Source organism: Staurois parvus, unplaced genomic scaffold (assembly GCF_062004578.1).
Source record: "Staurois parvus isolate SC_StPar_1 unplaced genomic scaffold, SC_StPar_1.0 ptg000586l, whole genome shotgun sequence".
Lineage (NCBI taxonomy): Eukaryota > Metazoa > Chordata > Amphibia > Anura > Ranidae > Staurois > Staurois parvus.
The window spans coordinates 346,545-417,635 of NW_028318382.1; the positions used below are offsets into that span (position 1 = coordinate 346,545).

The 71,091-nt window shown below is 42.8% G+C and overlaps 1 protein-coding gene across 1 annotated transcript; it reads left to right on the forward strand.

Annotated features, from left to right (window-relative positions):
- Positions 1 to 26,233: 26,233 nt before the first annotated feature.
- Positions 26,234 to 60,322, forward strand: LOC149450002 (uncharacterized). The gene is made up of 5 exons (XM_089692405.1): positions 26,234 to 26,301; positions 31,668 to 31,868; positions 34,129 to 34,299; positions 52,700 to 52,818; positions 56,315 to 60,322. The coding sequence occupies exons 2-5, from the start codon at positions 31,688 to 31,690 to the stop codon at positions 56,702 to 56,704; spliced, it is 861 nt and encodes a 286-aa protein (XP_089548531.1). The 5' UTR covers positions 26,234 to 26,301; positions 31,668 to 31,687; the 3' UTR covers positions 56,705 to 60,322.
- Positions 60,323 to 71,091: the final 10,769 nt, after the last annotated feature.

Genomic DNA, 71,091 nt, shown 5'->3' on the forward strand with positions numbered 1-71,091 from the left:
TGACCAGGCCAATTTTTGCATTACGGCTCTGACAATTGCACGGTCATGCAACGCTGCATCCAAATTAATTTACATCTTTTTATCCCCACAGATAGAGCTTTCTTTCGGTGGTATTTGATTGCCTGTGCGGTTTTCATTTTTTACACTATAAACAAAAAAAAAGACCGACAATTTTAAGAAAAAATCTATATTTTTTACTTTTTGCTGTTGAACATGTCCAGTAAAAAAAAATTTAAAATCAAATTTCGTCATAAATTTAGACCAAAATGTATTCTGTAAATGGTCACTAATATGCTGTATAATTTCACTATGACTGTTTTCACCCCTGTGATATTGCTCAATAGAATTGCCACTGTGTAGTAACTGGGAATCTTATAAATTCCCTAAGAAAACAAAATGAGGCAATAAAAGTTAAACTCTGCAGTTTCAAAATTTGTGTTATCAATTGCATCACTGATTCCCTTTTGACCCCAAAAAGGCTATTCGTGCAGTGCAGAAGGGAATGATCAGGCTGCTATGGGCCTTGTGGACATGGTGGGCCTGTTAAATAATGAGTTTATGTGAAATCTCCATTAATGGATGTAAATAATGTTATAATTACAAGTATATTTTAGTTAGATGGAAATATACAGTATTTAAACCATTGAGTGTTTTGCAGCATCAAACTTTCTAGCTTCCATACTGGTGTAAATATATATAGAGTTTTCCACTATACAAGTTCTGGCCTTTTGTTGTCCCCTTAGCATATCTCACATGAGTGGTGAACAGCAGCCTTCTTTGAACTTCCAGTTAGGCTGTGCCCAATATACATTGGCTAGGTACAGTGTCCAATTAGTGAGCATTATATTAGCCACAGTACAGAAAGGAGGGGGGATATAAGGCCTGGTCACCCAGCTGGGGGGCTATTTCTGATGAGACACACAGCAGGCAGGATGACCAGACCTAAAGTTGAGAGGTAAACTAACTTCATACTTGTATTGTACATTGTATTTTAAACATGGTTTTGTGGGTAAATTGTAAATATCATATAAGTCAAGAGACTTTAACTGTACATTGTGTTGTAAATAATGCTTATCGTCTAATTTGTATATATTATGTACCTCTATCAATAAATGTATATTGCAGATGGAACTACCTCTTTTGTGTAGGAATTCTCAGATCTAGCTGGATATATGTAAATACTCCTACAAGGATTGGGATGTATTCACAATACAAGTAACCTAATCAACAGGTCCAGCTGCTTCCCCTCCCAACATTACGTCACCTGGGGAATTCAACTGTCCTGCTCATTTCAAAGGTTCTCAATGGCCCTGATATTCAGCTACCATCATGATAACTTTTTTATTGCAAGCTGAAACCTATCTTGATTTGACCCTATATCTTATTATCGAACAATGACAAGACACATTTTTAGCAATTGGATACCTAGACCAGGGTCTAAAAACATAAGGCATTTTTGAAATTACTCACAATTTTTTGTGATTCTGGTAAACATTAAAGAGGAAATATAGTCAGAAAATTATGTCCTACTAGATCACTTCTGGCTGGCCTCTTTTGCAGATATAGCTATGTAAAACATTAAAAATAAGTGCCTATACTGTTTAAAACCCAGTAATACACTATCTCACTCTGCTCTGCATAGCCCAGTTGCTCTCTATTTTTCAACACTGTGCCTAAAATCAAAGCTACTAGAGGATGGTTTGCTGACAGCCTAAAGATTTACTGATGCTCAGGAGCTCTGGGCTTCAGAAAAATGGCAGCCTCCAGCAAGAAGAAACAGTAATGCTGGAGGCAATTTAGAGCGCATAGTAATTTTGGAAGCATCACTGTCAATGTGGAATGTATGTTCCTTCCTTGCTAAAGAACATTGTTTTTTAACAAGTTGTTATGGGTAAAGTTCTGATTTAAAGCCTATTATATGTAAGCATGATTCCAAGCCCAACTTAGTTACAGAAATAGATATTCAGTCATATAGACCTTGTACCAAAACCTCCATTTTCACAGTCTCAACTTTTTCCCTATTACAGCAGGTATATAATTTTTCAGTCTAATAGAAACCAGAGTTAGACCTATTTCACTGACTAATCAGTACATAAGTTAGCCATAGATTGATCAAAATTCAGCTGGTTCAGCAGGGACCAGCCTGATCTATCTATGGCCGTTCCTGTTTAAGAGGAGTCGAGATCGAAGTCTGTTGAATGGGAATATTGGAAAACTTTTGCCAATCAGTGACTGCAATCAATGATCAGTGTATTCTGAGAACAGAGAATCCAGCTGTCAGAATACAATGTTCAAGCAGGGGAGATTCTTCCATCCATCACAACCCCCTGATGAAGCCACGTGACCAGTGGCATAACGCGTAGGGGTGGGGCTACGACGTCACTCGGAGGAGGCCGGGTTACTCGATAGACGGCAAGTGCATGACTCAGAGGCCAGCAGAGGATCTTTGATACGAGATTGCATTATATTGAACGTGCAAAATGTGAGTTCATTACTTGGATGGTGGGAATAAAAAGGTTTTTAAAAAGGTAAAGCACTATGTCTTCAATTTTTTCCTGCATGCGGAGAGACGTAAGGAGAAGATAAATAGGAGGTCTGTGACAACATAAGGAGGGATTAATCCCTGAGGTGACAATCAGCCGATAGAGGATATCTTCATTGACCCAAAAGGAAGGATCTTTGTATTAAATCAGAAAGAGCTTAAATCAATCAGGTTCCAAGGAAGGTGAACCGCAAGCGTATATAGCCTAATTGTAGGCATTTAAGGAGGTGAGCTTACATCTGCACTAATTGAAGGATTCACAAAAGTCACTGATTGAAGAGCAACACTGAGTCACAATTTGTTATAGTTGTTGGGACTATTAATTTAAAAAGAATTTAATGATATTTCAGATAAGTCACTAATTGAAGAGGAATAATCACTCAGTCACATTTTTTGTATTATATTTAGGATTATTAATCTATAATTGATTTAATGATAATAATTTTGTTTATATGATTATTTGGCACTAAAATCACTGTAATTGGATTTATTAATTTTATGAATTACTGGGATTTTAAATTAATTTAAGGGTAAAAGACCACTCAGCCACAAATTTTGTATTTTACTGAGGATTATTAATTTGCAATTGATTTCATGATAATATTTTTTGATTGTTTGGCACAAAATCACTTTTAATTGGTATTTAATAATTTTATGAATTAATGGGATTGTTTATTCAAGGGTAAAAATAATTATTGTTTAAGGGTTATTATGAAATATTAAGGAGCGCAACATGCATTGGTGAAAGATTCTTCCATCCATCTTGCTTGTGGATAGAAGAATCTGTAATTTGCCACTTGCCAATATAATTCTTATTAGGAAAAGTAATTATAAGCCAGCTGAAATCTTGCACTGTTATGTCTCCTTAAAGTCCTGCACCTCTGTAGGATATGATTTATGACTGATATTTCACTTGGGTATTCCTTAAAATACCCTTTTCTTAGTGGTAATGCACTTTCTATCCTCCACTATCAGTGCTCTATAGAAGAGATGAGTTTGGGTTCTGTTCGAACCCAAGTTTGGTCAAACCTGAAAAGAAAGCTGTGAGTGCCAGGTCAATCAGGTGCAGCCAAGGCATTTCCCACCCCGCAGTTACATGTACACAAAAAGACTGGGATGCTTGTGACATCATTTACTGCTCATAGCACATACTATTAATTTTGTATCACTGCTGGAGTCCGGCTTTAAATATATTTGAGGTCAAAACTTCTTTAGTATGGATAGATTAGGCACAATGTGCTTATAGGTCTAAATGCTGTAAGAGCTCTAAAAGGTGTGTGGGTGATTTTATCTTGCCATATCCTTCAGGCAAGGCCTAAGACAGACATAGGCACAAGCTGTATAAAAATGAAACAGAACAAGAAGACAAAAGGTGGCCATACATTGGTAGAGTCATGGAGAGCAAAGGTGATGCAATAGAATTGTCAGATATTTCACCACTTCTCATTCTTTGTTAGACATTCACACCTCTAAGCCTAACCAGACTATGAACATAGTTGACCTAATAGTACTGGCATTTTAAATATCGGACAACATAAACTGTCACATGGTCTGTAATTGAAGAGCTCAGCCTGTTTTTGCAAACCACTGGGAGCTCAGTAGGGGTCCACAATGCTCCAGCCAGGTCTTCCAAACAAAAGCTCATAACCTTCCCAGCCACCAATTTGCCCGCTCATGCTGGCCACCTATGTTGCTTACAAAGATATCACCAATGGAAGCAGATCCTGTAGAAACATCTGGTGATCAGTCCCATACAGCTGACAACAGACGTACAGCTGGCAATTGGCTTCACATGCAACATAGAAATATCTAGAGCAGTCAAGGTGGACTGCATATTTTCATAATGCCCTCTTCTCTTTGAACAGTGGAACTAAAATGGAATATAAAACATTGATAAAAGTTTTACAATTGCATTTCCTGCGAGGTTAGACAAACACCATGCCCTTCATTTATCATCAAAAATTAAGCTGGCCACAAACATTACATTTTCTTGTTACAATCTTTGTACAATATCCTTAGGATTTACAAGAAACTTTAAAGAGTGATGGCCTAAATACAGGATCATTAAATTAATATCCAATAAAGTAGGCCCTTACTGTCAGTAGAAGCCCAAATGATGAAGATGTGATTGTCCTATTTTGGTCACACTCAAAAGGGTGAGATCACTGGAGAAGGAAAAAATGTTTGGGAAGATTGAAGGAACCAGGTGAAGAGGGAGACTGACTACTAGTTGGTTGGACAAATTGACTAGAGCTGTGGGGAGGACACTGGAAGATTTAACAAGACTAGCACGAAACAGACTTCTTTTTAGAGCTCTTATGCATCAAGTCGCTAGTACTCAGACTCGAGTTGATGGCACTTAATACTAATAATAACAATAAGGTAGGCCCTTGCACTACATAGCTGTTGGCAAATCTAAAGGTGATTTTAAGGTGTGTGGCCAGCTGGTACAATCAGATTAAAACATGCCCTGGAAAATATCAGCTTGAAGTTTTGAAACTCATATGTTGGTGTAGTGCCATTCATTTGCAGAGAGACCTACTGAAGTTACAGAAAACAACTCAATGTCACATTCACTTGTTTCATGCTCCAGTGCAGGGTCTTCCCTGTGTGTGGCCACCAGCTTTGGGTTCCACCAGCATCACAACTGATCACAGAGAAAGTGATCTCTAAAAGGGCTAGCATGCATGTTAATTGGCTCCCAAGATACCTGTCACTGCACTAGCTGCCATGCCCCCTGTGACTCCTAGTGACAGAGCATGGCTGCTTTACAGAAGAAAATGTATCAGATCTGATTCCAAGTCCACAGTCAACTTCAGCTATCAGCCGCTAGACATAAGAGATTTGCCTACTGGCTTTGGCTTCAGTTCTTCAACCCAGAAACATGGGTTGGTTTGCACACAAAGGATATTCAACTGAAAGTTTTGCCTATGAAGTTGATATCATGTTACATTCGGCCTTATGTCCACACCAAACAAGTAAACTGAGTTTTCTACAAACAATGTTTTCCTCCGAATCCACTGTTCCGCTCAAGTTTTGCCTCTCCTGTACATAGGCAACCTGGCCACTGCAGTCCGTCTTCACTCCACTCATATGAAAAAATTTATAGTCTGCCTTCACTCCCCATCAGAAATATGAAAAAATGTATCAGCTACACTCCACTCTTAGCTCCTCTTGCTGCATATACAGTATTAGCTATCAATAAAATGACTGCATACAGCAATGTCTCCACCTGGTAACCAACCTTTTTGATGTGTTTCACTACTCCTGGCATGCTCACAAGGACAGGGAAGCTGTATGCAATCATTTTGTTTCTAACTAATAAATATGGAAAGAGGAGAAAAGAGTGGAATGCGACTGATACATTTTTTGTATTTCCATTTTCCTCCACACCTTAAGATTCCTCGTTTCATTTGTCAACCATTAAACCATTAGTCCTGAAGTCAAGAATATGAGATCTATTGAATTTTGCACTCCAAACTCTTTTATGAGACGCTCCTTCGGCCCTGAAGAAAGGTCCTAGGTCTCAGCTTATGATGTTTAGGCACCTCTCCTGGTAAAGGCACTAGGCAGGCAGTGCATAGAAAAAGTGCAGAAAATAAAAAAAATTGGGTTGGTTTAAAAAAAAGGGATATAAGATAAAGAAAAATTATTTCGCCTACTTCCAAGGTTGGATTAAAAGGCAGATCATGCACCCACATAGATGGGACCCCTCAGATATGATGCAGATTTGATGCAAGAAAATATATATATATATATATATATATATATATATATACAGTTGCAAGAAAAAGTATGTGAACCCCTTGGGATTACGTGGAGTTTGGCATGAATTGGGCATAAAATGTGCTCTGAACGTCATCTAAGTCACAACAATAGAAGAACACAGTCTGCTGAACATAATACTACACAAACATTAGATGTTGCCATGGTTTAATTGCACATAACATGTAAACATTCACAGTGCAGGGAGGAAAAAGTATGTGAGGCCCTAGCTTAATGACTTCTCCCAGAGCTAATTGGAGCCAGGAGTGAGCCAACCTTGACTCCAAGCAGTGGGATGATATTGGATGTGTTGCTGACATCTGTTTTGGGTTTACTGGTTTCAAGAAACACTGTCTGATGTGAACCATGCCTCGCAGAAAAGAGCTCTCAGAAGACCTACGATCAAGAATTGTTGACTTGCATGAAGCTGGAAAGGGTTACAAAAGTATCTCCTTGAGCCTTGATGTTCATGTGTCCACGGTAAGACAGACTGTCTACAAATGGAGAAAGTTTAGCACTGTTGCTACTCTCCCTAGGCGTGGTCGTCTTGTAAAAATGACTGCAAGAGCACAGCGCAGAATGCTGCATGAGGTAAAGAAGAATCCCAGAGTGTCAGCTAAAGACCTACAGAAATCTCTGGCACATGCTAACATTTTTGTTGACACATCTACAGTAAGGAAAACATGAAACAAGAATGGAGTACATGGGAGGACACCACGGAGGAAGCCATTGCTGTCCAAAAAGAAGATTGCAGCACGTTTGAAGTTTGCAAAAGAGCACCTGGATGTTCCACAGCACTACTGGCAGAATATACTGTGGACAGATGAAACCAAGATTGAGTTGTTTGGGAAGAACACACAACACTATGTGTGGAGAAAAAAAGGCACAGCACACCAACATCAAAACCTCATCCCCACTGTGAAACATGGCGGAGGGAGCAGCATGGTTTGGGACGGATTGTTGTCATTGATGGGAAAATGAATTCCAGAGTTTATCAAGACATTTTGCAGGAAAACGTACGACCATCTGTCCGCCAACTGAAGCTCCGCAGAGGATGGGTGATGCAACAGGACAATGACCCAAAGCATACAAGTCATTCAACAAAACAATGGCTGCAACAGCACAGAATACGCCTTCTGGAGTGGCCCAGTCAGAATCCTGACCTCAACCCCATTGAAATGCTGTGGCATGACCTTAAGAGAGCGATTCACACCAGACATCCCAAGAATATTGCTACACTGAAACAGTTTTGTGAAGAGGAGTGGTCCAAAATGACTCCAGATCGTTGTGCAGGTCTGATCTGCAACTACAGGAAACGTTTGGTTGAGGTTATTGCTGCCAAAGGAGGGTCAACCAGTTATTAAGTCCAAAGGTTCACATACTTTTTCCTCCCTGCACTGTGAATGTTTACATGTTATGTGCAATTAAACCATGGCAACATCTAATGTTTGTGTAGTATTATGTTCAGCAGACTGTGTTCTATTGTGATTTAGATGACGTTCAGAGCACATTTTATGCCCAATTCATGCAAAACTCCACGTAATCCCAAGGGGTTCACATACTTTTTCTTGCAACTGTATATATATATATATATATACACCTTGGAGTGAGTTTGCACCCACTAAGACTCTCCAACTGGATAGAAAGAAATTGTTATTGCATATTAGCTAATTGGTACAGGTAGGGTTTTGATAAAAGCAATCTTCAAAAAACTTATAACTGCGTCCAGTTGTGAATTATCAATCCAGCTCTTGTTCTGCTTTGCATAGACACCTAAGTTTAATGCTTTACACCTCACAGAACCAGACTCCCAAAAAGACCCAAACATTAATAATATCTTCTTTTATTTACCACTCAACTACCATGTGTTGAATTGGATAGCTTGTATTTGTACCACCAGGTCTTTACAGAGGGTTTTATGGCTGTGCACCGCACAGGACAGGAGTTATGCGTTATTACCCTTCTTCAGTTTTTTTTTTTAAGATTGAAATATGCACATCTGTCTTACATGCTTAGTGAGCATTTTACACTACTCTATGACAATTTGGGATGCATATGCATTGGCTGCTGTCCAGTGAGGCACACACTGGGTCTAATTGACCCCCACTGTGAGGATATATAGATTAAACATTTGACCTCTCATTGCCACTGTAGTGCTAAAATGCTGTGCATATCCTAAATTACAGAGTATGTAAAGCCCACATTTTATATTCCTGATATGTGCCTTCTGTACCATGTACTTGTATGAAAAAATATCCTGTTCTCTTTATATTGCTTCCTTTGTATGAAATCACCCATGTTCCTGGCATTCCCTTTGCTTTCCTATTAAAAACTGACCACACTAGGCAGGAGAGCACATCGTGGTCAGTTCTATAGCTGTGCTGTGAACTAAGCTTTCTTTCTTCCAATGATCAGAAGCTCAGTATCCTGCTGTTACTCCTTATGCAGCTGAGAAGAAAGGGAATGTGATCACTTAAAAAAAAGGGGGGAAAAAGAGTTTTATAATGTTTTATTTAAATCTTTACACAAATGTGTTGCCTTTTTTTTACATTAAACTGAATGGGTTGTTTTAGAAGTTGAGGGTTTACATATACTATAACTTCTGGACACTGTATTGTTAGAATGTCTTATATATTCTGAATTCACATTTCTCTGACTGGATCATGACTGTTACGTTAAAAATGTCTATGAAGGGGTTCGTCCCCGGGAGGCAGGCGGGTGATAACGTCCCTAAGGTGGTCCATCTTATACATTTTCTGCAACAATGGAAAATCCCAGGATTCTTATTGTCTTTAGACATCTATAAAGCCTTTGATTCTCTATCCTGGGAATATCTGCGGTTTGTGCTGTCTCGTTGGGGTTTTGGGGATTCTATTCTTTCTTGGATTCAGGCCTTGTATTCTTCTCCTTCGGCCTCCGTCAAATACGCTGGGTATTTTTCAGATCCCTTTCCTATTGGGCGAGGGACGAGACAGGGTTGTCCCCTGTCCCCAGCGCTCTTTGTCCTGGCGCTTGAGCCGCTGGCTTTAGCGCTTCGGACCGATTGCAATGTAACGGGGGTTCCTTACGCGGGACAGGAATTCAAACTGAATCTTTTTGCGGATGATGCCCTCCTGACTCTTACTAACCCCCTGACGACGCTTCCTAATTTGCAACAGGTTCTTGAGCGCTTCTCCTTGATTTGGGGTCTCCGTATCAACTTGGATAAGACTATAGCCCTCAATATTACTTTGGCTTCGGATTTGGTTTCACGCCTACAATCCCACTTCCCATACAAATGGGCTTCCTCTTCTCTTGAATACTTAGGCGTTCGCTTGACCCCCACTTATGACTCCTTGTTTGCTGCAAATTATTATCCATTGCTTAGCTCTCTATCCTCTCTTATGCATTCTTGGCAATTTCCGCACCTGTCTTGGATAGGACGGGTTAATTCGGTGAAAATGACCATCTTGCCGAAATTGTTGTATTATTTTCGCACACTCCCGGTGCGGGTTCCCCCTCATTTTCTTCGGTTGCTTCAGGCGCAGTTAATGCGATTTATCTGGGCCGATAAGCACCCTAGAGTATCCAAAAGTACGCTTTTTGCCCATAGACTTCAGGGTGGTCTTGGGGTGCCTAATGTGACTAAGTATTATCAAGCGAGCCAGATTGCCCCGCTGTCTATGTTGCACGCCTCTTCCGACGTCCCCCTCTGGGTTCTGTTGGAACTACCTAATTGTGCCCCTATCGCACTGTCGACACTTCTATGGCTTCCCCCTGCCCTGCGCCCTATGGCACTGAGTCCGATGTTACTTCATGGCCTACAAGTTTGGGACTCGGTACGTTATTCTGGTGGTCTGATGTCACCTTTTCTGCCTTTGCTACCAATTATTAACAACCCTCTTTTCCCGCCGGGTTTGGATCACCCAGGGGCGTTTTCTTGGTGGGTGACTAATGGTTTTTCTCAGGTGCGACACTTTTTGATTTTTCGGTCCTTTCCCACCTGGGACTCTCTTCGGGAATCCCGGAATATCCCCCCAGCGGAATTTTTTCGATATCTTCAATTGCGACACTGGCTGCTCTCGCTGCAGGGTACTTCTGCGTTCCCGTACCAGAAATCTGCCTTTGAACAGCTTTGCCAACAGCGTCCCGGCGCTCCAGGCCTTATATCCCTTCTTTATGCAGCTCTGAACAGACGCTCGTCGCATACTTCTCTTTCATATGTTGTTCAGTGGGAGCGCGACCTGGGAGTGGCTGTGGATCCGGAGGACTGGAATAAGGCCTGGTCACTCATAGCTAAATGCTCATTTAATACAACCACACTGGAGGCAGCCTATAAGGTATTGTTTCGTTGGTACTGGGTTCCGGCTCGGTTGGCCCGGGCTAACCCTGCCTGTAGTGATCAATGTTTTGGGGTTGTGGTCATCGTGGTGATGTATTGCATATCTGGTGGTCATGCCCGAGACTGTTTCGTTTTTGGTCTCGTATATTTGGCCTCCTTTTCACTTTGTTCCATCTCTCCATACGCCGGGATGTTCGGTATGCTTTGCTTCATTGCCCCATACCGGGCCTCTTGGCTCACCAGCAGAAGTTGGCTTCCTATCTGTTTTTATCCGCCACTAGAACAATTGCTCAGGCCTGGAAGAGTCAGTTTGTCCCTCTTCAGGGGGTGCGGGATCGTATGACCGCTATGATGCTCAACGAACAGATGTCGAGTATCCGCAATGACTCCCAACGTAAATTTCTGAAAATATGGGAGCCGTGGTTGCAATATGCCCTTCCCTCACTCTCCCCGGCTAGTCTGGGGATGTAATGGCGTTCGGTGTTGGCGCTCTTGAATCCCTGCTCTTTGCCCCCCTTTTTTCCTTTTTTTTTTTTTTTTCTTTTCCTTTTTCTCTCTCTCTCTGTTTTTTTTGTGACTAGGACAGCTGCATTTAGTTGTTATAATCAGTTACATTAATGTTTTGTAACTTATGTGCCATTGATAGCCCCTGCGTGGGCATACCTTTTGCCCTGTTGGCATTAGAGCATTGTTTTTCCCCCTTTTTTTTTTATTTTGCATTTTGTTTATCTGTGCAATTGATAGCCCCTGCGTGGGCATGTTTTATTGCCTCTGTTTATACTGTTTAAAAAAATTTAATAAAAACCATTGAAATAGAAAAATGTTTATGAAAATATGATCTAGACCTACCCTCTTTAACAATATCATAGTGGGGGAGAATTAGTTTTCACTTGAATGTAGCCCAATTGCCAAAAGTATTGGGGCACACCTCCAAATCATTTAATTCAGGTGTTCCAATCACCTCCATGGCCACAGGTGTATAAAATCAAGCACCTATGTATGCAGACTGTTTCTACAAACATTTGTGAAAGAATATGTCGCTCTCAGGAGCTCAGTGGATTCAACCATGGTACCGTAATAGGTTGCCACCTGTGCAACAAGTCCATCCATGAAATTTCCTTGCTACTAAATATTCCACGGTCAACTGTTAGTGGTATTATAACAAAGTGGAAGCAACTGGGAACAACAGCAACTCAGCTACGAAGTGGTAGGCCATGTAAAATGACAGAGCGGGGTCAGCGCATGCTGGCGTGCACAGAAGTCGACAACTGTCTGCAGCGTCAATAGCTAAAGAATTCCAAACTTTGTGTGGCCTTCAGATTAGCTCAACAACAGTGCATAGAGAGATTCATGGAATGGGTTTCCATGGCTGAGAAGCTGCATCCAAGCCTTACATCAACAAGTGCAATGTGTAAAGCACGCTGCCACTGGATTCTAGAGCAGTAGAGTCGTGTTCTCTGGAGTGATGAATAATGTTTATTTGTCTGGTAATCCGATGGACATGTCCTGGTTTGGCAGTTACCAGAAGAACAGTACTTACCTGACTGCATTGTGCCAAGTGTAAAGTTTGATAGAGGGGGGATTATGCTATGGGGTTGGGCTTGGCCCCTTAGTTCCAGTGAGGGAAACTCTTAAGGTGTCAGCATGACAAGACATTTTGGACAATTTTATGCTCCCAACTATGTGGGAACAGTTTGGGGATGGTCCCTTCTTGTTCCAACATGACTGCGCACCAGTGCACAAAGCAAGGTCCATAAAGACATGGATGAACAAATTTGGGGTGAAGGAACTTGACTGGCCTGCACAGACCTCAACCCGATAGAACACTTTTGGGATAAATTACAGTGGAGACTGCGAGCTAGACCTTCTTGCCCGACATCAGTGCCTGACCTCACAAATGCGCTTCTGGAGAAAAGTCAGACATACCCATAGACACACTCCTAAACCTTGAGGACAGACTTCCCAGAAGAGTTGAAGCTGTTATAGCTGCAAAGGGTAGGCCAACTCAATGTTGAACCCCATGGACTAAAACTGGGATGCCATTAAAGTTCATGTGCGTGTAAAGGCAGGCGTCTAAATACGGCAATATAGTGTATATCTACTGTAGCTGTTACACAAGCAAACTACTGTAGAGAGTAAATAGCACAGCAATACTGAGTCAGAGGTTGAGGGAGAGTAACCAGTAATCTAGCAAAAGTCAAAATCAGCTGAACATAAAGAAGCCAAAGGATGAGACACCACCATAATCAGAAGTATAATCAGAAGACGTGGCCAGTAGGGGTACAAAGAGCCAAGTATCAAAACATGCAGGAAACCACATCATAGTAGGATTTAAAGCAAGACCTAGACAGGGAGGTGGATCGATAAAAAAGAGGTCAGCATCATAAGGCAGTCTGAGAAACAGCCAAGAGTCACATGCATATGCAAAAAAACTCTACAGCAGGAAAAGCAAAAGTGAAACAATTCTCCTTTATTGATTAATGGGCATTCTCCTCCCAGTGGACAGCACACCAAAGGACATGAATGGAATGTTGGTACATGTGCCTGTACACAGGAGCCAATTTAGGGCCCGTTCACACTTGACTGTTTTACCAACGCTTGCCAAACGCCCCTATAGCGTTTGGCAAGCAATGGTCCAGCGTTTGCGGAGCGTTTTTTAACGCTCGGCAAAGGCTCGGCAAACGCCGCATGCGCGGTTTAGCGGAGGTTGCTAGGCGTTTGCCGAGCATTAAAAACACCCCACAAACGCCTATAATGAAGTTTGAATGGTGTTACCGCTCCGCAAAGGGCCCGCAACCGCGTCGCAACCGGCCGGCCGGGCGTTTGCGGAGCGGCACTATAGACTAGTATAGGAGGCTTCAACGCCTCCTGACTCTGAATTGTATTGTCAGAGGCGTTTGGGAAGCGTTAAAAATGCTTCCCAAACGCCTCTCTGCTGCCTGCACATAACGCTAGTGTGAAAGTAGCCTTAGAATTCTAAAAGACTCCCCAGGGAGAGATGAAAAAGGAGAAAGATCCAAGGAAAGCACTGCAAAAAAGCAGTGCTAAAGTCGTGAGAACCTTTAGAAGGCTAAGCCAGTGAGGATCAACCTGCACCAGGCTGCTCAAAGCCAATTACACTCATGACATGGACAACCACTGTCCATCAGAATGCATCAGTGAATTGCAAGGAAGTTCCTGACACTAAACTTCTTGCAAAACCAATACATTTAGTGAGTGCATAGTTTTGGCTTTCAAAAGCTCCTAACTTCTTTTTGAACAAATGAGTGACTCTTTCTGCGGCAGTGTTCATAATGTAAACCAGTTTAGAGTGGAAGTAAACTAGTTTTTTTTCACTTGTACCTACAGGTAAGCCTATAATAAGCCTATAATGTAGATACTGTAAATATCTCCTAAACGTGCACAGTTTAGGGGACATTTACTTGTTACGGAGTACCGGCACATTTGCTCTGAAGGAACAGCATTGGAGGAAACAGTAAAAACACATAGGTAGGTTCAAGCGCCTAGTGCATTAGTATAATCACTTTTATTTAGCATCCATAGGCAAAAAAACACTCACAAACACAATAAAAGGCAAGTATAGAGAATCACAAAATTCTGATCCAGCCTTCATCTAGCCCAAGTGGATTTGGACCGGCCTGCCTACATATTTCAGGGGATGTAATCCCTTCCTTGGTGCTAAATAAAATTGGCTAGGGGAATGCACTAGACATTTGCACCCTCATGTGTATTTGTACAATATAAGTATTTCAATTTGCACATGGCAGCTCGTAGATGGTTTGTAATAAACCAGTAGGTTTATGGTATATGTTATATACACACTTTATCTTTAACCATTTGCCTACCGGGAACTTTTACCCCTTTCCTGCCCAGGCCAATTTTCACCTTTCAGCGCTATTGAACTTTAAATAACAATTGCACGACCGCACAATTATCATTTAAAGTGCAACAGCGGTGAAAGGTGAAAAAAGGATAAAAATTTCATATCGGTACAATGTTGCATGACCATACAACAATGTACCCATATGAAATTTTCATAATTTTTTCACACAAATAGAAATTTCTTTTGGTGGTATTTAATCACCACTGAGTTGTTTAATATTTGCGCTATAAACGAAAAAAGACTGAACATGTTGAAAAAAATGCGTTTTTCTTTGTTCTTTCTACACAAATTTAGGCCAAAATGTATTCTGCTATATGTCTTTGGTGAAAATAACCCAAATCAGTGTTTATTATTTAGCTGATAGGGAAGTTGCCGCCCATCCACAGTATATTGTGGCAGACTTTAAGTGGTTAAAGAGACCTTGTCATCAACTTTAAAAATGACAGAAAAAAGATTAGGAAATAAAATATTTTAAGGGCAGTCTTTTCTTTTCCATAAACAATTTTTAATTCACTTTCAGTGAACCTTTAAGGTTGCTAGAAACTTTTTCAGGAAGCGTTAATCACCTAGCACAGTCACAGTTCCCCCTCCCTCCTGCCATGTCATAGCCCTCTCCTTTTCTTGGTGTCTAACTGGGTTTAGTGCTGGTCCAGCTCCTCCACTCCACCCTTCACGCCTCCTTACATAACCTTTTATGTAGCTGCTGGATAAAGAGCGAAAGGGAATACAATAGAATTCTACTTGTTCAACTTCTCCGTGTTTGCTGTAAGCCCTCAACACGTGTCCACAGGCCAAAGAACATGAAATAAACATTTGTTTGGATAAACATGCTTGGCATAAACATAGGTCTATACTCACTTCAACTCCAGAAGATTTTACTCCCTTCTCGACCAGGCCATTTTTTGCAATACCGCACTGAGCTCATTTAACTGCGTGGTCATGCAAAACTATACCCAGATAAAATTAATTACATTTTTTTTCACACAAATAGAGCTTTCTTTTGGTGGTATTTGATCACCATTTGGTTATTGATTTTTTTGCGATATAAACGAAAAAAGACCGAAAATTAACCAGTTCTGTGCCGACCCTATAGCAGAAATACTGCTACAGGGCTGTACGGGTATGCAAAATCACGTATATACATATGTGATTTTGCAGTTCCCGGGTAGGGGGCGCGCATGTGCAGCCTTGGCTGTCAATCACCAGGTGATTACTTGAGGGCGCCCGGTGATCTCCGAGTCCAACAGGGGAGAGACCTGTATATAAACAATACAGATCTATCCCCTGTCAGCTCCTGCACACTGCTTTGTATGGCTCTGCATAGCAGTGTGCTTACAGTGAAACACAGCACACAGCACACATAGTGAAACAGCACACAGTTAACCCTTTGATTGCCCCAGATGTTAACCCCTTCATGCCCAGTGTCATTAGTATAGTGTATATAATTTTTTTCAAACTCCAGTATATATATACCACCATTTGTAAATGCTATAACTTTCACATAAACCAATTAATTTACATGTATTGGGATTTTTTTTTTTAGCAAAGAGGTGTAGCAGAATACATTTTTGCCTAAATTTATGACAAAATTTGAATGTTAAAATTTTTTTACTGGACATGTTTAATAGCAAAAAGTAAAAAATATTTTTTATTTCTCAAAATTGTGGGTCTTTTTTTATTGATAGTGCAAAAAATTAAAAACGCAGTGGCAATCAAATACCACCGAAAGAAAGCTCTATTTGTGGAAAAAAAAGGACGCAAATTTAATTTGGGTGCAGCATTGCATGACCGCCCAATTATCAGCTAAAGTAATGCAGCGCCGTATCACAAAGGATAAATCCTCTGGAGAGCAAGTGGTTAAAAAAAACAGTATTTTTTAAATTTCTCTTATAAAACATATCAAATAAAAAAATTATTCATAAATTTTGGCCAAAATGTATTCTGCTACGTCTTTTATTAAAAAAAATAAGTGTATATTGATCGGTTTGCGTGAAAGTTATGACGCCTACAAACTATGAAATATATACTGGAATTTTTTTTTTAATACTACTAATGGTGGTGATCAGTGATTTATAATGGGGCTGCAGAAGTGTGACAGGCAATCTGACACTAACTGACACTGACATCAGCAGTGACATTAAAGTGATCAGTGATAATACTATACACTGTCACTGTACTATTGACAGCGGTGAGGAAGGGGTTGACAACTAGGGAGATCAGGGGTTAAATGTGTGCCTAACTATGTGTAATGTGTGTAAAGGGTGTTGCTTTTACTAACAGATCTATCAGTATCTCATCTGACAGATCTCTCCCTGTGTACAGAGCTCTGTGTTGAATGTCAACACAGAACCCTGGGCTGTGATCATACATAGCCAATCAGCAGGTTCTGCCCGTGAATCATTGGATGGGACTTGCTGACTGACACATGGTGTGCACAATCTCAGCAGGGGATGGGGGGGGGGGGTTTGTGCATGCACCCAAAACCTGGAAGTAAGTGAGCGACGTACCAGTACGTTGCTGTGCCTACAGCAGCCTCCCATCCGCAGTACAATATGGATGGGCAGTCGTGGATACTCAAAGAGGTTAAAAAATAACTAAAAATACAAATGTAAAAAAAGGTGGTCATACCAGGTCACTTAGATTTTTCATGTTAGCAATTTTCTATTTTTAAAAAGTATACTCTGTTGGTACATTTGTTTAGACCATGTTTGATTGTTGTGGGTGCCATTGAAAATGATTGGCAACTAGTCACTATGCTTATAAAACTTTGCATTATTGTATCAAGTCTGAATGGGTCCTCACTCTGACTATGAGATCAAAAGCAAAATTTACTCATGCTGGTGATATTAAATGAAACACCATAAAATTTTAGAAAACACACACCATGATAAGTCCTCTAATCAAAAGTCAATTTAAAATAAATGTAAATGTCCCCTGAGGTACATCCATCATCAATCACATCCTCCAACTATCATTGACTAAACATGGTTATGACAGTATGGTCAATCAAATCACCCAAAGATGTGATTGACATTGAATTTACATTGGGGGACATTGTTTACATTTTTCTTTCTCTTAAAGGACTTTGTCGCTTATTTGTAATTATTTTCATTTGAATTTTTGGAATGAGTAATGTACTCCTTCTCTTGGGTGTAGGCTATTATTAAAAGGGGGGTTTCCACATTCCAGGAAGCCCTCCACAACACCCACATGCTCTTGCAGCACAGATGAAACCCTTGTCTGTCCCTCAACATGGGAATGAGGTTGTAACGGACCCCAGACACCCACAACTGGGTATCTCCATGAAGAAGCTGCTTCTCAGGCTCTGGAACACGAGACCAGTGAATCTGGCTATTGTTACCCCAAGATCCAGATGACACCAGATTTGAAGTAAACCAGAGGTAGACTACTTTATTTGAACACAGATACAAGATATATACACTCAGGGGACAATCCCCCTTCCCTGCAAAATGACACAGGGCACGGCAATCTACATTCAGTAACAGGAGACGCACAGGTATTTAAATTTCACACCAGCAGACAGTCCCATCAGGAGGGAGGGCTGCTGGAGACAACCCCCCCCCCCCCACTAAGCTAACACACATGAACACATACATCCCATAATAGTTTGCTCTCAAGCCAGACAAACAATATAACAATGGGATGCAGCCACATAACATTAAACCATGAACAACACCCACCCCACCTATCTCTAAACATGTCTCCACAGTCTGAGACAAAGCCCACACAATATTAGGACAGATCACTCTGTACCCCTAACAGGCACAGGGTGATTTACACATAAGAGGGATATGGGGAGCTGAGACAGGGGTCTTCCCACCTCTCCAAAGTGAGCTGGCTTCCATGGGCCCCCCACCCAAAGTGACTCCTGTCACAAAGGTGTCTTGCAAGGTGGGTTTACTAGTATAGGTGTACCTCGGTTTACAAATTTAATGTGTTCTGCGGGAAGTTTCTTATTGCGAAAAATCTGTAAACCGAAATGCAGTTTCCCATAGGAATGTATTCAAAACCAATTAATCTGTTCCAGAGGTCAGAAAAAAGTTAAAAAAAAACCTCTTTTATCTGCTCAAAACTATTTATAAAGTGCACTTTAAAGGCATAAATACTGTACAGGGACATGATTAAAAATGAATTCGTAAATGCATTGAAATCCAATTAATCCGTTCCAGAGGTCAGAAAAAAGTTTTTAAAAAGTCTTTTATCTGTTCAAAACTCTTTATAAAGTGCACTTTAAAGACACGGACCGGCACTATAAACGCTTCATATTGCGAAAAAAATTTGTAAACCGAGGAATTATTTTCAATGGATTTTCATTTGTAAACAATAAATTATATTAACCGAGGCGTTCATAAACCGAGGTACGCCTGTATATGCGAACAAGTGAAAAGTCAAAATTTGGAGGGACAAAAAGAGAATTACATAGAGCTATAAAATGAAGGAGGTATGGCACAGATTGAAAATGTTATGTTATGTGAACCAAAATTTCAATGAAAAACACATTTTTTAAAATCTATATACTTGTTTTGTGATGACATTTCCCATAATTGCTTCCCAAGAGCAAAAATAATCTCATTGCCCCTTTTTAACTAGGTAGGTTGAAAAAACATTTTGGAATCACTGGAAACATTTTGGAAGCTGACTATGTTGTCTTTTGGGTGATTCATCATACTTTTAAATCATTCTATACTGTGTGTTATAAGGAAGTTTCTGCCAGCAATACTTGTCTGATGATTCACAACTTCCATCTGCACCTGATATTACGCCTTGTGTATGATATATGCCCAAACAGGTATTACCACTTGAACATAAACACACCCTAGATCCCATTAAACGGTAAACTGTTCCTCTGCTTGTCTGTGGTAGGCGTGCCTGATATTACAACAGTTTGAAGTGGTATCCTTATGTGTCCCTATTGTCTACATTTCTCAGTTTCATGATGTCTATGTCTGTCTGTGTATAAGCTGGACTGTATGCAGAAGTGCTAAAGTGAAGCTTTGCTTTACCACAGACCTGACCCAGACCTCTTCCCTGCATAATTGCTAAGTGTCCAGTACACCTATTTTCAGGAATCAGCAGCAGGGGTATATACTGGAATTTTTTCATTTTATTTTTTTTTAATACTACTAATGGCAGCAATCAATGATTTATAATGGGGGTGCAGGAGTGTGGCAGGCAATCTGACCCTAACTGACACTGAAATCACCAGTGACATTAATACAGTAATCAGTGATAATACTATACACTGTAACTGTACTAATAGGGATGGCTAGGGGTTAACATCTAGGGCACAGGTGTTAAACTGGAGGCCCTCCAGCTATTGCCAAACTACAAGTCCCATGAGGCATTGCAAGATTGACAGTTACAAACATGACTCCCAAAGGCATGATGGGACTTATAGTTTTGCAACAGCTGGAGGGCCGCCAGTTTGACACCGCTGATCTAGGGCGATCAGGGGTTGAATGTGTGCCTAACTATGTGTAATGTGTGTAAAGTGTTTTGCTTTACTAAGAGATCTATCAGTTTCTCATCTGACAGATTGCTCCCTGTGTACAGAGCTCTGTGTTGAATGGCAACACGGAGCTCTGGGCTGTAATCGCACACAGCCAATCAGCAGGTCCCCGCCATGAATCATTGGTTATATAATCAATTTTCACAAGATTCCCTGTGCCTTTAGAGCTCATACACCCCCAAAACATCAGGGACCCACCACCATGCTTCACAGTGGGGATGGTATTCTTGTCTCTATAGGCCTTGTTGACCCCTCTCTGATCATAGCGCTTAGGGTTGTGACCATAAAGCTCTATTTTGGTTTCGTCACTCCAGCCAGAGACTGTGAGGTGTGCCAAGGTGTTGTCAAGCATATCGTACCCAGACTTTTTAGTGTATTCCATGGGCCCCCCACCCAAAGTTACTCCTGTCACAAAGGTGTCTTGCAAGGTGGGTTTACTAGTATAGGTGTACCTCTGTTTACAGATTTGTGCACTGCGGCGATCTTCTCGTTCCCTGACACTGGCAAATTCAAGGCTTTGGATATCTTTTTAGATCCTTTTCCATCTGTATAAAGTTCCATTACCTGGTTCCTATGGTCTGTTGACAGTTCTTTTCTGCTCCCCATGGCTCAGTATCTAGCATGCAAACTGCTTCCACATAAGAGCTAACACACTCATTGACTATTTATACTCCAACACTAATTGCAATGCAACCACTTGCCAAATGCGCTATAGCCAAAAGATGGCTACAGAGTGGTCGCCTAGTTCTGGGATGGTGTCTATTGACTTCCTCCCAGAACCCTGCCCCCCCCTGCGTGCACTCAGGGCTGTGTGACTGATCACAGATTGCAATAAAGGGTCAATCACAGTGGCCCTTTACTATGTAATCAGCTGTGTCCCATCACAGCTGATCATATTGTACACAGAATTGCCGATTAGCAGTGTCACAACATGAGGAAAAGAGAGTCGGTGACTGACAATTTTATCAGTGGTTATCAGTGCAGTGCCATCAGTGCCAATCAGTGCCTATCAGTGTAGTCTATCAGTGCCACCTATCAGTGTAGACTCATCAGTGCCTCTTCATCAGAGCACAACAGTGTCCATCAGTGCAGCCTATCAGTGCACATCAGTGAAGAAGAAAAATTACTTATTTACAAAACTTTATAATGGAAACTAAGAAAATGTTTTTGATTTTTTTTTCAAAGTTTTCGGTCTTTTTAAGTTCGTTTAGTAAGAAATTAAAAACCCCAGTGGTGCCGCCTTCCACAGCTTTCTTGGGCTCTCCTGTCCCACAAGGGAATCCAAGAATGCAGCCGGCAGTTCCGCTGGCTGACTATAGAGCTTATCAGACACCAGAATGGCTCCAATCATCTCTATGGTCTAAGAGACCAGAAGCTACAAGCATTTCATCATTTCTGTTTTGTCGGACTTTAACAGCGCCATTTTTAAATTGGGAAAGCATCTGATCACACCGGTCTTGGTGAGATCATATGATGTAAGGGCAGAGGAGATATCTAGAGTCTAATAGTTCCCAGACTTCTCAAAAAAGAATACCTGTCAATGCCTATTGCAGTCACAGGGGTTATGTACATTCCCTGTGATAGCAACAAAGTGATAAACAAAAAAAAAAAATGAAAGGGACGGTGCAAAAATAATGAAAAAAAATCAAAATAACTAAAAAAAAAGAAAAAGCACCCTCACCCCCCCCTGCACGCACGCACCTGCTTGCGCAAGCCTTGACCCTGTGCCAGTATGTAAACAGCGGTTGCACCATGCGTGTGAGGTATTGCCGTGAATGTCAAATCAAGGGCAGTAATTCTAGCACTAGACCTCCTGTTTAAATATAAATTGGTGACTTGTAAAGGCTTTTTAAGCATCGCCTGTCGATATTAAAAATATATGTACTTTGTCGCCATTGCACGGGCATGCACAATTTTAAAGCATGCCATATTTGGTATCTATTTACTCAGCGTACCATCATCTTTTATATCTTATCAAACAATTGGGCAATATATTGTGTTCTTGTGTATTAAAATTCTAAAAAGAGTATTTTTACCAAAAGATTTGCGTTTGAAAAATCACTGCGCAAATACCGTGTGACATAAAAAATTTCAACACCCACCATTTTATTCTCTAGGGCCTCTGTTTTAAAAAAATATATAATGTTTGGGGGTTCAAAGTCATTTTCTAGCAAATTGTTTTCATGTGAACAAAAAGTGTCAGAAAAGGCTTGGTCTTCAAGAGTGGGTGATGTGGGGCATACGCTTCTAATGTTGGCCCTGAAATGCCAGGATAGTATAAGCAACCCCTCCAATTGCCCCCTTTTTGGAAAATAGACACTCCAAGGTATTTGCTAAGAGGCATGGTGAGTATTTTGCAGATCTCATATGTTGCCACATGTTTTTTGGAAACGAAGAAATAAAATAAAAATGTATTTTTGCTTCTTTTTTTCTTTTTCAAAATCCTATGACAAAAAAGGCTATCTGTAAAATACTCACCATGCCTCTTATCAAATTCCTTGGGGTGTCTACTTTCCAAAAAGGGGTCATGGGGGGGGGGTGTTTGTTAGTATCTTGGCATTTTAGGGCCTCTGAAAATGTGATAAGTTGTGGAGAAGTGATATGCAGAAATATGCCCTTTGAAAGCCTGGAGGTGGTCATTGGATTTTGGGGGCCTGTATGTGGCTAGGCTGCCAAAAAGCCACATGTGGTATCCCAGAAAAGTAGGAGAATGTGTTTTGGGATGTTATTCCACATATACCCATGGCATGTGTGAGTAATACTGTATATCATTTAAGTGACAACTTTGTGTAAGAAAAAAAAAATTGTCATTTGTGGCAAAAAATAAAATGTTCCAAGGACTCAACATGCATCTTTGCAAACTCCTTGGGGTGTCTGCTTTCCGAAAAGGGGCCTGGTATTTTAGCACCTCAAGAAATGTGATAGGCAGTCAGAAAGTAAAAACTGTTGAAATTCCAATATATATACCATAGTTTGTAGACGCGATAACTTTCACACAAACCACTTAATATACATGTTTTAGTATTTTTTTTACATGTTGCAGAATACATTTTGGCCTAAATTTAGGCGCCTTCCTCTCTTTTTCTTGTTACTGCATTAGAGCCTTGCTTCCACTCTAAGAAGAGCTGCCTCATTGTTACTGCTCCCATCCATCCATCCCTGATATCCATCTGGCACCTTTATCTTACAGCTCCAGAGGTTGGGCTCCAACAAGCGCGCCCTATATAATATACATTTTCTAAATTTATGACTAACTTTGAGTTTATTGGATATTTTTTATAACCAAAAGTGAACAAAATATAGTTTTTTTTCCAAATCTTTGGTCTTTTGTTTATAGCGCAAAAAGTAAAAAATGCGGAGGTGATCAAATACCACCAAAAGAAAGCTCTATTTGTGTTAAAAAAGGACATAAATTTCGTTTGGTTGCAGAATTGCACGACCTCGTAATTACCAGTTGAAATAGCACAGTGCTGAACAGCAAAAAATGGCCTGGTCATGAAGGCGGGTAAATCTTCCGGGGGCAAGTGGATAATTATTATTATTATTATACAGGATTTATATAGCAACAACAGTTTGCGCAGCGCTTTACAATATAACGGGAGACAATACAGTTCAATACAAGAGGGTTAGGAAGGCCCTGCTCCTTGGAGCTTACAATCTAAGACCTCATGTTGCTACTGAAAAGTATTTTCGTGGCCAAGAATTTTCTTTTCTTTCCCAGCTCATACTAATTTCTTTTTTTCTATTACATTTCTTACATGATTCTCCTATCATTGATTAGAAATTCATTTTTCAAAAAAATTTCCAACATGCCCGATCACACAAATTTAATGGTCGCTCGAAAATTGTCCGTTGCTGTGGCCCACTAATGGTGCAAAATTCGAACTAAAATTAGAAAAGATTTTCAAAAGAAAGTTCTTTCGGAATTTCGACCCGTGTATGGCTGGCTTTAGGGTTCCATGCACATGGGGCGTTGCCGAAGCTCTACTAAACACCTTTCCACTTGACAGCTGCATCTTTGCTGGAAAATTACGCGTGTAAATACAGTGGGGATCGAAAGTTTGGGCACCCCAGCTAAAAATTTGTATTAATGTGCATAAAGAAGCCAAGGAAAGATGGAAAAATCTCCAAAAGGCATTAAATTACAGATTAGACATTCTTATAATATGTCAACTAAAGTTAGATTTTATTTCCATCATTTACACTTTCAAAATAACAGAAAACAAAAAAATGGCGTCTGCAAAAGTTTGGGCACCCTGCAGAATTTATAGCATGCACTGCCCCGTTTGTAAAGCTGAGACCTGCCAGTGTCATGGATTGTTCTCAATCATTGTCTGGGAAGACCAGGTGATGTCAATCTCAAAGGTTTTAAATGCCCAGACTCATCTGACCTTGCCCCAACAATCAGCACCATGGGTTCTTCTAAGCAGTTGTCTAGAAAACTGAAACTGAAAATAGTTGACGCTCACAAAGCTGGAGAAGGCTATAAGAAGATAGCAAGCGTTTTCAGATGTCAATATCCTCTGTTCGGAATGTAATTAAGAAATGGCAGTCATCAGGAACAGTGGAAGTTAAAGCAAGATCTGGAAGACCAAGAAAAATATCAGACAGAACAGCTCGCAGGATTCTGAGAAAAACAATTCAAAACCCACGTTTGACTGCACAATCCCTCCAGAAAGATCTGGCAGACACTGGAGTTGTGGTACACTATTCCACTATAAAGAGATACTTGTACAAATATGGTCTTCATGGAAGAGTCATCAGAAGAAAACCTCTTCTACGTCCTTACCACAAAAATCATCGTTTGAACTTTGCAAATGAACATATAGACAAGCCTGATGCATTTTGGAAACAAGTTCTGTGGACCGATGAGGTTAAAATTGAACTTTTTGGCCGGAATGAGCAAAGGTACGTTTGGATTAGAAGGGGACCGAATTTAATGAAAAGAACCTCTGTCCAACTGTTAAGTATGGGGTTGGATCAATCATGCTTTGGGGTTGTGTTGCAGCCAGTGGCACAGGGAACATCTCACGAGTAGAAGGAAAAATGGATTCAATAAAATTTCAGCAAATTTTGGATGGTAACTTGATGCCATCTGTAAAAAAGCTGAAGTTAAAGAGAGGATGGCTTCTACAAATGGATAATGATCCTAAACACACCTCGAAATCCACGGGGATTACATCAAGAGGCGTAAACTGAAGGTTTTGCAATGGCCTTCACAATCTCCTGACTTCAACATAATTGAAAATCTATGGATAGACCTTAAAAGAGCAGTGCGTGACAGACAGCCCAGAAATCTCAAAGAACTGGAAGACTTTTGTAAGGAAGAATGGGCAAAGATACCTCAAACAAGAATTGAAAGACTCTTGGCTGGCTACAAAAAGCGTTTACAAGCTGTGATACTTGCCAAAGGGGGCAGTACAAGATATTAACTCTGCAGGGTGCCCAAACTTTTGCAGACGCCATTTTTTTGTTTTCTGTTATTTTGAAAGTGTAAATGATGGAAATAAAATCTAACTTTTGTTGACATATTATAAGAATGTCTCATCTGTAATTTGATGCCTTTTGAAGATTTTTCCATCTTTCCTTGGCTTCTTTATGCACATTAATACAAATTTTTAGCTGGGGTGCCCAAACTTTCGATCCCCACTGAACATGTAAATGCATTTAGGTGCATCAAACACTGCGGAATTAATTTATTTCATTGACCAGAACTCTAGTTCAAATTCAAGAGCTTAACTCGCCTATGGTTAATGCGTGTTTAGACCTATTTACATGTATCAAGCTTTTTTCTGTAAAAATGCAGCAGCTCCCAGATGCACTGGCAGTGGGTTTTGTATTCTGCCTCTAAACTCCCCTAAACGCCTATGTGTGCATGGACACATAAGCTAGCATGGAGGGGCATTTCGAAACAGAAAAATTGCCAGATGCCCCCAAAACAGTGTTAAATCTTTGCGTGTGCATGAGCCCTTAGGCGTACCTAAATATCATCAATAAGGTTCTGGTTATACGTCACACATTTATAATTAGGTGTGACTTTATGAGTAAACTGCCTCAATAATTATGGAAGTTACAGGAAGACAACAAACCAGTAAGACCAAGTCATTCCGGGCAGAATTGGGCTGTGTGGATTCTTACATAACAAAATACTTTCCAGCATGGGCTGTCTCAACATATAAATATGTGTGTACACCCACTAGTACAGGCAATTGTCTTCCCAGCAAAGGATCAGACAGTTCGGGACGTTCTCTATTACACAGGTAGGTTTCTAATTTAACATGTTTTTGCTTGTACTGGACAGCAATGATGTTGATTGACTAAAGTAGTAAAGTGAATGTTGGCTTTGAATACTGTATTTTCAATATGTAAAATATATTCCTATTCTTAAAGGGTAACGTCTTTAAAAAAAAAAAGAGCTAATAAAACAATAATATTGTTTATACGCTTGCTATACAAGTCATATTGTATTAAAAATAACCATTCCTTTTCAATCTGCAGCACTGTAATTTGCTGTAAAATTCAATGCAATATGATATCCTGCAGGCATTCTATACAACTTCTCCAGAAATGTCATTTCCTGCTTATTACTGATTAATCCCAGAAGTCTGCAATAGGATACAGGTCAGATTTTAGGCACCCACTGCAATAGAAATGTAAGTTTTAGTGAGATACTCTCCAAAGGTTCATCACTTCTAAAGGCATGCAGACACTGTTGATTTCCTCATTAGAACACAGAAAGTGCATCAGCTGATTAATAATGAACCAGACCCTCCTATTAAGAATGAGCTTGTGATCACTCTGATGAAACAAACAGCTATTTCTTCACAAAAAAAAAAGGAAGGAATCTTCTAAAAAGTTTATTAACATCCTCGCAAAGTACATTGATTACCCTTAGCGGTTTGTTTTTTCTCATCAAATGTGAAGTTGGAGAGAGTTGGGAGGTGGCGTTAGCTGCTGTACCATTAGTGTCGGTGTTTGCTGCGCAGAAACTGTCCCAGCTATTTATTCTCCACCCATGTCCCAAACTTGTCCAATATTTGAGAGATTATAACTGTTATTAACCAAGTGTATGACATAAAACTCCCTATGAATCCCTTGGTTTGTCTTCTGGGGGCCTTAGATGTTGAACTATATACCCCGGCTACTTATATAGCCTTTACCTGTCTCTTACACCTAGCAAGGAAACCTATTGCACGTTTCTGGCTCTCCTCTTTCCCCCCCAGCCGTAAACAATGGATTGAACAATTGAATTACATTCTTCTTACAGAGTAATCAACGAAGAAATGTCTCTAAGAAATTTATGACCATATGGCAATGCTAGCTTGATACCCCTGGCTTAGCCCCTCCACAACTCATCCTATATAGGCTATTGCAAATACAGAATCAGATATTTTGATATCGTATACACAGCTGTTTGCACTTGTTCACCTAGAGCTACCTAGTAATTATATATTTAATTTAAAATGATTGCTACAGTGCCTTGAAAAAGTATTCATACCCCTTGAAATTTTCCACATTTTGTCATGTTACAAATAAAAAGGTAAATGAATTTTTGGGGATTTTATGTAATAGACCAACACAAAGTGGCGCATAATTGTGAAGTGGAAGGAAAATGATAAATGGGTTTCAAAATTTTTTACAAGTAAATATCTGAAAAGTGTGGCATGCATTTGTATTCAGCCCCCCTTACTCTGATATCCCTAACTAAAATCTAGTGGAACCAACTGCCTTCAGAAGTCACCTAACTAGCAGAGTCCACCTGTGTGTAATTTAATCTCAGTTTAAATACATCTGTTCTGTGAAGCCCTCAGAGGTTTGTTAGAGAACATTACTGAACAAACAACATCATGAAGGCTAAGGAACACACCAGACATGTCAGGGATAAAATGTGCGAGAAGCCATGTGGGGGGCACAGCAAACATGTGGAAGAAGGTGTTCTGGGTAGATTAGACCAAAATGTAACTTTTTCACCTAAAAGCAAAACTCTATGTGTGACGGAAAACTAACACTGCACATCACTGGCCTGAACACACCATCCCCACCGTGAGACATGGTGGTGTCAGCATCATGTTGTAGGGATGCTTTTCTTCAGCAGGGACAGGGAAGCTGGTCAGATTTCATGGGAAGATGGGTGGAGCCAAATACAGGGAAATCTTAGAAGAAAATCTGTTAGAGTCTGCAAAAGACTTGAGACTGGGGCGGAAGTTCACCTTCCAGCAGGACAACGACCCTAAATAAACAGCCAGAGCTACAATGGAATGGTTTACATCAAAGCATATTCATGTGTTAGAATGGTCCAGTCAAAGTCTAGAGCTAAATCCAATTGAGAATCTGTGGCAAGTCTTGAAAATTGCTGTTCCCAGACGATCTCCATCCAATTTGACAGAGCTTGAGCAATTTTGCAAAGAAGAATGGGCAAATATTTCACTCTCTAGATGTGCAAAGCTGGTAGAGACATCCCCAAAATGACTTGCAGCTGTAATTGCAGCAAAAGGTGGTTCTACAAAGTATTGACTCGGGGGCTGAATACCAGGGCCGGATCTAGCCTGTCGGATTTAGATGTGCAGTAAAAATGTCAGGGGGGCAGAGGATGCAAGGTCAGCAGGGCAGTGTATAATAGTCAGTAGAGCAGTGTACATGGGGTTGGCAGTTTGTAGGGCAATGTACAGGGGTTAGCATGGCAGAGAACAGGGGTCAACAGGACAGAAGATAGGGGTCAGCAGTGCAGAGGACAGGGGTTAGCAGGGCAGGGTACAGGAGTCAGCATGACAGAAGACAGTGGTCAGCAGCGTTGAGGACAGGGCCAATGCTGGCAGGGCACTTAAGAGATCTCCTCCCTCCTCCCCACACAGCACAACATAGCTGAGATCAGTATCCCTCCACAAGTGTGTAGCTCGCTATTGCAGCTGCCAATCCAATCAGGGAATGTCATAGGTCAGAACTGCAACTTCAGCTAGCTACACATTGTGCAGATTGATGCTGTGAAGAATCTGATCTCAGCTATGTGTTATGTGGGGAGGAAAAGATCTGTTGAGTGCCTTGTGTGCAGTGCGGGCAGTGTCAGGACATCATCTAGCACTCAATGTGTAGGTGACAAACTGCACCCCCCCCCCGAAAAAAAAAACAGCACTAATCAACAAACTCACCCACTAAGCATAAATCCCTTCTGCAAGCCCAAATTCTACCCAAACAAAACTGCAAAATTTCCCCATCCTCACAGTCCAAACCCCCCTTCCAGCATTCATCTTTGCCCCCAATCCCACCTTCCAGCTCAAATCCCCCCCAGTCCCTAACAAATCTTCCATGCCCCAAAAATCACCCCTCCTAGTACAAACCCTTTCCTCCAAATCCCCACTCCTAATACTAATTCTCTCACCAATCCCCCCAGTACAAATCTCCACTCCTAGCGTAAATCCTTTACCAAATTCTCCCTTCTACTAAAAATCCCCCCCAACCCCCCTCCTAGTACAAATCCTCTACCCAAATCCCCACAACATGATGCTGCCACCACCATGTTTCATGGTGGGGATGGTGTGTTCAGGGTGATTCCTATGTGATTCCTGGTGTGAACTGGCCTTAAATGCGTCACTCTGCACCAGTGTACTGACCATTAGGCTCCATGCACACTGGGCGTTTTAATAATGCTGGTAGCATTAGCGGTGTGAAGTTACAAGTTCTTCAGCGGTTTTTAGCGTTTTTGCATTAGCGTTTAGCCGCGTTTTATCCAAAAAAAGCTCAAAAAAGGTCCATAAACGTGTTTTACCATGTTTTGCTGCGTCTTTTAGCGTTAATGAGTTTTTCCAGCTAAAAACTCCTCTAGGAACCCACTAGTTCTGGGTTTTTTTTCCAGCCAAAAAACGCTGATTACCCACTTGCCTACAGGGCACTTATACCCCCTTCCTGCCCAGGCCAGTCTTCAGCTTTCAGCGCTGTCGCACTTTGAATGACAATTGCACAGTCATGCAACACTGTACCCATATGAAATTTTTATAATTTTTTTGTGACAGATAAAGCTTTCTTTTGGTGGTATTTAATCACCTCTGGGTTTTTTATTTTTTGCCAAACAAACCAAAAAAACTGAAACTTTTGAAAAAAAAAATGTTTTTTCTTAGTTTTTGTTATAAAATTTGTAAATAAGTGATTTTTCTCCTTCACTAATGTGCGCTGATGAAGCTGCCGTGATGGGCACTGATAGGCTGCACTGATGGGCACCGATAGGTGGCACTGATGGGCACTAATGAGGAGGCACTAGTAGGTGGCACTGATGGGCATTGACAGGCATCACTGATGGGCACTGAAAGGCAGCACTCATATATGGCACTGATAGGCGACACTGATAGGCGACACTGATAGGTGGCACTGACTGGCACTGTTAAGTGGCACTGACTGGCACTGTTGAGTGGCACTGACTGGCACTGTTAGTCAGCACTGACGGGCACTGATAGGTGGTACTGATTGGCAGCACTGATAGGTGGCATTGACTGGCATTGATAGGTGGCACTGATAGGTGACACTGAAAGGCAGCTCAGATGGGCACTGATATGTGGCATTGATGTGCACTGATATTCACTGATATGTGGCACTGATGGGCACTGGCAGGTGACATTGATGAGCACTGACAGCTGGTATTGATGGTCACTGACAGGTGGCACTGCTGGGGCTACACTGATCATCAGGGCACACTGATCATCAGTGCCCTGATCATCAGTGTACATGTCCCCTCTGAGGAATGCTGATTACCGGCTCTCCTCTCCTATCGAGCTGTCAGCGTGACAGCTCGTGAGGAGAGAAATGCCGATAACCATGATTAGACACATGGGGAAACCTCCTGCGCACAATCCTAACAAGCTAAAGATAAGCTGCTACACCTGCACCTTATTACCTAAAGTGATAAACCAAACTAAACAAAAAAATAAGTGCAGTGGAAATGACATCACCTACGCGTTGTGTCACCTCTCACCTCCCTGAGGAAGTCACTGGTGGCACTTTTTGTTTATATATCAAGTTTTTTTGAGTGATGTGTTCACTTATTCCATTTTTATGATTTAGTTGTCATTTATATTGATGAATAGAGTGTGTTGACACTGAGCACTATCATTATTAGATATATCCTCTGGTATAGGGGCTTATTAATGGTTATCTTCACTTGTAGCACCATTGTGTTGTTGCACTTTTTTTTCTTCAATGTGATTCATGATTAGACACAGCTGATCACATGATCAAGCCGACATCTTCGGCTCTTTCCATTGGTCGGTGATCTGCTATGTCCAAGGGACACAGTGCACCACCGATCGCCACGCTGTGCACTCCTGGAGCTGCTCATGCACGGTTAGAGTGGGAGGACGTATTATGACGTCCTCCTAGAACGAGAGAACCGCCTTGTGCCCGTCATTACCTTATATGGCGGGTGGGAGGCGGTTAAAGCCTATATGTGCATGGACACATAGGATAACATGCGGAGAAGTTTACTGGCTGTAGAAAAGAATGCCAGAAGCTAAAAACAGCAGCTGTAAAAACATCCAGTGTGCATGAGGACTTAAGCCCATGTGAATGAGGCATTACAGAGGGTTTGTGGATGATCAGTCTTATTTATAAAATCCAATAACCTTTTTTTTATCTTTCAAAGCTTATTTTCGCAACAGAAAAATGCCTAGGGTTCAACCACAGTTCGATTATTTTATGGCCAACTACAATGTACCTCGTGTAATCACATACCCAACTCCTCCATACACGACAGTTCGGATAAACATAGGACTTCATCTGAATCCTCCAATCGCAAGACCTAGGTTGTTGTTGGATATGACTAGGAAGTTTTCATCAGCAAAAGGTAAAACAATAACTTATAAACACACAGAATATTCTGCAAAATACTACCACACAAATAATGCTTTTTAGTGTTACTATGGATTTTAAATGAAATTCCAGCCAATAATATTTTTTTTTTGTTTTGGAAAAAGTGAGGAAGGCATAGAACTTTTATCAGGTGTTCATGCTGTCTGTGGCCCCCTTGGGTTTCCCTTGACTTCCAGTTCTGGGGACAATGATGTCAATGGGACAGGGAGTCAGGGAAAATATCCAACAAGGACGTAAAAAGCTTGCTTTTTTCCACTTTCGTATAAAAAATGGTTTTATTGCTTTAGTGATCTGAGAGATCCTAGTGGAGTCAGGTCCGGAATTAAAATCACTGATTTAGCCCTGGTTTGCACTATTCAGGCTGGTTGCAGGTGCAGATTGCATCTGTTCCCGCACCCACAGCCAAATTGTGCTGCTCTTACGAGACGTGCAGGGCTGCAGCCCCACGCATCTCAGCTCGCAGCGTGATTGCACCCCAGGGAAACCGCATGGTCTTTTTGACTATCCTACGGCCTCATTTTTTAAAAGGTGCATGCACCTTTTTCTGCAGGAAACGAGGGCACAGCAGCCCATTCATATGAATGGGCTGCTGTGCCCGAGCAAAGGAGGGCCACATGGCCCGCAATAGTGTGAACCGAGTATTAAAGTGTTACTAAACCCACAACAGGAAAATCAGCATGTATATGCAGTTCACTCTACATGCGTTTCAGTTGCTTTTTCTCTGCATCCAAAACGCACAGAAAGTAGGTTATATGGTTGTCAATGTCATAGTTCACATCAATGCTTGCAGTTCCAGTGCGTTCCAGATGCAGAAAAAAGAGTAGAACAGGCTGCATTTTTCCTGCACAGAACTGTACTGGAACATGGTAAAATGGATTAAAAACACACCGGAATGCACTGGAACGCACCAAAAAACGCACTGGAAAGGTGCTATTTAAATTGAAGAAGAGGAGAGGGGAAAAACGAACTGGAATGCATTAAAAACACATTAAAAAATGCATCACAAATGCACCGAAACGTGCCAAAAACGTGCATGCAGGAACTCACCTGGGCTGTGTTTCTATAGTGTGAACCCCCTTAAGCATGCTTGTTATACTTACTGTGGAACCTAAGGGGTTAATCCTCTGCAATGTGTAAAACCCCGGTTGATCCTGACCTCTCTGATCCTTCCTTTCTTCCAGTGTCCCACTCTTATCTCCTGATAAGACATATTGTGCAGAGTCACTCTGCACATGCTCAGTTTGGTGTGTATAGCTAGAGAGTTTTTTTTTTTCTTGGGAGAGTGCATGTGATCAGCACAGGGCCAATCAGCACTGTCAAAACAGAGGTCAGGGGTTCTGCATCCTTCTAGAGCAAAATGAAAACTCCTACTGCAAGCTTAACCAGTGTTCGGCAGGACACCGATAGAAATCACAAGACTGCTCTAACTGCTGATTAGAAATTATATCAGTTTATATTTACTAAAATAATTGTGCTTACATGTTCTGTGTACCTTGGGAGACCAGAGTGAATGCAGGGTCCTGGGTTTAGTAACACTTTAACTGTTTACCAAAATAGTTGCATTTAAGGTATGCCGTCAAATATAATGTGCAGCAAAAATAGCAACTGCATGACCAAGATGGCAGCTTCCTTCCCTGTAAAGTACAGTCCTGTTCAGCAGGACAAGACACCTGATATTTGGGACAAGAGACCTGATCTGGACAGTGAAAGGAGAAGCAGCAGACTTATGAGCTCACCTCACTAACCACCTCACTAACCACTCTGCTCTCTTCTCCTATCAGCATGTACCTTGCACTGCAGCCTAAATGATTGGCTCGTTGTGCTACGTCTCCCTCCCCAGTGTGAACTTTGCACCTGGGCTGCTGTAGGTGGCTGAAAACAAGTCAAATTCAGGTATTAAAATTACTAACATTAAAAAAAAAAATGACTACATAGCTGTGTGAAATGGCATCTATTATAATATTGGTGTACAGTTCAGATTTAAAGTGTCATGATTATTACTGTTGTGCTTTGTTTTTGTTTTTTTGGGTTTTTTATGCTTTTTCTGTTTTTGCAAGGGCCCGATTTGAATTAGATTCCTGTTGGATTTTGATGTATCAGTTTGTTACTAAAAATATGCCATCATATTGTGGAATTAATAAGCTGACTCAGAGTACTAGAACTATTGCATGTACAGAATGTATTAAGAGAATATTGACCTATATGACCAATATTTCTTGCTCATTTCAATTTAGATGGGCAGTATTATAGACCCAACAAAGACGAATCGGAAGTAGGACGTTTTGGTGACACCTATGCAAAAGGGTCCAGTCAAAAATCTTCAATTCATGATGAGGGAAACAAATGGATGTTTTATAAAGTCCCATCTGGACTAAAGGCCTTGCTGGGCCAAAATTCAGGAGGAGGTCAGTTTCTTTTAATTGCGTTTAAATATGGAATTAAAGTGGTTCTAAAGCCTTAATCCTAGTACACACTATGAGAAAATCAGACGACCAATCGTTCAATTTTCCATGAAAGTGCATATCATGATGTAGTCAGAATGGTATTGCCTTGTGCAAAATTTCTCAGGCAAAAAAGGCGAACATAGCTACGTACTAGCACAGTAAAAGAGGAAGAGTAGGGTTGTTCTATACTTCTGAGCATGCGCATTTTCTTCTATTTGATTATTTTTGTACAATTACTGTACATATTAAAGGAAAATCGGACGTTTTGTTCACTTATGATAAAAATTTTCTAGCCTGCACCTTCAGTTTTTGTCGTCTGAAAAGCCAGAATCGGCTCTCGAAAGCACTAACGATCAAATAATCGTCCGATCGTGCATCGAATTAACGTTTTCTTTTCTGATTTTCTTATTGTGTGTGTGCACCTTTAAGGTTTTTTTATTTTGATGCATCCTCTGCATTAAAGTGGTTGTAAACCCTTTCACATACCCAGTGAAATGGCTGGCCTCAGGTGATACACAGAGATGAAAACACATCCTCCTACATACGTTGTACCTGTTTATCCATAGTCTTCTCTCCTCTACATCTTTTTAATGTGCTGTATTTATAAAGCTTGTCTGAGAGTTCAGAAAAAAGGGGATGGAGAGCTGAAATTACAAACTGCAGAGCTCAATGAGGAGAGCTCTGAGAGCCGATTGGAAGGAAGAGGAACACCCCTTCCACACAGCTCAGAGGAACAGAGCTGAGGCTGACAATTTACTTGAACTAGCTCCCCTGTCACCATTTTTTTCTTGGTGTCAGGAAAACTCAATCTAATAGCAGGGGAATTAAGCAGTACACATGAATGACACTTAGGGGTTGATTTACTAAAACAGAAGAGTGCAAAATCCGGTGCAGCTGTGCATGGTAGCCAATCAGCTTCTAACTTCAGCTTGTTCAGTTAAGCTTTGACAATAAAACCTGGAAGCTGACTGGTTTCTATGCAGAGCTGCACCAGATTTTGCAATCTCCAGTTTTAGTAAATAACCCCCATAGTGTTCTTATTAAAACAAGTGCACACTATAGAGGGATTTGCTTTGTTCATATTTCATGTATAAGGTTTACAACCAATATAGGGTAAAAATACCTTCTGTACCACAGTCCCCCCCCCCCCCCCAGCCCCCTGATCTTGATCCAATATGGACAAAAAAGTCAGCGCTTGGAGGTACTGGCAGCTAGCAACTTATGTAAGCACACAAACCCTTTTTGAAAATCACATAACAGAAAGTGCAGCACCAAAAAGAATTCTCAATATTCAATTCTATTCTTTTTTTAATAATCATACATCATACATCATACAATCATACATCATACTTACCTGCTCTGTGTGTTAAGAATTCTCAATATTCCATATAACAAGTGTGGATCAAATTAACACCAAGATCATTATTAGAGATGAGCGAATCGAAGTATCCGAAGTGGAATTCGAGTCGAATATCGGAAAAATTTCGATTCGTGCCGAATCCGAAAAACAGCCTAATTCGGACGCGCGAATCGAAATTTTTCCGAAAATGGCGGCTGACATGTGCGGCGACGGAGCGGGGATGTCGGGGAAGGCGCGCAGACAAGGCGCGCTGCCCCATAATGCATTCCTCAACGACATGTGATCGCATCAGCCAATCAGCAGCCAGCCAGCCAGCACTGTGTAATGGTCGAGGTATATATAGCGGCCATTTTGGAAATCTTCATTTGCCTGCAGTCATTGAACAGAGGCAGACCGCTCTGTACTAGGGACAGGGACAGAGTTAGGGCCACAGAAACGAGAATTGGGGACAGAGAGAAGTTACTTAGGGACAGAGAACCATTACTCAGGGACACAGACTTGTTAATGAGGGCCACAGAATCGTTATTTAGGGACAAAGAAACGCTAGTTAGGGCCACAGAATTCATACTCAGGGACAGACAGAATTTTCACTCAGAGCCAGAGAATTGTTACTTAGGGCCACAGAAACGTTATTAGGGCCACAGAATTTTTACTCAGGGACAGACAGAATTGTTACTGAGTGCCAGAGAATTGTTACTCAGGGACAGACAGAATTGTTACTGAGTGCCAGAGAATTCTTACTCAGGGCCACAGAATTCATTCTCAGGGACAGACAGAATTGTTACTCAGGGACAGACAGAATTGTTACTGAGTGCCAGAGAATTGTTACTCAGGGACAGACAGAATTGTTACTGAGTGCCAGAGAATTGTTACTCAGGGACAGACAGAATTGTTACTGAGTGCCAGAGAATTGTTACTCGCACAGACACAAAATTGTTACTTGCACAGACACAGAATTGTTACTCGCACAGACACAGAATTGTTACTGAGTGCCAGAGAATTGTTACTCAGGGACAGACAGAATTGTTACTGAGTGCCAGAGAATTGTTACTCAGGGACAGACAGAATTGTTACTGAGTGCCAGAGAATTGTTACTCAGGGACAGACAGAATTGTTACTGAGTGCCAGAGAATTGTTACTCAGGGACAGACAGAATTGTTACTGAGTGCCAGAGAATTGTTACTCGCACAGACACAAAATTGTTACTTGCACAGACACAGAATTGTTACTCGCACAGACACAGAATTGTTACTCAGGGCCACAGAATTCATACTCAGGGACAGACAGAATTGTTACTGAGTGCCAGAGAATTGTTACTCAGGGACAGACAGAATTGTTACTGAGTGCCAGAGAATTGTTACTCAGGGACAGACAGAATTGTTACTGAGTGCCAGAGAATTGTTACTCGCACAGACACAAAATTGTTACTTGCACAGACACAGAATTGTTACTCGCACAGACACAGAATTGTTACTCAGGGCCACAGAATTCATACTCAGGGACAGACAGAATTGTTACTGAGTGCCAGAGAATTGTTACTCAGGGACAGACAGAATTGTTACTGAGTGCCAGAGAATTGTTACTCAGGGACAGACAGAATTGTTACTGAGTGCCAGAGAATTGTTACTCGCACAGACACAAAATTGTTACTTGCACAGACACAGAATTGTTACTCGCACAGACACAGAATTGTTACTCAGGGCCACAGAATTCATACTCAGGGACAGACAGAATTGTTACTGAGTGCCAGAGAATTGTTACTCGCACAGACACAAAATTGTTACTTGCACAGACACAGAATTGTTACTCGCACAGACACAGAATTGTTACTGAGTGCCAGAGAATTGTTACTCAGGGACAGACAGAATTGTTACTGAGTGCCAGAGAATTGTTACTCAGGGACAGACAGAATTGTTACTGAGTGCCAGAGAATTGTTACTCAGGGACAGACAGAATTGTTACTGAGTGCCAGAGAATTGTTACTCAGGGACAGACAGAATTGTTACTGAGTGCCAGAGAATTGTTACTCGCACAGACACAAAATTGTTACTTGCACAGACACAGAATTGTTACTCGCACAGACACAGAATTGTTACTCAGGGCCACAGAATTCATACTCAGGGACAGACAGAATTGTTACTGAGTGCCAGAGAATTGTTACTCAGGGACAGACAGAATTGTTACTGAGTGCCAGAGAATTGTTACTCAGGGACAGACAGAATTGTTACTGAGTGCCAGAGAATTGTTACTCGCACAGACACAAAATTGTTACTTGCACAGACACAGAATTGTTACTCGCACAGACACAGAATTGTTACTGAGTGCCAGAGAATTGTTACTCAGGGACAGACAGAATTGTTACTGAGTGCCAGAGAATTGTTACTCAGGGACAGACAGAATTGTTACTGAGTGCCAGAGAATTGTTACTCAGGGACAGACAGAATTGTTACTGAGTGCCAGAGAATTGTTACTCGCACAGACACAAAATTGTTACTTGCACAGACACAGAATTGTTACTCGCACAGACACAGAATTGTTACTCAGGGCCACAGAATTCATACTCAGGGACAGACAGAATTGTTACTGAGTGCCAGAGAATTGTTACTCAGGGACAGACAGAATTGTTACTGAGTGCCAGAGAATTGTTACTCAGGGACAGACAGAATTGTTACTGAGTGCCAGAGAATTGTTACTCGCACAGACACAAAATTGTTACTTGCACAGACACAGAATTGTTACTCGCACAGACACAGAATTGTTACTCGCACAGACACAGAATTGTTACTCAGGGCCACAGAATTCATACTCAGGGACAGACAGAATTGTTACTGAGTGCCAGAGAATTGTTACTCAGGGACACCTAATCGTTGAATTAAATAGTATGTCAGACAACATGCAGAGGAGTGGCAGAGGAGGCAATGTTTTAGGAGCGAGCAGACGTGGCAGCAGAGGAAGGGGTCGAGGCAGCAGTATTCGCAGCCAGAGCCCAGTGCTCCCGGTGTCATCCAGCGGTCGTGTCTCCACCGACAACCCTGCCGTCATTGATTGGTTGGCTCGGTCGTCTTCCTCTTCCCAGGTCACCTCTGACACCTACAGCCAACGGTCGGTGGGTACGTCAGACACAACCGTTAGTTGGCATGGCCCGGGAGCAAGCCCACTGAAATCACGTGTCCTCTACCTGCCCCTGTCCTTTGCTGTTCCCTCACCAAGCGAAGTATCGCATGCTGTGGGCTCAGCCCCACTGTACAGTGAGGAAGAGCTAACAGAGGGCGGTCAGGAACGGGGGGAGACATCGGCCTTTTCAGCAGCCAAGCGAACAAGTACTGGCGAGGAGAGTGGCTCGGTAGCCGGTCTAGAGACAGGTCTGTCTCCTGACCCAGACGCAGCCGAGGGGGCTAGTAGTGAGGCGGAGACCCTACTTGATGATGAGGAGGTTGATCGCACTTGGCAGCCTCGTCGTCATCAGGCAATTTCTTCCGCATCATCAGGAGAAGAGGGTGGCAGCTTGGCAGCGAGCAAAACAGTCGGTGGGTTGCCCAGGAGACAGCAGCAGGGTCGCATCAGTGTCAGTGGAGCCAAACGTCCACGGAGTAGAGCACCAGCTCCACTGCAGCCTACCACCACGGCCAGTAGTGGTGCCGGTGCGCACGGAGGAAGTAGCAGTCAGCCAGTGAAGAGTAGCGGGGGCAAAGTTTCCTACTCGGTGGTGTGGCAATTTTTCCTCAAGCCGCCCGAGGAAGTAAACGTAGCCGTATGTCGACTATGTGGCCAGAAATGCAAGCGTGGCCAGGGGGCCCATGTTGGGACTACAGCGTTGCGTCAGCATATGCAGCGTCACCATTCGGTGGCCTGGGAAAACCGTGATAAACATACGGCGGTTCTGCCTGCCCCAGCCCCCGCTCCATCACCCGCTCCGTTACTTGCTCCGTCACCCGACGTCGTCAATCGCCCTCTATCAGCCAGTCAAGGCTCCAACACCTCTGCTGAGGGGAGTTGTCGCTCGTTGGCATCTTCCGCTCGTTCAGATGCTCCTTCTCCTGCTACTCCTCTTCTCGGATTCCGTCAACAGTCTTTCTTGGAATCCGTATCCAAGAGACAACAGTTTGCGAGCACGCACCCGACGGTGCAAAAGCTGAACGTCCTCCTGTCCAAGTTGCTGGTGCTGCAGTCCCTCCCTTTCCAACTGGTGGACTCAGCACCTTTCCGAGAAATGATGGCTTGTGCCGCGCCGCGGTGGAGAGTGCCAAGCCGTCATTTCTTTGCCCAAAAGGCAGTGCCAGCCCTGCATTCACATGTAGAAGAGATGGTGGGCCAGTCTTTGAGCATGTCGGTCTCTGCCAAAGTGCACGGCAGCGCCGACGTGTGGAGCTGTAACTACGGTCAGGGACAGTACATGTCATTTACGGCCCACTGGGTGAACGTGGTGCCGGCACAGCCGCACCAGCAACTTGGACAGGTCACGACGCTTTTGCCTCCACGTTTGCACGTCCTTGGTCCAGCAAGCATGTCCGCCTCTACCACCTCTTTTTCCGCCGTGTCCTCAGCCGCCACCCCCGTGCCAAGTCCCATTACCCGACCGGCATATCACATGTGCAGGGCGCAACGGTGTCACGCTGTGCTGCACCTGGTATGCCTTGGCGAACGTAGTCACACAGGGGAGGAACTGCTGAGTGTAATGAACAGAGAAATCGACAGATGGCTGTCTCCGCGCAAACTAAAAATCGGAACCATGTTGACTGACAACGGAAAGAACATGGTGTCTGCTCTGCGTCAAGGAAGGTTGTGCCATGCGCCATGCATGGCTCACGTGTTCAATCTGGTTGTCAAGCGGTTCCTAAAATCCACCATCCCACTGCAAGACATCCTTAAAATGTCACGTAAACTGTGCATGCATTTCAGCCATTCCTACACCGCAAAGAACACCCTCATTGAGCTGCAGCGGCAGAACGGAATTCCACAGCATCGCCTGATCTGCGACGTTGCAACAAGGTGGAATTCAACCCTACACATGTTAGACCGCCTTTACGAGCAGCGAAAGGCCATCACCGATTTCCTGATGTTACAAGCGGATAAAGGTACTCCCCTGTGTAACTTAGATGTCAGCCATTGGCAGCTCATGCGTGACACCTGCCGCTTGCTCAGGCCCTTTGAGGAGGCCACGCTATTCGTGAGTCGGCAGGACTATGGGATGAACGACGTCATTCCTCTGTTGCACGTCCTGGAACAAATGCTGTTAACAATGGCTGGTCAGGGTGCGGTAGACGTGGCGCACAGATCTCAACGCCACATGACCCCTGTGGGGGCAGGACAGGAAGAAGAGGAGGAGGTAGAGGAGGACATTTGTGCTCAGGAATTATTGAGTGAAATGGGTGGTTTTTCCACTCAGCGGACAGGAGTGGAGGAGCAGGAGCATCTGGTAGAGGAGGAGGAGGAGGAGACAGAGGACCCAGACGCACCGTGGCAGTATGCTGTGGAGATGGAGGCAGGGAGTCCCTCGCATTCCTTGGCACAAATGGCCCATAGCATGCTCGGTTGCTTGCGTAGCGACAGCCGAATAATAACCATCAGACAGAGGGATGACTTTTGGCTGTCCACCTTGTTGGACCCTCGCTACCGGTCCAAAATGGTGGCCTTTTTCACACCTGCTGAGAGGGAGGCCAAAATTACGTACTATAAAAACCACCTATGTAGTCAGTTGGTCTCTGCCTTTGTGCGCCAACGTCCATCCTCAGACACTGTGGGCCCTGTGCGCTCGCGTTCCGCTGGCATGGCAGCAGGGGAGGGGTGGGGTGGTAGGAGCAGTGGCAGCTCCACCAGCAGTGGCTGCCTCAGTCTGCAGTCGATGATGAGTAGCTTTCTTCACCAGCGCAGTGAGGAAACTACTAACCAGCCGCAGCAGCAGCAGCAGCATCAGGTGGACCTGGAGCAGGAGCTCAAACAACAGGCTTGGGCCTACTTGGACAGCACCCTGCCAACCGAGGTAGACAATCCCCTTGACTACTGGGCAACGAAACTTGACCTTTGGCCCCAACTAGCTGAATTTGCCCTTGAAAGGCTGTCATGCCCGGCCAGTAGCGTGGCATCGGAGCGCGTGTTTAGTGCGGCAGGAGGTATTGTAACTCCGCGGAGGACACGACTGTCCACCCAAAGTGTGGAGAGACTCACGTTTGTGAAAATGAATCAGGCGTGGATTAGTCTGGATTTCAAACCACCAGTTCCTGACACAACTGACTAAATCCGCCATGAATCATGCCTCAAACATGTGCCACTTTCAGGTCTCCTCACACTGCTGGTGTGTTTAATTTTTTGACATAGGGTGCTGGCAGATTACGGGCCTCCTATAGCTGCTGCCAGGCCCCTAATCTGCCATAGGCCCCTATATACCGCCTCCTCATGCTGCTGCTAGGTCCAGAGTCTCTCATGGGTCCCTGTACGGCCTCCCATTGCTGCTGTCTCCATCGCCACACTCTGCTGCCATGTGCCACTTTCAGGTCTCTTCACACTGCTGGTGTGCTAAATTTTTTGACATAGGGTGCAGGCAGATTACGGGCCTCACATAGCTGCTGCCAGGCCCCTAATCTGCCATGGGCCCCTATAAACCGCCTCCTCATGCTGCTGCCAAGTCTAGAGTCTCTCATGGGTCCCTGTACGGCCTCCCATTGCTGCTGTCTCCATCGCCACACTCTGCTGCCATGTGCCACTTTCAGGTCTCTTCACACTGCTGGTGTGTTAAATTTTTTGACATAGGGTGCAGGCAGATTACGGGCCTCACATAGCTGCTGCCAGGCCCCTAATCTGCCATGGGCCCCTATATACCGCCTCCTCATGCTGCTGCCAAGTCTAGAGTCTCTCATGGGTCCCTGTACGGCCTCCCATTGCTGCTGTCTCCATCGCCACACTCTGCTGCCATGTGCCACTTTCAGGTCTCTTCACACTGCTGGTGTGTTAAATTTTTTGACATAGGGTGCAGGCAGATTACGGGCCTCACATAGCTGCTGCCAGGCCCCTAATCTGCCATGGGCCCCTATATACCGCCTCCTCATGCTGCTGCCAAGTCCAGAGTCTCTCATGGGTCCCTGTACGGCCTCCCATTGCTGCTGTCTCCATCGCCACACTCTGCTGCCATGTGCCACTTTCAGGTCTCTTCACACTGCTGGTGTGTTAAATTTTTTGACATAGGGTGCAGGCAGATTACGGGCCTCACATAGCTGCTGCCAGGCCCCTAATCTGCCATGGGCCCCTATATACCGCCTCCTCATGCTGCTGCCAAGTCTAGAGTCTCTCATGGGTCCCTGTACGGCCTCCCATTGCTGCTGTCTCCATCGCCACACTCTGCTGCCATGTGCCACTTTCAGGTCTCTTCACACTGCTGGTGTGTTAAATTTTTTGACATAGGGTGCAGGCAGATTACGGGCCTCACATAGCTGCTGCCAGGCCCCTAATCTGCCATGGGCCCCTATATACCGCCTCCTCATGCTGCTGCCAAGTCCAGAGTCTCTCATGGGTCCCTGTACGGCCTCCCATTGCTGCTGTCTCCATCGCCACACTCTGCTGCCATGTGCCACTTTCAGGTCTCTTCACACTGCTGGTGTGTTAAATTTTTTGACATAGGGTGCAGGCAGATTACGGGCCTCACATAGCTGCTGCCAGGCCCCTAATCTGCCATGGGCCCCTATATACCGCCTCCTCATGCTGCTGCCAAGTCTAGAGTCTCTCATGGGTCCCTGTACGGCCTCCCATTGCTGCTGTCTCCATCGCCACACTCTGCTGCCATGTGCCACTTTCAGGTCTCTTCACACTGCTGGTGTGTTAAATTTTTTGACATAGGGTGCAGGCAGATTACGGGCCTCACATAGCTGCTGCCAGGCCCCTAATCTGCCATGGGCCCCTATAAACCGCCTCCTCATGCTGCTGCCAAGTCTAGAGTCTCTCATGGGTCCCTGTACGGCCTCCCATTGCTGCTGTCTCCATCGCCACACTCTGCTGCCATGTGCCACTTTCAGGTCTCTTCACACTGCTGGTGTGTTTAATTTTTTGACATAGGGTGCTGCAAGATAACGGGCCTCACATAGCTGCTGCCAGGCCCCTAATCTGCCATGGGCCCCTATATACCGCCTCCTCATGCTGCTGCCAAGTCCAGAGTCTCTCATGGGTCCCTGTACGGCCTCCCATTGCTGCTGTCTCCATCGCCACACTCTGCTGCCATGTGCCACTTTCAGGTCTCTTCACACTGCTGGTGTGTTTAATTTTTTGACATAGGGTGCTGCAAGATAACGGGCCTCACATAGCTGCTGCCAGGCCCCTAATCTGCCATGGGCCCCTATATACCGCCTCCTCATGCTGCTGCCAAGTCCAGAGTCTCTCATGGGTCCCTGTACGGCCTCCCATTGCTGCTGTCTCCATCGCCACACTCTGCTGCCATGTGCCACTTTCAGGTCTCTTCACACTGCTGGTGTGTTAAATTTTTTGACATAGGGTGCAGGCAGATTACGGGCCTCACATAGCTGCTGCCAGGCCCCTAATCTGCCATGGGCCCCTATATACCGCCTCCTCATGCTGCTGCCAAGTCTAGAGTCTCTCATGGGTCCCTGTACGGCCTCCCATTGCTGCTGTCTCCATCGCCACACTCTGCTGCCATGTGCCACTTTCAGGTCTCTTCACACTGCTGGTGTGTTAAATTTTTTGACATAGGGTGCAGGCAGATTACGGGCCTCACATAGCTGCTGCCAGGCCCCTAATCTGCCATGGGCCCCTATAAACCGCCTCCTCATGCTGCTGCCAAGTCTAGAGTCTCTCATGGGTCCCTGTACGGCCTCCCATTGCTGCTGTCTCCATCGCCACACTCTGCTGCCATGTGCCACTTTCAGGTCTCTTCACACTGCTGGTGTGTTTAATTTTTTGACATAGGGTGCTGCAAGATAACGGGCCTCACATAGCTGCTGCCAGGCCCCTAATCTGCCATGGGCCCCTATATACCGCCTCCTCATGCTGCTGCCAAGTCCAGAGTCTCTCATGGGTCCCTGTACGGCCTCCCATTGCTGCTGTCTCCATCGCCACACTCTGCTGCCATGTGCCACTTTCAGGTCTCTTCACACTGCTGGTGTGTTAAATTTTTTGACATAGGGTGCAGGCAGATTACGGGCCTCACATAGCTGCTGCCAGGCCCCTAATCTGCCATGGGCCCCTATATACCGCCTCCTCATGCTGCTGCCAAGTCTAGAGTCTCTCATGGGTCCCTGTACGGCCTCCCATTGCTGCTGTCTCCATCGCCACACTCTGCTGCCATGTGCCACTTTCAGGTCTCTTCACACTGCTGGTGTGTTAAATTTTTTGACATAGGGTGCAGGCAGATTACGGGCCTCACATAGCTGCTGCCAGGCCCCTAATCTGCCATGGGCCCCTATATACCGCCTCCTCATGCTGCTGCCAAGTCTAGAGTCTCTCATGGGTCCCTGTACGGCCTCCCATTGCTGCTGTCTCCATCGCCACACTCTGCTGCCATGTGCCACTTTCAGGTCTCTTCACACTGCTGGTGTGTTAAATTTTTTGACATAGGGTGCAGGCAGATTACGGGCCTCACATAGCTGCTGCCAGGCCCCTAATCTGCCATGGGCCCCTATAAACCGCCTCCTCATGCTGCTGCCAAGTCTAGAGTCTCTCATGGGTCCCTGTACGGCCTCCCATTGCTGCTGTCTCCATCGCCACACTCTGCTGCCATGTGCCACTTTCAGGTCTCTTCACACTGCTGGTGTGTTTAATTTTTTGACATAGGGTGCTGCAAGATAACGGGCCTCACATAGCTGCTGCCAGGCCCCTAATCTGCCATGGGCCCCTATATACCGCCTCCTCATGCTGCTGCCAAGTCCAGAGTCTCTCATGGGTCCCTGTACGGCCTCCCATTGCTGCTGTCTCCATCGCCACACTCTGCTGCCATGTGCCACTTTCAGGTCTCCTTCACACTGCTGGTGTGTTAAATTTTTTGACATAGGGTGCAGGCAGATTACGGGCCTCACATAGCTGCTGCCAGGCCCCTAATCTGCCATGGGCCCCTATATACCGCCTCCTCATGCTGCTGCCAAGTCTAGAGTCTCTCATGGGTCCCTGTACGGCCTCCCATTGCTGCTGTCTCCATCGCCACACTCTGCTGCCATGTGCCACTTTCAGGTCTCTTCACACTGCTGGTGTGTTAAATTTTTTGACATAGGGTGCAGGCAGATTACGGGCCTCACATAGCTGCTGCCAGGCCCCTAATCTGCCATGGGCCCCTATAAACCGCCTCCTCATGCTGCTGCCAAGTCTAGAGTCTCTCATGGGTCCCTGTACGGCCTCCCATTGCTGCTGTCTCCATCGCCACACTCTGCTGCCATGTGCCACTTTCAGGTCTCTTCACACTGCTGGTGTGTTTAATTTTTTGACATAGGGTGCTGCAAGATAACGGGCCTCACATAGCTGCTGCCAGGCCCCTAATCTGCCATGGGCCCCTATATACCACCTCCTCATGCTGCTGCCAAGTCCAGAGTCTCTCATGGGTCCCTGTACGGCCTCCCATTGCTGCTGTCTCCATCGCCACACTCTGCTGCCATGTGCCACTTTCAGGTCTCTTCACACTGCTGGTGTGTTAAATTTTTTGACATAGGGTGCAGGCAGATTACGGGCCTCACATAGCTGCTGCCAGGCCCCTAATCTGCCATGGGCCCCTATATACCGCCTCCTCATGCTGCTGCCAAGTCTAGAGTCTGTCATGGGTCCCTGTACGGCCTCCCATTGCTGCTGTCTCCATCGCCACACTCTGCCATGTGCCACTTTCAGGTCTCTTCACACTGCTGGTGTGTTTAATTTTTTGACATAGGGTGCAGGCAGATTACGGGCCTCACATAGCTGCTGCCAGGCCCCTAATCTGCCATGGGCCCCTATATACCGCCTCCTCATGCTGCTGCCAAGTCCAGAGTCTCTCATGGGTCCCTGTACGGCCTCCCATTGCTGCTGTCTCCATCGCCACACTCTGCTGCCATGTGCCACTTTCAGGTCTCTTCACACTGCTGGTGTGTTAAATTTTTTGACATAGGGTGCAGGCAGATTACGGGCCTCACATAGCTGCTGCCAGGCCCCTAATCTGCCATGGGCCCCTATATACCGCCTCCTCATGCTGCTGCCAAGTCCAGAGTCTCTCATGGGTCCCTGTACGGCCTCCCATTGCTGCTGTCTCCATCGCCACACTCTGCTGCCATGTGCCACTTTCAGGTCTCCTTCACACTGCTGGTGTGTTAAATTTTTTGACATAGGGTGCAGGCAGATTACGGGCCTCACATAGCTGCTGCCAGGCCCCTAATCTGCCATGGGCCCCTATAAACCGCCTCCTCATGCTGCTGCCAAGTCTAGAGTCTCTCATGGGTCCCTGTACGGCCTCCCATTGCTGCTGTCTCCATCGCCACACTCTGCTGCCATGTGCCACTTTCAGGTCTCTTCACACTGCTGGTGTGTTAAATTTTTTGACATAGGGTGCAGGCAGATTACGGGCCTCACATAGCTGCTGCCAGGCCCCTAATCTGCCATGGGCCCCTATATACCGCCTCCTCATGCTGCTGCCAAGTCTAGAGTCTCTCATGGGTCCCTGTACGGCCTCCCATTGCTGCTGTCTCCATCGCCACACTCTGCTGCCATGTGCCACTTTCAGGTCTCTTCACACTGCTGGTGTGTTAAATTTTTTGACATAGGGTGCTGGCAGATTACGGGCCTCCCATTGCTGCTGCCAGACATGTAATCTGCCATGGGCCCCCGTACCGACTCCTCATGCTGTGACGTTGCAACAAGGTGTAATTCAACCCTACATATGTTAGACCGCCTTTACGAACAGCTAAAGGCCATCACAGATTTCCTGATGTTAAAAGCGGATAAAGGTACTCCCTGTGTAACTTAGATGTCAGCCATTGTCAGCTCATGTGTGACACCTGCGCTTGCTCAGGCCCTTTGAGGAGGCCACGCTATTCGTGAGTCGGCAGGACTATGGGATGAATGAGGTCAAATCGGCCATGGGCCCCCGTACCGCCTGTTCACGCTGATGCTGGTCCCACAGTGTGACCTGGGTCCCTGTACGGCCTCCCATTGCTTCCACTCTGCCATGTACCTCTTTGAAATCTCCTCACACTCCTGCGGTTGTCCATTTTGTCATAGGTTGCTGGCAGATTAGCGGCCTTCCATAGGTGCCGCCAGGCCCCATATCGACCATGGGCCCCCGTACCTCCTGGTCACGCTGCTGCTGAGCCCACAGTGTGACCTGGGTCCCTGTACGGCCTCCCATTGCTTCCACTCTGCCATGTGCCACTTTGAAATCTCCTCACACTCCTGCGGTTGTCCATTTTGTCATAGGTTGCTGGCAGATTACAGGCCTTCCATAGGTGCCACCAAGCCCCATATCGGCCATGGGCCCCCGTACCGCCTGGTCACGCTGCTGCTGGGCCCACAGTGTGACCTGGGTCCCTGTACCGCCTCCCATTGCTCCCACTCTGCCATGTGCCACTTTCAGGTCTCCTCACGCTCCTGCTGGTTTCCATTTTGTCATAGGTTGCTGTATGGCCTCCCATTGCTGCTGCCTCCACCGCCACACTGTGGCTCCAAACACTGGTTTTGGCCCCGTGACTGGCCAAAGGAGTGAAGTGTGCAGTGATTCTAAGATCGACGGCACTCATCTGCATGTCATACTGACAGACAGTATTATTTCTCTTCCCCAGCAGACTCCAAGGGCATTTAAATTAAAGGTACAGTGTTCTGCACTAATATTAAGTCTCTCTGAAGCCTAGAAACACCCTTTTTTAAGTTAAATTCACAGCGAATTTATTCGACTCGAATCGAATATTGTCCACGAATTCGCCGAATCAGTCGAATCGAATTTTTCATTTCTTCGCTCATCTCTAATCATTATACCAATGTACATGTCCACATATACAAACAAATAAATAAAATAAAGTCCCAGTCCGTGACTTGTGTCTTGACTTATCACTCCAATACTTCAATAATTCGTATCTAGATTATATCTTCCACCCAACATAAGAAACTGTGCCACATAAAGATATCACCACAGGTGCCACCAGTCTTCCACCAATAGGCACTCTTCCAAGAGCAGCGTCTCTCTCCCTCCCCACAGGGTGCATTGATAGCAGCCGGAGCCATTGGCTCTCTCTGCTGTCAATCAAATCCTATGAGGAGGGAGCAAGGGGCAGGGCTTAGACTCTGTGTGTGTGTGTGTGTATAGACACAGGCAGCACAGCTTGGGATTAAGTCCGCAGGAGTGTCACAATAGGAAGCAGCTTGTTATGGGAGCACTCGCCGAAGCGGTGGAGCCAGAATTCTAGTGAGTGTATATTGGTGGAGGAATGGTGGCACCTACCGTGATATTCTCATGTGGCTTATGTTGGGTGGAAGATATAATCTAGATAGAAATTATTGAAGTATTGGAGTATTAAGTCAAGACACAAATCACAGTGTAAGAGAAGCTCAGTTTGTGTTGGAACAAGAAGCCTATCACATGCTCATAATTATGAGCAAAGGTTCACTGCACAACAGGCATAGGAACACACGCGCAAACGTATTACCGTGTGTACAAAACAGGCACATGTGTACACGCACATCCATCACACGTGGTCTTCAGCTAGTTCCTGCTTAATCTGCGCCTTTACCTGCCTTACCTGCCTACCCATGTATGACTCGGCTTGCTCCTGACCTGTCTTTGGATTCCTGCCCACCTGCTGTGACCTTAGCTTGTATTCTGGATCTGCTCCTGTCTTGCACTCCTGTACCTCACTGCCCGCCTGTATACTGATCTCAGCTTGTGTCGTGATCCTGCCTTTGTCTGATGTTCCTGTACCTCACTGCCCGCCTGTGTACTGATCTCAGCTTGTGTCATGATCCTGCCTCTGTCCGATGTTCCTGTACCTCACTGCCCAGCTGTTGATGACCTTCTAGCTTGTGTCCTGGTTACACTCCTGTCTGCTGATCAGTTGTCACCGTGTTCCAGTTCCTGGTTCCTGCCTAGTGATCTACCGTCATCAGCTTCCTGCAAACACCAGCTGGCACTACCTGCTGCACCATGACACACACACTGGGACTTTATTCTGATTTATTTCATTTATTTATTTGAATATATGGACATGTACAGTGGTATAATGTTCTTGGTGTTGATATGATCCACACTTTTTATATGGAATATTGAGGATTTTTAAAACACAGATTGGGTAAGTATGATGTATTTATTATTAAAAAAAATACAATTCATAATCACTTTAAAGTATAAAGTCAAAAACATTTTTTTGATTGAGGAAATCCTGTCCTTGATTTTTTTTTTGCCATCTGTGTGCCACCAGTGGGGAGATTTACCTTAGCTGTCTGTCCTGTAGGCTCAACAGTAAGAAAAAAGGAAATCTCTCCAATAGTAGTTAGGTTCAACTGGATTTGTTCTGTAAGGTTGAAGACATTTCGTAGCTCATCCAAGTCACTTCTTCAGTTCTAATGGGTGTCAGGAACATACTTCAACATGTATAGCCACACAGGTAGCACCAGCACCTTGATCCAATCCCCATGAAAGGGCTTTTCCCATCCCCTGGGCACAGGGGAGCAATTAACCCTTGCAGTAAGGAGGCAGCCCCACTGCAAGGGAATATTTGTACTTTTCCCGAACTTGGCATCTAAACATTAATGGACAAGTTAATCTAAAATAAATAAATAAATAATAAATGCACATCTATTTTCAGGTAAAAAAAAGTGCACTTATTATTTTTTATACTAGAAGCCTGGAACGCATTGCACCAATCAGCAGATCACGGGTGCCATGCAGGACTCCTGAAGACTTGTCAGTGTATCTGTCTGGTCGTATATCGTATAGCTGACAGGAAGAGACAGTGAACTACCTGGAGCGCTCAGCAGTGCCTGGTAGTTCATTGAGAACTACAAGCCGACAGCTACAAAGGGTGTTGGTACTTCTAGTTTCCCATTCACTCTGTGAATGAATGACGCGGTTGGGTAGGGGTTCCCCCGCTTGTGGTCACTCGATGCAGCAGATCAGGAAAACGCTGCAAAAGTGGGAACATGTTACGTGTTCCACCCTAAAAATGTAACATGCTCCCAATTGTGAATTTATCCTTTAAGTTGCAGTGAATTGATGCACATACATTAAGGCATGGATAAAAAAATGTATATGACCATTTTTAAAAACACAGAGGCTTGCAGTAACGCACGCTGCCACAATGATCAAGTGTCTCAGCCTTGGGTATTCTGAAGCATTGCATTTAAAGTGGTTCTAAAGGCTGAAGGTTTTTTTTACTGTCAGGCATTCTTCAGTGTTCATATTTCCTTGCATCACCCCTAATACTTATCTGAGCCCCATTTCGGTCCAGTGATGTGCACAAGAGCAGGGGCTCTCCCAGGACTCTCTCTCATCATTGGCTCCTGCTGCTGTCAATCACAGCCAGTGAGGAGGGAGTGGGGAGCAGGACTGAGCCATGCTCTGTGTGTCCCAAAGACACACAGAGGCAGCTCAGGGGGGAGCACGCATGAGTTCCCCCAGAGCAAGCAGCTTACTGATAAGGGGTAGGGGCCAAAAGCACCAGCAGGGGAGGAAGAAAGATGCTTATACTTACCAATTGCCAGAGCGCTCTTGTCCAGTCATATGACATCAAAAGCAGCTGGCTTAAGAGGGAGGTGACATACAATGGCTGGAATGCCTAGGCGGTGATGTCACACATTGGTTTACTATGGGGAATCTGTTGTCAGTTGTCCCTCCTCTCACTGAAGTCACTGCTGGGAGCTAATCACGTTACTCAGAGCTTTTTTTCTCTGAGAATAGGTGCAGGAACTCCCCCTTTCAGAGTCCCCACTTATCTTCGCCCCCTACCCTCCTCTGAGCACCGTTCCTTGGTTCCACCCTCTGCCCAGTCCCGCCCCTTTTAGAGAATACAAAACCAAGTATAATTTTGTGGTGCTTAATAATTTTCATGGAATTTGTTAATGATAACAAGAAAAGCAGTAAAATAGATCCCCTGCAGCCAGCAACAATAGATCCCCCCAGCAACAATAGACCCCACCCCAGCAGCAATAGATCCCCCACACAACAATAGACTCCCTCAGCAACAATGGACCCATCCTGGCAAGAAAAGGCCCCAGCAAAAATAGATCCCTCTCCAGCAACAATAGACCCCTACAGCAACAATAAACCCCACACCAGCAGCAATAGATCTCCCACACAGCAACAATGGACCACCCACAACAAAACTTCACCCCTAGCAACAAAAGATCTACAACAGCATCATTAGATCCCCAGCAGCAACAACAAATCTCTTAGCAGCCAACAACCTGTCCCTCAAAAGGAGATTCCTACCAGCAACATAAGACACCCCCCCCCCCAGCAACAATAGACCCCCCACCAGCAACAAGAGATTCTCACACAAAAATAGATCCCCACTAGTGACAATAGATCCCCCAGCAGCCAGCATCAATAAATCCTCTCCAGCACACCGCACACTCTTTGCTATTACATACATTAGGTGCTGAAATTGCGTTCCCCCGCGTTCCCACTGAAAAAAAGCCCTGATAGAGATGCTATCATTAGTAAAGTAAGACTAATAAATTAGTTTTATACATTTATAATAATTATAATTTAGTAATTTTACATTACTAAACAGGAGTATTTTCTTATAAATTGAAGCAATTGTTTAAAATTTTTAGCGGGAGTTGGGGTATTTGTTTGCCACATACACAGTCAATCCTAATCTACCCTGTCCACAGGGTGACAACTTTTCTGCACATTTTCACTGCAGATAGAACAGCATTGTTACCCTGTTATGGGACATGGAAAATTAACAGATTTTCTCTCACATTTTGCCAATGATTTCATTTTTAATTTCTGGTGCTTACAGTTGCATTGACTATGTTTCAAAGTTACTGCTAATACTAATATATACTGTACATAATAAACAATTTAAAGTTTTTGTGTTTGTTTTTTTACATATTTAGCGGTTTTTGAAATAACAAGCTATAGTCAAGAATCCAATACAGACAGAGTGCCAGTTACTTTGAGACTGGATAGCACAAACCTTTATCTCTCCTGCAGCAATGGCAAACTGATACTAGAGGTGAGTGTTAACAGCCTTTCGTTCCATAGATACAGAATTATTGCATGCTCCAACTGCCGAACAATCTGCTTTTCTTAAACTGGAACTAAATTCAAAAAGTGAAGATTTGCTATGTTATAGAGAACATATAGATATGGTAGGTGTGCCTAAGCAGTATCCTGAACAATGTAATTCCTAAAACTCCTAATGAAAAATCACATGCATGTGGTGGAGCCTAGGCACTCCTGTGCATACAGTCTCATATCTGTATATCTTCAGAAAATTTGGGGTGGGATTTGGTTAAGTCAGTACTCATTGTTCTCCTTACTGGAGGCTCTGATATGAGTTAGAAAAGCCCTGCCTTTACTAAGATGGCCACCTCCATGGAGAGACAAAGTGCAGGACAATTCATTGTACATCAATAAAATAAAAATATATCAGCAGCAGGGAGATTACAGGAATACTGATGACTAATCTTTTGCTGTCTATCTGTGCTTTTTTGGGAAAGATACCTCTTTAAGGCCACTTGAACTTGAAATAAAAATGGCAAAGTGACCAAGGGGGAAAGGGGGTGGGTGTAAGAATCCAACACAGGACAAATCAGATGGAATTCTTTGCTGCAATTTAACATTTTTCCGAACATTCTTTGAACCATTACAATTAAATGCAAATAAATTATTTTATGCCAAGTTAATTGCAAACGACATACTTTTCATTTCATAACATTAAGATCAACTGACCGCTGAGTTTTCACAATGTATTGAAAATAAATTTAAAAAAAAGCTTACCTGCACTAATGTGAAGGGTGAAAAAGGTAGCTGGAGCTGAAGTCTCTGCTCGGCAGCCAGGAGGGGAAGAGAAACACACTTCACGCTGGAAGCCCGGCCCTGACGTCACCGCCCTCTGTCGCTCCCAGCGCGGCGCAGTCACACATGCGCACTGCTCTCAAGCAGAAGACTGTCACAGAAGGGAGGGCCGTGTGACAGCCGCATTTACACAGACCAGGGAGAACGCGCCGCAGTCAGGCATGCGCACTGCCCTCTGCTCTCAAGCAGAAGACTGTCTGCCATAGAAGGGAGGGCCGTGGGAGGGCCACATTACACAGAGCAGGGAGGGATGTTGGAGGGCCGTATTAAACCGACCCCCGGGCCGTAAATGGCCCGCGGGCCGGACTTTGGACATGCCTGCTTTAGACTGAGCCCATGTTGATGGTGTGCATTGATCTAGGTCTGTGGCAGGCAGACTCTGTAATATTCTGGGAGAACCTGTGTATTTCCAGCGGCCCCTCTAGGGGTGAGCGCTACAAATTCAATCATGTGAAAAGCAAGTTCCTGTTGACTTACTTCATCAGCACATGACTGAGTTTCTAAAGTGAACAGGAATGTGCTAGTCATGCAATTGGATAACTGAAGTTGATAGTCACACAGTTTAAGTGAAACTTCTCTAATCCATCAGTAAGTCAGCCTCCCCGCCTTCAACCCCAGGAAGATATAAAAGGAACAAATTGATGCAGGTCTTTATTCATGATTACATTATGTAATGTTGCAAATCTGTGTTAAGGTAGAACTCCAGGCAAAATCTAACTGATCTTAAAAATTCTCTCTTCCGCCTCCAAATACACATTCTGACTACCCTGTGTAAGAAAAATCTGTATACTTACCTATTTTCAGGCCACTCCGGTCTGGTCACATAATCCAGCTCCCTTTGGTCAGCCGATGGGGGTTGCAGGGGAGAGAAGGAAGCGCTGACAACCTATGAGCCTATGAGTGAAATCGCCACTCCCAGGCATAACAAGCCGTTGACAAGTGCTCTCTCCTCTCCCATGCAGCTGCCGCTGGCCAACAGAGGGGAGATCACATGATTTGAATGGAGTGGCCTGAAAATAGGTAAGTATACAGATCTTTCTTACACAGGTGGGTCAGAATATGTGTTAGGAGGGAGACAGGAGCATTTTAAGACTAGTTAGGTTTGCCTAAAAATTCTAAGTTGCCTGACATTCTAAGTTGTGTTTATTATGTTTACTTGGTAGAAATAAATGTATTGTTTGTGCTGATGACCATTGTAATCCAACATTTTGGGATAATGTAACTTGAGCTGTACATATTGTATTTAGCAGAAGTTCTCTGAGACCAACAAGCTATTTGGAGGACTCCTTGTTAAAAAAGGTTAAGAAAGGCTGAACTAGACTCATGACGGAGCAACACATGCAAGAGCATAGAGGATTCCCTATATATATAAGTGCAGCACTACTCCCAAATTGTTATATGTATCACAAACACAAAATTCAGCTATGATTGTTAAATGACAAACTTAATCTCTCCTGCAGCACCACACATAAACATGCAATGTGAATTCCAAAAATATTAAAATCAGTCCCGTGTGCTGAAAAATATAAACAACACTTCCTCTTATCACTTGGTGCAGTGTCTCCAATGATATACTCCTCCCCCTCCTTCTCCTTGAGTGCTTCACTCAAGAAGTGCTCTCACCTTAAAAATATGACCTGCACATTATAGAGGTCATTTAAAGCCTTTTTTCCCCCCATGTGGTACAGATGTCTCAGTGTCCACTTCCTCACAGTCACTCATGGCATACTCCATAGCGTTTAACTGTTTTAAAAAAAAACACATTTATTAAAAACCTTTAAAAACACTCACATTTGTCAGTATACCTTCTACTAAGTGCACTCAGGAAAATCACAATGTTAAACAAGCAGCACCATTTGATATAAAGCTTGTATCAGCACATAGACCTGCAATTCTAGACACTTCTTGGTCTACGTGCAATGACGACACCAAGCCCCACTCAACGTGTTTCGTCAAAGTCATGAGTCTTCATAAGGGGATTTGGATAGTGTAATGGCATCCATCTTTTTATATTCAATCATTCAATAGAGTTACCACAATGCCATTTTGTTGAAGATCTCTATATATGGTGCACTTGTTCTTCCACTCAGCAGATATATTCATAATTGCTTAATATTTAATAATTGCATAACCACAATTTTATAACTTAAAAAAATCTAAACATAAAAGCATCCATCTATATCAGTAAATGAATGGAGAACTGTTCTTGCAACAGGACCAAAACTTGTAAAAGCATAGAGAATACAGGGTCTAGAGCCATAAAGTATTAGAAACAGCAGCAACTAAGCTGGTTGGAATGGGGAAAGAAGAGTGGACCATTCAGGTGAGTCATTAACAGAGCAATACTGAAAAGGCAGGCACAGAGCAAGGGCCATGAAGTAGGAGTGGATGGAGGTTTAGGGTTTTAGGCACAAGGTAAGAGGGCATGCTAATACTAGAACAGAGATAGGTGCTGGAGCTGCAGGTAAAGGATGGGCAAGCACACTTACAGCACATTCTTTAAGTAAGACACATGTCATAGTGTAGTGTTTCACAGACAGTGATTTTTTTGGAAGAGATGAAATTTGGTTCTTGATATGTTGTTTGAGCTAGTAGAAGAATTCTCCATGGTCTTACAACTTATTTCTGTTTCTCTTTTTACTTTTTACCAGAACAATGATGAAATCCTTAACACAATACAAGGTATAACAAAAAGATTTCTGTTTTTACGAACAAGAAGCATAAAAAATGTTACGTTTGAATCAGTTGAGTCCCCAGGAATGTTCCTCTGCACCAGCAGCAGTAGCCCTTCTGCAGTGAATGTATCAAACTTTTCAGATAACACAAAGATCATCAGTTTTATAATTGACAACGAAATGGGTGGCCGTTTTATTATGCTTGGAAATAATCGAATTTCTCTGCGAGTACCAACTGAGATTCTTGAAAGCTTACAAGAGGATAATCAAATGAAGCAAAATATTTATGAAAGATTTACATACAGACCCTATGGAAATTGTGTTTGTTGGCAAACCAGACATTTAAACATAAACCAACTGTTTTAATAATCTTTGAGGAAAACAGCTAAACCAACAAATCATCAATCAAGAAATTCAAACAATTTCACTTGTATGCGAACAGATCTGTGAAGAATACATTTTTCATAAAGCTATTATTATATTCTTTTATTTTTTTTTTTTCAAGAAACAAAGGTTATGCTATAACTTTTCATCCTTTCTTTATAAGACACATATTGAAACCTAGTCATTTATGCAATCCTAACCCTCTTGTGTTGAGCTGTGTTGTTGCTGTATTGTCTCCCGTTATATTGTAAAGCGCTGAGCAAACGGCGCTATATAAATCCTGTATAATAATAATAAAAATAATAATAATAACCTAAGGCATTACTATGGCCTTAGCAACTCATGCAACTACTATGGTGCTCTTCACTGGGTTTCAGCACTATCTATTTACATATTATTATGTGTAGTTAGCAATAGCATATGGCAGGACTTTAAGGCTTGGTTCACACTGGACGCAATTTAAAATCGCGTGTTTTGTTTGCAATTTCACTGTGTTTTCTGAAGATTTCCCAATGATTTCTTGCGTTTTCCATTGCGTTTTGCAGTGCGATGTCTTGTAGTCTATATGTAAAATTGCAACAAACTGCAGAAAAAGTAATACAAGAACTACTTTTGAAATCACGCTGCAGCAAATCGCGTATGTTAGGATACTCCCATTCACATTCATTAGATCCAATTTCAGGTACAATTTCAATTCCCAAATCGCACCTGAAATTGCAGTGGTGTGAGCCAGGGCTTAAGGGATTTCCTTGGGGATTGAAAGTAGACAATTGGTAGCCCTTTAATGGTCTCGCTAAGGGGCCCCATTATGCACAAGTTCATTCCCACTGTATTGTTTGTGATTTCCCTTCTACATTGATTTTGGTTGTTGAATCAGCTTTTGAAATTGCACTGACTATGTCATAATAGCTCTACTTGTGGTACAACTCCACTACTATTTAGAGAAGAGGGTAACTAACACCAGCTATAAACCTTTGTGAATTGAGCCTTAAGAAATACGAGGCTCAATTCACTAAACAAGATCTCATGAGATAATTGAATCACGTGACACATTCTTTCCAATTATCTTATGCGATACTAAAAATGTCAATTCATTATCGCCTTGTGAGGTATTTACTTAAAAAGAAAAAATGGCAAATACCTCATAAAACGGTGTAAAGTGAATTCACTAAAGGAAATAAATAAAGAAATACATGAGTTACATAAGTAGTGGTCCACTCATGTGATATTTACGGAATGTAAAAATATAATAGCCAATTTGGAGTGGTCTCCACCTTTTTGGATCAGTTCTGTCAACAGTAATGCATAAAAACCTAAATATGGAAAAAAACAGAATCAAGGTTTGATTTACTTAAAGAATAACTAAAGGCAAAACTTTTTTTTTAGTTTTGGATAGAGTGGAGAGTAATTAATACCCCTTTCAGGTTTTTATTGCTGTCTGTGCCCCCATTGGGGAGATTCACCCTATTTGTCCTGTTTACTGTATCATTGAAAGTGAAAGTAAAAGAAAATGACAATTTTTGGGTTGTCTCCAGAAAAGTAATATCCTGTTTTGGATAGGGAACAGGAAGTGAAGGGAAATCTCCCCAATGACAATTTTGTCTTTTATTGGTGGAAGAAGGATATTTATATATGTGTGTGATTTTTGATACTATTTTAATTCAATATTTGACATTTATAACAAAATTTTGTATTTACTTAATTTAACTTAGTTGTTTTTGATACACCATGTGTGTCCTGTGAAAGTAGCTCCTCTCTGACTGGTATTCCAGTAGGTTTTCTTCTATTGCATTAATACATATACTGAAGGGATTGCACTGATTTAGTGAGTTGGCATATGTGTACTGTTTAAACCAGGGCTTAAAATTTCAAGTCCTGAGCTACTAGCCAGGCCTTAAGAGTTACTCGCCAACAACAAACACACACAAACAGAGACACCTGTACACACAGACATGTACATACACACACACACACACACACACATACACACACAGAAACATGTACACACACGCACAGAGACACATGTACACACACACATACAGACACATGTATACACACACAGGCACTTACAGACACGCGTACACACAGTTACATGTACATACACAGAAATACACACGCACAGACACATGTACATACACACAGACACATGTACATACATACTCAGACACATGTACATACATACACAGAAACATGTACACACAGACACATGTACGTACATACACACACACATGTACATGCACACAGACACATGTACAAACACACATACATCTACATACACGCAGACACATGTACAGATACACACATACACAGACACATGTACATGCATACACACACACACACATGTACACAAACACACACACACACCACCCCCCCCCCATAAAAAGTTGCAGTACTTCGTTGTTCACTCACAGAGCCAGGTACTGCACTCTAGGGGAAGGCAGAGAGCACAGCACACACTCCTTCCTTTGCTTTCACTGCTCTCAGCTATTGAGCAGTCTGACGGCTCCCAGTGCCAATGACAGATCCGGCCTGAGCTCCGAGCCTGCTCAGCAAGACGGCCCTGGGAGACATATTCGCCCCCACCATAATTTCCACTTGCCATTGGCGAGCAGGTGAGTGAAAATTTCAAGCCCTGGTTTAAACCATCTTACCTCTTTATTGGTAATAAAAACTACCAGGGGTTCTAATTCTTCTCCATTTTATCTATCCTACTGGAGATAAAATACTTGAATTTGAATCATGGTTTTATGAGATAAATACCTCACATTTGGATGAAATAGCTCATGCTTTATTTTAGCAGTGCTTTTTTTTTAATTGCAAACATTTTTTTGAAAAATTCTATGAGATATTTTATCTCAGACCACAAAAAAATAATAACTGTAAAGCCTCCAGGGAGTCCAGTATGGCTGCCTCCAGCATTATGCAAGAATTGGTAATTTCAGGTTGAAACCGCCAGTAGGCCATCACCAGCTGTGTGGCCAAAAAATACTTGTGGCTATCATGAAACGCCATCCCCCCTTGAAGTGATGGCCATTTTATCTCAGATTTTAAAGAGGAAAATAACTCTTTGTGAATTGAGCCCAAGATCTATTTCAGGTTCGATGTCAAGAAAATCATGTGTGAAAAAAAGTAAAGCAGCTTTGTGAACTGAGCCCATATAGTTGCTCACTATGTTATGTAAATTGAGTTTGAGATATTGAGATGTTATGTTTTGTAAGTTCTCCTGCTGTTTGCACCACAGAATGCCGCTGAAGAGATATCACCAGCTAAAGTCTTCTACAGAAACAATAGCTTCTTGGAGAGTCAATCATCTGGTCCCCCACTGCACTCAAAGACTCCTCCCACTGTCCCCCTACATAACTACCAAGTGCTGCAGGCTTCTAGGAGATTATCGCTCCCGGAAATATTAGATATGAATATCATATTATATGTGGTTAAAATGTTATTAAATAATGAAAGTTGCATTAAAAACCCTGCAAAACCTTTAACGACTATTTGTGAAAAACTATTTGCCCTTGTAATTTTTTTTGTGTTTTGTTTTTGGACATATTATTTAAAAGACCATTATTGCACAATAAATGGAAGTGAAACTATCTCAGACCCTGATGTACAGTATTGCATTCTTTTTTTTCTCAAGAATCTTTATTCGAATTTTGTAAATTACAGTAGGTTGAAAAGACAAAACTTAAAGTTGTTGAGAAGCCAAAATGAAAAATTGCATTTTTAGAACAGAAGGTTTTATCATCGTTCTCAATGGCGACTGAACTTGCACTCTAGTTAGATGTAATACAGCAATCAAATGTGAGTGATCAACCCTGGACGCAGATAGTCTATGTACAGGGCTAGTCACTGGCATGTGATCACTGCATGAGCAATTATATGTGAGCAGGCACGATTAGCTACGGAAGTTGGCAGCTGTCCATTACTTTTAAAGACGCTGCTTCCAGCAGCTAATTGTGGGAACCCCCACTGAAATACTATTGGGAGCACTAATGTAAATATCCTGCACACAGCTATGTTTCATTATCAGAGAGCAAATACTAGACTGGTTAGCTGTAAAGAAACTCAATATATTGTCACAGGTTAAAGTAAAGTAGTTCTTCAGCCAGCTAGTGTTGGGGCTTTTACGATGGTGCACATACGCACCGTGCTAATAAAGTAGTTCACATGTCAGCTTACTTCTGGATCTGCCTGGAGCAACTCAGGTCAACAGTGCTTCAGTTTCTGTCTCAGGCTGCAGGTTTGTAGCAGATCAGTGTGCACTCAGGAACTGCAACGTGCACACACCGGTCCCCTCACAGCTAGAGGAAGTTCTTTTTCTAAAGTCCAGGGGAAAAGCTGTTCTCCCCCGTTAAGAGTGTATATCTGGAAGTTGCAGCCCATCACTCTATCTACTCTTAAACAAGATCCTTTCCCCAGATGACATTTCCTAAAGTTCAATGCAGCCTGCATCAAAGTCTTTCAAGTTCTTCCTGCCCACCGGCTCCCTCTGCTGGATGGATGCTGGATGGCACTGAAAGCCAGCATAATCTTTTATAGGCACACAAAGAATAGTGGCTCTTTCTCAAACAAAACCCCTGGCTACAGGTATCTCCACCCATGAGAGAGTTCAATAAGTGTGTGCGTGTATATATGACTCTCTCTCTCTCTCCCCTCTCTCTTCCCGCTTTCTTTCTCTCTCCCACTTCCTCTCTCTTTTCCCTCTCTCTTTCTCTCTCTCTATCTCTCTCTCCCTCTATCTTCCCTCTCTCTTTTTCTCTCTCTCCCCTCTCTCTCTCTCCCATTTCTCTCTCTTCCTTCTCTTTCTCTCTTCCCTCTCTTTCTTTCTCTTTTTTTTTGTCTTGGTAGAGTGCATGTCATCAGCACAGGGCCGATCAGCACTGTCCAGACAGAGGTCAGGGGTTCTGCATCCTCCTAGAGTAGAATGAAAACTCCTCCTACAAGTTTTAACATGTGCTCTGCTGGACACTGATAGAAGTCACAAGACTACTCTAACTGCTGATGAGAAAAGGTATTTAGCAGTTTATATTTACTAAAATAATTGCATTTCCATGTTCTGTGTACTGTGGGAGACCAGATATAGTGAATAGTGTCCTGGGTTTAGTAACACTTTAAATCTGCCATTGCCATGAAACAAAGCATTGCGGTTGCCACATGTATAGAGCACTGTCGGCTGTAATGTTAGAATTTGGGTGGGTGGCTGCCCATGTAAAAAAGCCATTAGAGTTTGTGTTGTGATCTTTGAATTATTTCCACATTGGCATGCATCTACAGTATGGGGCCATTGCAGTTTTTGTTGTATACAACAGGGCAGTGTTACGAATGATCCATTCTGGGTGTCACCTTCACTTAATACTCCAGATACTTTTAAATATTAGATCTACAACTTCCTAATTACAGTAATGCAGCATGAGCTAGAGACACAATTTTAACAGGAGTTTCCTAAGGCTCCATGTACACGGGATGTTTGGAAAACACTTCTGAAAGATGGAAACTGACTGCTGGAAAACATAGGTTAAAAAACGTCTGTTTAGCCGCGTTTGCATACCGTGTTTATGTGCGTTTATGAGCATTTGTGTTTAGAAGCATTTTTTAAAGATAACCTCAGGAGACCTTCCAAAATGCCCAGAATGCACTGAAAAACAGTAAAAAATTAACTATTTCAGACATTTTGAGAGGAATAGAGAGAGCAGAAGCAGAGAGAGCAGTATGTGTTGAGATGACCTGTCTTTTCTGGTTGTATTCACTATGGATCCCATCATGAGCATAATGCGGCACGTTCTACCATTTTTTCCTTCACGCAAAGCCTGGAACTGACTGCGCTGGTGTACCGGGTCCATTTGAATACATGGAAAACACTTTGCATGCATTTCTGATGATGAAAAAGGCTCTGGACAGCATCTGGATATGGAACAGTTAAAAAACGCTTCTAAACGCAAACGCTGATAAACGCAGGTAGCTGCGTTTACATGCGGATACAAGCATTTACAAGCGTTTGGCGTTTGAAATGCTGATAAAATCCTGAATGCAAGTTTGGTGCATTCAAAAAACGACTGTAAACTCAGCTCCCTGTAAACGACGATGTGTACATGGACACATAGGAACACATTAGGGAGAGTTCAGGGGTTGCTAAAAAAATGGCGAAAAGCTCCTGAATGTAAGTTTATCAGCTGCAGTGTACATGAAACCTAGGGCCTGAAAATAATTTCAAGAGGAAAAAAGTTGAAGAAGGTTTATTTGTAAAGTACTGAGGAACTGCATCATGGAAAAGATTTTAATGCTATATACAGTATGTTACAGGATTTACATATATATTGTACATTCACATCAGTCCCTAACCCTTGAGGGTTAGGGACTGATGTGAATGTGCAATATATATGTAAAGTGCTGCATAAATTGACAGCACTATATAAGTACCTGAAATAAATAAATAAATACTTCCTCCTGTAGAACCAAATTGTCAAATTATGGGGTAGACTGACTAAAACATGTGCCCTCAGAATCTGGTGCAGCTGTGCATGGTAGCCAATCAGCTTCTAACATCAGCTTTTTCAAATAAGCTTTGGCAATAAAACCTGGGAGCTGATTGGTTTCTACAAAGAGCTGCACCAGATTTTGCACTTACCAGCTTTAGTAAATAACTCTCTATGTATTAATATACTGCATGTATAATTATATTTATATATTATATATTTATTTATGTTTACCCTACTGCATAAATAAAATAAAATGAAAAATATTCCTTCAAAAACATTTGTAATAAAATAAACAAAAAAAAAGTGTTGGTTAATAAAGTGTCTATCTCCGTGTATAGGCTTGTTTCCAGAGAGAAGTGATGCAAGGATGTATGGGAGGCTGATATAATCTGCTGACCTTGAATTTCCTTACCTTCTTATACAATTAGTCTACATGACATGCTTACAAAATTTCTTCTGCAAGATCCGGATGTAAACAGTTGTGCAAACTGCCTTATTTCATAAATGTCAATCTAGATAAGCTCACTTCTTTAAACCTGAATTCCAGGCAGATATAAAAGACACACAGGAATGTAGCACTGTATTAAAAAAATGCATTCTTAAATATATATATTTTTTACAAGAAGTGTAAATACGTAAGTGTGAATCAGCCTCTGTACGCCATAGCTCAGAGTGGGGAGGAGATGCAGACAATCGGCTGTGCTGCAGGGCAAGTAACTTGATGATAGGAAGAGAGAGCAAATTGACGGAGATTAATCACTGTGCTGCTTCCCATTTTAAAAGCTGGGTAGGGACAAGACCTGTAAATGTTACTGAACAACAGAAAAATCAGGTCTTCTGTTCTGCCAGATTGGACTGTGCTGTGCGGCAGAGCTGAATGTATAGAAAGGCAAATTCAATGCAAAATGCAGATAAAACAGCTCCCTTATATGTTATTATTATTATACAGGATTTATATAGCGCCAACAGTTTGCTCAGCGCTTTACAAAATAAAGGGAGATAATACAGCAACAATACAGTTCAATACAAGAGGGTTAGAAGGGCCCTGCTCTTTGGAGCTTACAATCTAAGAGGGAGGGGCTAGTGGTACAAAAGGTAGTAACTGTGGGGGATGGACTGGTAGGAGTAATAGAAGATTTGGTTATTAGCTGAAGGCAGGACAGGCTTCTCTGAAGAGATAGGTTTTCAGAGATTGCCTAAAAGTGGGCAAAGTAGGCAATAGTCGGATAGATTGGGGTAGAGAGTCCCAGAGCATGGGGGAGGCTCTGAAGAAGTCCTGGAGATGAGCATGGGAGGAGGAGGAGACAAGGGACCTAGAGAGCAGGAGGTCGTGGGAGGGGCGGAGAGGACGGTTTGGGTGATATTTGGAGACAAGATTGGACAAACTCAATCATTAATAGAAAATTGTAACAAGTAATTATCTAGCAACCTGGGTTCTGTCTGCCTCCTGTAGGCATCAGTAATGTCACTGGGTCTCAATGTTGGATCCTGGCAAAGCTAATGATTCCAAATCTTTCCAGAAGATGCTCCAGAACTCTGCATGATCCCAAACCATGATCTTCACCTAGGCTGGCAACAGGGCTGCAAAGAAATCCATTCACAGCTCTCTTTAACAGCTTTCCCTGGAAGCAGCAAAGAAATCCATCCACACATTTCTTAGTTCTGGACAATGTGTAGCCCTTTTGGATTTTGCCATATAGAGGCAGCTGCAAATTTCATATCACATATTTAATATATATTCTGTTGGTGTTATCAGATACACTAGCTGCCATAATAATATTTTTTCTTAATTTCCTTTGTATTTCATCTCATGTCTTTGAGTGACAAAATGTCAGACAAAACAGCAGTTAAGGGGAAATCAGATTGCTTTTTTGTGTGTTAAAGGGTTGGAACCACCAGGGCTTTTTTTTTAAGCAAGAACAAGGGGGATTGCAGTTCCGGCACCTCCAGCACTTTATGTATGTGATGGCAAGGGGTGCTGGGGTGTGCTGAAGGGTGTTAATTCTTGCTGCTAGGGGATCTATTGTTGCTGGAGATAATATATTTTTGAGTGTGGGGGTCTATTGTTGCTGTTGGGGGAATCTGTTGTTACTAGGAGGGGTCTTATGTTTCTGGGGGGTCATTTGTTGCTGGGAGGGATCTACTGTTGAGGTAGAGGTATATTATTGCTGGCTTCTGGAAGGCTTAGAGATCTGTTGTTGCTGGCGGAGGTCTATTGTTGCTGGGGGATCTATTGTTGTCGGGAGGGGTATATTGTTGCTGGCTGCAGGGAATCTATTTTACCGCTTTTGTTATCAGTAACAAATTCTTTACAGATTATTTAGCACTACAATGTTCAGTTTTCTCTAAATGGGGTGGTACTGGGAGTTGAAATTTGAAAAGATTTCTGCTCGCTTCCTGCCACGGTGACAAGTGTCGCTGGGAAAGGATGCGAAAAGTTGGGACGTTGTGCCTTTAGGTCCTTAAACTCTCTTCATGCAAGTATTTTAATCATTAACCAACTTTATATGTCTTATTACCCAACTTTATACATCTGTAGACAGTTGTAGAAAACAAGTTCTCTTTAACAGCAAATGTCAGTTGTAGAAACACAAAAATGTAACTTAATTAATTAATTTTTAATTAATTAATTAATTTTTAAAAAGGTAGTTTCGCAGACTGCAGGAAAATCAAAACCATATTTACCACCTTAGCTCCCATTTTGTACCTAGTGACCCACTGCTGCAGGCAGTATACCCCAGTCATAAAACTATAAGAGCTGTGTCCATCAACGAATGAGAAAAAAAAGTATTGTTTTTTTAATGGGAATGTATTTTGTGTGTATTAATTTTTAACAAACATAAAACAAAAACAAAAAAAATTTTTTTTCAAAGTAGATCTAAACTCAATCACCAGGTTTACCTGGTAATACTGCTATGAAAATCGCTGTTCAGGCACTTTCTGGTATAGGGAGACAATGCTAACTGAAAGAAAAAAAACCTCAATCATTGATAGAAAATTTTATGCAATATTAAGGGGACAGGGAAGTACAAACAATGTACATGAATTATTATTATTATTATTATTATTAATAATAATAATAATGATAAAATCTGTAGTTTCACAGACTGCAGAAAAGCCAATACCACATTTAACCACTTCAGTCCCAACATCTCTGTCCTCTCTATAGGACCAATTTTTTTTCCCTTTAGAGAAGATCAGTTTCATTTCAAATAAAGTTTTGTTACATTGTCTATACCTGTGTTTCTCAACCTTTTATCAGTCAAGGCACCCTTTAAGATTCTGCACAATCTTAAGGCACCCCATTCTAAAATATAAAAAAACTTAACTAACAATTTTACATATTGCAGTAACATCCAAACATGTAGGTTTATTCCCCCAAATCAAATATAAGTTTGCACACTGGTACTGACTAGTATTCTATTGTTTCTCTTCTCCCTCAGTTTCTCTTTCTCGCTCTAATGTGACCCCAGTGCTGAAGGAGAGGGGCAGGGGAGGGGCAAACAAGGATTCTGTGCAGGTGCTCAACGTTCCCCTTATCAGCCTATGACATCACAGGTTGTTAGGATGCCAGGGGCTAGAAGATTGTAATGGTGCACAATGAAAACCCGTGGCTTTGAGTAATTACAAGGTAGGTTTGATCCACCTTATATACACTCTCCGGCCACTTTATTAGGTACAGCTTTTCAATTGCTTGGTAACACAAATTGTATTTAAGCATCTAGATGCGGTGAAGGTGACTTGCTGAATTTAAAACCGAGCATCAGAATGGGGAAGAAAGGGGATTTAAGTGACTTTAGACATGGCATGGTTGTTGGTGCTGGATGGGCTGGTCTGAGTATTTCAAAAACTGTTGATCTACTGGGATTTTCACGCACAACCATCTCTAGGGTTTACAAAGAATGGTCCGAAAAAGAGAAAATATCCAGTGAGCGGCAGTTGTGTGGACGAAAATGCCTTGTTGATGTCAGAAGAGAATGGGCAGACTGGTTTGAGATGATAGAAAGGCAGCAGTAACTCAAATAAGCACTTGTTATAACCAAGGTATATAGAATACCATCTCCGAATGCACAACATGTTGAACTTTGATGCAGATGGGCTGCAGCAGCAGAAGACCACACCAGGTGCCACTCCTGTTAGCTAAGTACAGGAAACGGAGGCTACAATTCACACAGGCTCACCAAAATAGAAGATTGGAAAAATGTTGCCTGGTCTGATGAGTATAGATTTCCCTAGAGATGGTTGTGCGTGAAAATGCTAGTAGATCAGCAGTTTTTGAAATACATAGACCAGCCTGTCTGGCACCAACAACCATGTCATGTTCAAAGTCACTTAAATCCCCTTTCTTCCCCATTTGGATGCTCGGTTTGAACTTCAGCAAATTGTCTTCACCATGACTAGATCCCTAAATGCAACAGCATGTGATTGGCGGATTAGCAGTTTGTGTTGCCAAGCAATTGAACAGGTGTACCTAATAAAGTGGCTGGAGAGGGTACAATTTTTGGGTAATGTTTAGGCATTTTGCTAAAGATCATATTCATTTTAAATTAGATCTGAATATAAAATAGTTGTATTTTAGAATTCTTTCTTGAATGCAATTGCTTGTAATATTATGCTTTTGTCCAATTGCTACTGTAAAGTGTACTTAAACCCAAGAATGAAAGTGTACTATTTTGGAGCTTACCAGTTCCTAGATGTGGTGACTGTATTTGTGTTCTTTTTCAGGCTTTTTTTTTCTTTCACTTTCACCTAGTGAATCTGCCAGCAACGGTGACAATGCTCTCTCACTCCACTGTATCAATGATGAAGCAGTGTCACCCTCGAACAGGAAGTGTGTTACTGGGGGGATCACCAGGTGAAAATAAAGGAAAAAGCCTAAAAAAGTAAACTAATGAAACCATCACATCTAAGGGAACATTCACACTGATGCAATGCACCACACTTGCTTTAAATATGAAGTTTTGCTGTTTTATTAATTGAAAATGATTCATTAATGCACAGTAGAGGGTAACTCATGACTCACACTACACATTGGGCTTTATTTAATAAAGCTGGTTCACTCAGAATCTGGTGTACTGTCCATGGTGGCCAATCAGCTTCTAACCACAGTTCGATTAAGCTTTAGTAATAAAACCTGTAAGCTGATTGGTTTGTATGCAGAAGTGTTAACAAACAAATTGCAGCGCTATCTATACATGCATCATAATTGTATTGCAAAAAAAATTAATAATAAATGCACATAGGTGGCAGCAAAGTCCATAAGGGATCCACATAGACAGGCAGAAGCTAGTGCATGAAGAAAAGAGCCCGATCTAGAAAGATCATCACCTTCCACCCAAAAAAATTGGCCTCTTACCAGAAAGTTTGACCGCCCAAAGGGCCGGCCAAAACACGCAGTAAAATATATCCAACTGATACAGCACGAGATCCTAAGGGCTGCTCCCAGCATGATCACAGGCACTTCTCCAGATTATAGATGCTCTGAGAAGCAAGCTTCCCATCGGGTGACACAACACCATATAAAGAAAAAATGCCAGCTCATAATGTAGTAGAAAAGTTAAACCAGGGGATTTATTAAAATTGCACTTACATAGGCATCATCAAAAACAGCATAACAGAATAGTATGTTTCTAACCAATAAGATGAACGCTGTCCTTCCAGAGCGCAATGACGTCATACGGTGTTGCTCCATCCTACGTGTTCCGTCATCAAAAGACGTTGTCAGGGGTGCAAGTTTTATTTACATTTTCTATGCAGAAGTGCACAAGATTCTGAGTGAACCAGCTTTAGTAAATAAACCCCACTGTAGTTCAATGTGTTGCTAAAAAAAAAAAAAGAGTCAAACTTCAATTTCAATCCATTGCAGTGCATTAACAGACCATTCATAATGAATGGGCTACATAACACAACACGTGAAAAAAAAAAACAAATAAAGCGTGAATCAGACCTGAGAACTGGTAAGCAGCAATATATTATAGCTATGGTTTTTTAATAACTGGCAGTTTTCGCACCACACACCCAGCTATGGTTTTTTAACAACTGGCAGTTTTGGCACCACACACACACTCAAACGGCTCAGCCATTAATATGAGACATTATTATAAAATTGTCTGTCACAGTTTTGAGACCGCAGGACGCCATTGTGACTAAACCAGTCTTGCTGCACATTAGGAAAGTTGTGTTTTAGGTAGAGATTTAAAGCCGTTTTTAAGAGAAATTAAAGAGAAAGCATACAGAACAATACCTCTACCATAGTAATAAAACCATCCTGTCAAGAACTGCCGACTCTAGCTATACAGAACACTAAAAGCCATTTTTAAAATGACTTAAAATAACCTTTTCCATACAAAATATAAGGAAGTGATGCCTGGTATTTTTCATAGACGTGCAGATTTTCTTGTCTTGAGCAATACTTTTTTATTACCATTACAGAATTCGGCTGTCCATAGATTAGTCTTTTTTTTTATTCAGCCAGTGGGCTAGCGTACATAGATGACCCTATACTCTCACCCACCCCTGTTCCCCTCCCTATTAGCTAGCATTTTTTTCTATGTGTATCCCCATTTGTAAATATGTTGTAAATAAACCCCGTAAAGGAGTTCTATGGTCACAGCACTTTCATTTTACAACATCAACACTGTAGTAGCAATACAAAAAATAGTTATTATTAAGAACCCAAAACAAGCTTACTTGAAAAATCTCCTTTCATGATTGATCCTTAGGCCTGTACATGTTGAATGTGCCTGAGAGTCTTGGTCTGCCCACCACTGCTGGTGGGACTGAATTACATCACTGCTTCATGGAGAAAGAACTACAGATGGGACGTGCCAAGACCACTGGCTGGGGGAATGGGAGGCATAGCAGCCACTGGTCTAACAAACAGGAAACCAAAGAGAATAAATGGTTTGATATGAAAACAAATAGGCTATTTCAGAGCAACTACTGAGTGAACCAGAAGATGGATGACATATTCAGTGAAGGCAGTGAAACTAGGAAATCAGCAACAAGGACATGTAAAGACATTTTTGGCTGGAGTTCTGCTTTAATTAAATTGATTTAATTATAATTATCACACCCCAGAGCACATTCTACTGTGCTGTATCAAATAAAATATAGTGATATGAAATATCAAGGAATCATGAGGCAATCAAGCGGCAGAGGCCACAGGGATGTCCTGTATAACATATCCATGTACATGAAGAGTACACAAAAAGTATAAAGGGTCATTGATAATTGTCTGCATTGGTGCGATGCTTTAAATATATTTGAACTCTCACCTTGTAAAACACCCCATTCATTTTAAAATAGAAATGTACAGCAAAGCATTTGTGTATTTATATAAAAGAAATATATTTCTAAATAGGTGATCACATGACCTCTGTTCTCAGTTGCATAAGGACTTGAAGAACTAAGAATGAGGACAGGAGGGCGCTGTCAGCAGGAGGCAGGGAAACAGGAGCACACTGATCATCCCAGTAAATGACTGTGCAGTGGGGTACGTCAGCACAAATGAGACCATTGGAGGACAGGCAGGCTGTGCTCCCAAGTAGAATGCAAAAAAGAAAACTGACCACCCTGGGATGAACGTGCTTCCATGCCTAGCGGGGTCCATTTGATATAGGAAAGCTGGCAAACTGGCAGGATCACCAGGTATTTCACACAAAGGAAGCAATACAATGAGAACTGGATACTTTTTGGGTAAAGTGTAGAATGCACTTTAACCGCTTGCCGCCCTGCCACTGTATATATACGTGTGCAGGGCGGTAGTGGAGCGCAAAACCACGTTTTAAAACGGGTTCCGCGCTCCCGCCGTTTTCGCTGGCAGGGGGTGCGCGCACGCGCTCCCGCCGACCCGCAGGTGACACGATTCGATCCAGGAGGGATCAATCATTA

What these genes read in the sequence shown, in the direction of transcription:
- LOC149450002 (XM_089692405.1), top strand. Translation starts at nt 31,688, where the DNA reads ATGCCTAGGGTTCAACCACAGTTCGATTATTTTATGGCCAACTACAAT. An exon ending in GAAGTTTTCATCAGCAAAAG is followed by an intron (nt 31,869 to 34,128) that starts GTAAAACAATAA and finishes ATTTCAATTTAG; the next exon opens with ATGGGCAGTATTATAGACCC. An exon ending in GGGCCAAAATTCAGGAGGAG is followed by an intron (nt 34,300 to 52,699) that starts GTCAGTTTCTTT and finishes TTACATATTTAG; the next exon opens with CGGTTTTTGAAATAACAAGC.